This window comes from Ceratotherium simum, chromosome 39, assembly GCF_057802395.1.
Source record: "Ceratotherium simum simum isolate JZ-2026a chromosome 39, ASM5780239v1, whole genome shotgun sequence".
Taxonomy (NCBI): Eukaryota; Metazoa; Chordata; class Mammalia; order Perissodactyla; family Rhinocerotidae; genus Ceratotherium; species Ceratotherium simum.
In genome coordinates this window covers 2,852,744-2,924,832 of record NC_141938.1, presented here as the reverse complement: position 1 = coordinate 2,924,832, position 72,089 = coordinate 2,852,744, and the positions used below count along the sequence as shown (strand labels likewise).

At 42.0% G+C, this 72,089-nt stretch overlaps 1 protein-coding gene across 1 annotated transcript; it reads right to left on the bottom strand.

The window, feature by feature from the left end:
- Positions 1–37,049: 37,049 nt before the first annotated feature.
- Positions 37,050–62,928, bottom strand: LOC101395123 (uncharacterized). Its single transcript, XM_014796864.2, has 4 exons — positions 62,815–62,928; positions 39,593–39,719; positions 39,077–39,137; positions 37,050–38,671 (listed from the first exon to the last, which is right to left on the bottom strand). Exons 1-4 carry the CDS (start codon positions 62,815–62,817, stop codon positions 37,195–37,197), a joined length of 1,668 nt encoding a protein of 555 aa, XP_014652350.2. The 5' UTR covers positions 62,818–62,928; the 3' UTR covers positions 37,050–37,194.
- Positions 62,929–72,089: the final 9,161 nt, after the last annotated feature.

Genomic DNA, 72,089 nt, shown 5'->3' with positions numbered 1-72,089 from the left:
TTTCGTGAGCCTGTGTCCCAGGGCTTCACCTTCTGTGATATAATAAGAAAGATACTTGATCTTTTTTCTCACTTCCTAGCAAAAACCTCTTGAAGCCCTTGGAATTATTTGAGTGATAAAGATGATAGGTGTCTTTTGTTTTAATGAGGCAACTCTTGGCCAGCTCCTAGATGACTTCAGGATGGGGATTGGACACCAGAAACACCAAGCCTTGATTAGAGGCTTGGAACTTACAGCCCCAGCTCCCAGTCTATGTGGAGAGGCAAGGGGCTGGAGTCTGAGTTAATCACCAATGACCAATGATTTAAAAAATTGTGTCCATATAGTGAAACCTCCATCAGAACCCTTAAAGACAGAATTCAGAGGGGCTGGCCTGCTGGCGTAGCAGTTCAGTGCGTGTGCTCTGCTGCAGCGGCCCTGGGTTCGCAAGTTCAGATCCCGGGCGCGGACGGATGCACTGCTTGCCAAGCCATGCTGTGGTGGGGTCCCATATAAAGTAGAGGATATTAGCCCAGGGCCAATCTTCCTCAGCAAAAAGAGGAGGATTGGTATTGGATGTTAGCTTAGGGCTAATCTTCACCATCCCTGCCCCCCACACACAAATTAAAAGACAGAATTCAGAGGGTTTCTGAATTGGTGAACACATTGAGATACTGGGAGGGTGGAGTGTCCAGAGAGGACGTGGAATCTCTGCAGCCCCCTCCACCTCCACTCCCCTCACCCATACCACTGCCCTACTTTGCCCTGTGCATGTCTCCCTTTTGTCCATTCTGAGTTGTATCCTTATAGTAATCCAATAACAGTAAATAAAATGCTTTGCTGAGGTTTCAGAATCATTTCAGTAAATTACCAAAGGTAATGAGGTGTGGAGAGAATCTAGGAATCTGTAGATGGCTGAGTAGAAATGTTGGTGGCCTGGGCACCCCATTTGTGTTTGGCATCTAAAGAAGGGGCAGTTTGCAGGACTGAGCTCTCAACCTGTGGAGTCTGACGTGAACTCTGGGTAGTTAGTGTTAGAGGTCCAACAGTTCAATTCAATTCTATTTGGTGACGTAGAGTTGGAGAAGGGGCTTTAGAACAGACACCACGTGTTTGGTGTCTGGAGGGGGAAACATACCCTTTCATCCTCACAAGTGTCCCATCTTTGAGAGCAGAAAAGGCTAGAAGAGACTCACGTTGGCTCTTTCCCTCCCCTAAGTCAGTTAGGCTCTGGGAAAAGCCCAGTCAGTTACGCTCTTGTGAAATAGATTATTTTGAGGACGTGCCTTGTTAAGAACAGAATATTCTGAGCATATTTTAAAATAGCTACTTTTTGGTCTCTCTTTCTAACTTTGGGGACAGCAGTTTACCCCGTGACCTCATTTTTCTGATGGAAGAACTGATTTTAAGTTTCTTGGCTGTTCTCTTCTGAGGACTGGAAGCTGGCTTCTAAGCTCCTTACATGCCAGACCAGAGACCAGAAGTCTGACTCCTTTTTTGATGTTTGACTGCTGACAGCTTTAAACTTTCATCCCCCTTCATTCCCTGTGTCCACATCTGCACATGGTGATGAGAAAGCCCGGGTGCTCGTTCCTTTAGTTCCCACAAATGATTCAACCCACAGAAGGCCCTGCCCCTGTGCCTGAACTCTCAGCCTAGCCCACCCCCTCACCTCAATAAGAACCCAGGCCAGCCTCCTCTCCTTGCTCTCTCAAGGCATTTCCCACCTGCCTGAGAGGCCTGCCCTGCCCTCCCCTGACAGTGTCATTATGGAAGTAATAGACCCTCTCACACCCTCTAGGCGTGTGTGTTGTCATCAGTGTAGACACCTGAACCAGGTCTCGGGTGGGGGTCCACCTGCCTCTGCAAGGTGACGTAACACTTATAGAATGGGTAACATGCTGCATATTTTGCAATACTCTTTGCCTTATTGTTCTGCTAATAAATCCCCCAGATCATTTGATATAGTACAGGCTACTGTTGTATGAGTCTCCAAGTGCAAATACATAGTAAATTCTGTGGACATTGTTGGAAATAGCTGGGCTATAGGTAGTGATCAAGTTCAAATTTACAGGAAATAGTAATGGGGTGTATGACGTGACCCTCCATCCATTCGTGCATAATTTATTGACTTGTTCACAATGGTCTTCAACACTTGGGATTATGGGCTTATTAATTGACTAATTTTTGTTCTAATCACTGTGAAACGGGATCTACTGGATATTTTATTTTCCATTTACCTAATTGCCAATGAGATGGACGTTTCCTCATATATAGTGGGCCCTTCATATCTGCAGGTTTAGAATCCGTGAAATCAACCAATGGCAAATCTAAACCTGCAGATATCCAGGGCCAACTGTATGATCTTGCATCATCTGTTAAATACGCTTTGCTTTTCTTCCCATTTTTAACTTACGTGTCTGTTCATTTTTACTCTGCAAATTTTATATTCCACGTATTGCTGATATTTTTCATTCCTTTTATATGTATCTTTTAAGTACCTTAATTTTAATATATTTGAATTTGTCAGTCTCTGGCTTTATGGCTTACTCTTTTTCTTATATGAGAATTTTCTCCCTATCTTGTGTCAATAAATCATTGACCTGTGACTTCTAAAGGTGGCCCAGTTTTATCTTTCACATTTAAATCTACAATGAACTGGCCATTGTCCATGGAATAGAGGGGAAGACAGTGCATTTCCCACTTAGATGACAGTTGGTCCCTGCCCCGGGTGTTAGTGTCGTGACATTTGCTACTGCTCTACAATGCCTCCTCTGCCCTTGACCAACTTTCCATATTAAATCCCAACCCACGGAAGACACTTTTCCTTTCCCTTCATCTGTTTTTCTCTCTGCTAATACTGTATAATGTGGAATACTGCAGCTTAAAAATTCTTTATGGATGTTAGGTAGACCATGACTTTGTTCTTCAGAAGACTTTGTTCATTTTTTTTTTTTTTTGGTGAGGAAGATTATCCCTGAGCTAACATCCATGCCAATCCTCCTGTTTTTTTTTTTTTTTGCTGAGGAAGACCGGCCCTAAGCTAACATCCATTGCCAATCCTCCTTTTTTCCCCCTTTTTGTCCCCAAAGCCCCAGTAGATAGTTGTATGTCATAGCTGCACATCCTTCTAGTTGCTGTATGTGGGATGCCACCCCAGCATGGCTGGTCAAGCAGTGTGTCGGTGTGTGCCCAGGATCCGAACCCTGGCCGCCAGTAGTGAAGCACATGCACCCAACTGCTAAGCCACGGGGCCAGTCCCGACTTTGTTAATTTTTTGACACTTGTCCCTCTTATTAGGTTTGGAGGAGTAGTTTTTGTTGACTCCTAACAGTCTGTTTTGGGGATTGATGGAATGTTATAAAGATATCATTTGGGAGAGGTGACCTCTGGGTGACACTGAATTCTATCTAAGAGTACTTGCCATCTTTTCACTTTTTTTTTAATTTTTAATTTATTTATTTATTTTTTGGTGAGGAAGATCAGCCCTGAGATAACATCCATGCCCATCTTCCTCCACTTTATATGGGACGCCGCCACAGCATGGCTTGACAAGCGGTGCATCGGTGCATGCCTGGGATCTGAACCTGGGCCGCCAGTAGTGGAGCGTGCGCATTTAACCGTTACGCCACAGGGCCGGCCCCCCTTTCACTTTTTACATTCTGCTTTGATATTTCCGAACAAAAACTTGAAAATTTTTTGTGAGGACCATTAAATATCCTTTATTAGTCTTGTTTAGTATGGAATTAAATTTGGTCTGGAGGAAACCAGGACCAAGCTTCCAAATGTTGTCTCAGTGTAATCACACAGTCTGGGCTCAGTTCTCTGAGCAACAAGTTGAGTACACATGTGAATTATTGTCCACCAGGGAAGCTCAGTAGAGACTCAGAGCCCGGAGTGGTTTTGGGGCTGGTTATAAAGACATCATCTGCCAAACATGGAAGAAAACTACAGACTCTCAAAAGCACAACAGGAGTTTCCTATATACCATATTGTTTGCATAAATACATTAGGCACTGAGTCACTCTTACCTGTAAGGTTGGTGGAGTCACTTCCAGAATCCCATTTCCCAGATACCAGTGAAGGACAAAGACAAACTTTGTGAGCAAGAATTTCTAAGGATAAGGAATCTCTAGCCCATTAATGTTCACGCTTTTCTTCACACTAGGTAGTAGGACTTGTTATGAGAAAGTGCTAGAGATCTGATGTAGAAAGAGTAATTATTGCTGACCTAGGCAGCTTATCTTACTTCCTGGACCCACAATAAGAGAGGTGTTGCTATTTTGCCGTTGCTCCACTGACTAGAGCTCTAGCATCAGAATTGCTGGTGGGAGCCTTTTCTCAGTTCCATGCACTTAGACATCAATGGGTTGGGCCAGCCCGTGGCTTAGTGGTTGAGTGCACGCGCTCCGCTGCTGGCGGCCCCGGGTTCAGATCCCGGGCGCGCACCGACGCACCACTTCTCCGGCCATGCTGAGGCCGCGTCCCACATACAGCAACTAGAAGGATGTGCAGCTATGACATACAGCTATCTACTGGGGCTTTGGGGAAAAAAAAAAATAAATAAATAAAATTATAAAAAAAAAAAGACATCAATGGGTTATTGATCTCTTTCATGAACCAGCATTTAGGGGAATTATGCCACTGAGGGATTCCTATCCTGGGATGGGCTGTCACGCTGCTGTGCCCCACATGGGAACTTGGAAATGAGAGAAGTTGGGGGGACAGCCTCTAGAGTGGTTGGTCAGGTATCACTTGCTGCTGAAATTAGAGAAAGGGGATTTTATGGGTTTTTGGAGGAAAGCACTATTGAACTGCTTATGTATTTTCTAATCATGTGTAAATTCACCATGAAATCATTGTGATTTTTAATGAAGGCCCTTGCAAATTCCAAGTGTTAACCTGTTCCTCAAGGTCATCGTGGCCCAGGCTACAGTTTTATGACTCTGTCAGAAAGAGCTCTTCTGTGACCTTAGCATCCCAGTATGCATGCCTATGTGTCCTAAGCATTGGTGGGAAGTAACCCTGAGGCTCATGAGAATAGGGATTTTGTGGAAGTCTATGTTGTCATGCCTTCTTCCTCATGCCTGAGCTCTAACTGAATAATTTCCTAGCTCCATGAAATGAGACAGAGAAAAGAAGGTAAAACTGAGTTTGTGATAAATATTATACCAACAAATTATAACTCCTACTCCTCCACAGGAATATTTGCATTCAGTCAGCTGGATCTGACATGGCCTGGAGAACTTCACGACAACACAGCCAGTTGGATCTTGTTACAAGTCGGATTCCACAGGCCTCCTGGGCTGTCATGTATGGTGATGGGGACAGCATAAAGAGCTTCCACTTCTTCACTGGAAGTTTCATTAAAACTTCGTGCAGATGTGATGCTGTGCTTCCTGGGATGCTGCACTGTATGGTGGTATTAAAGTAGGAGATGAAAGAGTTTTCTCACAAGGAATTGATGTGGGTAAAATAGAAGCATGTTTTTCATTCGTACAGCATTATCTTTGAGGTGTTCTGTACCCTGACGTTAGAGAGGAATGAAGACTTCAAGGGATCACAATGAAAATGTACAAATAAATTCCATGTTTTCATGATGCTGTTAAATTTATGAGGAAGTGAGAGTGGCCAGAGTAATACTTTTGATGACCAAGTTATAGAATAAATGTTGGAGACCACAGAGTCATATGTGAAGTTCTCATCAGTCAAATATAAATCCCCAGTGCTGTCCATCTTACTAATCCTCCTGTATACATATGTGTCATGTTTAGGACTCAGCGACCTTTGAGGACGTGAGTCTGAAGTTCACTATGGAGGAGTGGGCTCTTCTGGATCCATCCCAAAAGAAACTCTACAGGGATATGATGCAGGAAACCTTCAAGAACCTGGCCTCAATATGTAGAGATGACCACATTCTTACTTAGTTAATGAGAGAACCAGTGTTGCTTTCTCATCAATGCTGTCCCAAGAGGTGAAATGTGGAAAAGTAATACATTGGTAAGTAAACCAGGCATGGTCACAGCTCATCATGGGCCTAAAATATAACAATTTTTCTATAATATTTTATAATTTATAATGCTTTTTTCCTAGTATGTGTTTTAGAAGAAAAATGGGAAGACCACAACATTGAAGATCAGTATGAAAATCATGAGACAAATCTAAGGTGAGTCATACTCACTTGAGAAAGCAATGTCCCATGAGAGAATCTTAGTATGTCATGAAATTTTTAAAACAAGCGAATAAAACACATGAGCCTATATAATCACCAAGAAAAAAACAACAAATGTTGGAGAGGATATGGAGAAACAGGAACCCTCATACACAGCTGGTGGGAATGCAAACTGGTGCAGCCTCTATGGAAAACGGTATGGAGATTCCTCAAAGAATTAAAAATAGAAATACTCTATGATCCAGCTATCCCATTACTGGGAATCTATCCAACAAACCTGAAATCAGGGCCGGCCCCGTTGCTTAGCGGTTAAGTGTGCACGCTCCACTGCTGGCGGCCCAGGTTCGGATCCCAGGAGCGCACCGACGCACCGCTTCTCCGGCCATGCTGAGGCCGCGTCCCACATACAGCAACTAGAGGGATGTGCAGCTATGACATACAACTATCTACTGGGGCTTTGGGGGAAAAAAATAAATAAATAAAATTATTAAAAAAAAAAAAACACCTGAAATCAACAATCCAAAGAGGCTTATGCACCCCTATGTTCATTGCAGCATTATTCACTATAGCCAAGAAGTGGAAGCAACCTAAGTGTCCCTTGACTGATGATTGGATCAAGAAGATGTGGTATATATATACAATGGAATACTACTCAGTCATAAAAAAAGACAAAATCGTCCCATTTGCAACAACATGGATGGGCCTGGAGGGTATTATGTTAAGTGAAATAAGCCACGGGCCGGCCCCGTGGCTTAGTGGTTAAGTGTGCGCACTCCGCTGCCGGCGGCCCGGGTTCGGATCCCGGGTGCGCACCGACGCACCGCTCCTCTGGTCATGCTGAGGCCGCATCCCACATACAGCAACTAGAAGGATGTGCAGCTATGACAGACAACTATCTACTGGGGCTTTGGGGGAAAAATAAATAAATAAAATCTTAAAAAAAAAAAAAGAAATAAGCCAGAAAGAGAAAGACAAACACTGTATGATCTCACTCATATGTGGAATATAAACCAACACATGGACAGAGAACTCTGTATTGTGGTTACCAGGGGCAATGGGGGTAGGGGGTGGGCACAAGGGGTGAAGGGAGACATATATATGATGATGGACAAACAAAAATGTACAACCCAAAATTTCACAATATTAAAAACTATTAAAACATCAATAAAAAAACAAAAACAAAACACATGAGCCTAGCTTCAAAATAATTGATTCTTAGAATTTTTTCATCAAAAATTTTTTCTCAAATGTGACCTAGATGTTCAGTGTTTGAAAAATAGTACACTTGGAAACAGTATTCAGAAACACCATTTATGAATATCATGTTTTGAAAATAGCTATGATGGAGGCCTCTTGCATAGTTTTTAGCATATTCAATTTCAATCAATCAGAATGTGCAAAAAACCTACACTTTCCTTGAAAATGGTAAAAAATGTTGTCATAGCTATTAATAATATGAAGTCATTAATAAACAAGCTATTAGTAATATGCATCTCCTTTTTTACAGTAGCCATATGGTAGAGAGACTCTGTAAAAGTAAAGAAGGTAGTCAGTGTCAAGACACCTTCGGCCAGATTCCAAATCATAATCAGAAGAAGAAAACTCCTACTGGAATAAAACTACATAAATGCAGTTTTTGTGGACAAGTCTTCATGCATCATTCATCCTTTAATAGGCACCTGAGATCTCAAACTGGACCCAATGAAATGAGTATCAGGAATATGAAGAGAAGCATTATAAATGTAAGGAATTTAGGAAGGCCCTCAAGCACCACCAATCCATTCAAATGCACGAAAGGACATACAGTGGAGAAAAGCCCTGTGAATGTACAAAATATGGTCAAGTCTTCAGTTATCCAAGTAATTTACAAAGACATCAGAGAAATCATACTGGAGATAAACCTTATGACTGTAAGGAATGTGTAAATGCCTTGAGTTCTCTCACCAAATTTCAAAGACACATGATCAAGCACACTAGAGATGGACCTTATAAATGTAAGGAGTGTGGGAAAGTCTTCAGGTGTCCCCAAAACTTTCAAAGTCATGAAAGTACATAGAGTGGAGAAAAGCTCTGTGAAAGTAAGGAATGTGGTAAAGCTTTCTGTTATCCCAGTTCCCCTCAAAATCATGAAAGAACTCATACTGGGGAGAAACCCCATGAATGTAGGCACTGTGAGAAAGCTTTCAGTTGTCCCAAGTACTTTCAAATACATGAAAGGAAACACAGTGGAGAAAAGCCCTACAAATGTACAAAACGTGGTAAAGCCTTCAGTTTTTCAGGTAACTTATGTACACTTGAGAGAACTCATAGTGCAGATAAACCTTACGAACGTAAGGAAGACGAGAAAGACTTCATTTGTTGCACAATCTTTCATGGACACATAAGAATGCAGTGGTTAAGTTCCTGCACTCTGCTTTGGCAGCCTGGGGTTCATGAGTTTGATCCCAGGCATGGACCTATGCACCACTCATCAAGCCATGCTGTGGCAGCATCCTATATACAAGATAGAGGAAGATGGGCACAGTTGTTAGTTCAGGGATAATCTTCCTCAGCAAAAAGAGGAAGATTGGCAACAGATGTTAGATCAGGGCTGATCTTCCTCACTAAGAAAAAAAAAAGCACATTGGAAAGAAATCATATAAATGTGAAGAATGTGGGAAAGCGTTCAGCTGTCCAAGTTCCTTGGGAAGCCACAAAAAATCTCACAGTGGGGAGAATTCTATTGAATGTAAACAATGTAGGAAAACCTTCACGTGCCCAACATCCCTACAAAATCATGTGAGAATATACACTGGATACATACTGTACAACTGAAAAATAAGACAAACTTTTTAATTTTAACAAATATTTTCAAAGTAATGTGAAAGCTGCACTGAAAAGAAATCATATTAATGCAACTAATGTGGGTAAGCCTCGTGCAAATTAATTTATGTAAAAAAAGTCACAACATGAAAGAAATGTTATAAATGTCATACATATGTGGTCTTTATCAGTGCCTCATTCTTAAAGTGATTCTCTGTAGTATGGAGTTCTACTTACTTTTACAAGTAAATATTGAAGTGAGATAATTCTGTACATATTCTTTAAGCAAGTGTTTCTAAGTTTAATAGGTAAGTTTTTTCCTTTAGTTAGTGAAATTTTTGTGTTTGTATTTTGAAGTCTGTTGAATCCATGGGTGAATTGAAGTGTATTTCTAATATGCAACTAGGTTTAATTTTTATATAATTTTGTAATTTCTCTGTAAGAAAAGGAATATTGAAAAATCACACTCTGATATATATTGTTTTTTTCCCTCTCGGCCTCCTGTGGCAAGTACTAAATATGCCTTGTTCATTATATATACATAGTCCACCTTTCATTCTTAACAGAAATCTACGTTTATATTGACTTGAAAAGCCTTATTCCATTTTCCTTGCCAATAAACATTTTTTATATATTTGCAAATAGGCAAAGTTCATCGTAGAGTATAGTCTCATGCGAAGTATTATTTTCCTATTTTGTCCTTTGCTCTTTGTCATTGCTTCTGGCTGGGATTTGGACTATAGAGTTTGCATTAGGAAGAGAGACCTGTGATAGGACAATAAAATCTAGAGTTGGAGATGACCCTTCCTGACTCTATGTCAATGTGAGTAATGTTGTGAACTACATTTTCCAGAATCTATTGCCTTTATGGTTCCGTGTTAGAATTCACCAAAGCCTAATTTACATGAAACTTGAAATGCAGCTGTGAAATAGGATTAGGCAGGTTTTGGAGCCACTTGTGTAGAAGGAGACAGACGGAGGCATAGGGCCTTCATAGACACTTGCTTCTAGTCCATTATCCTCATTCTTTGCTCTGAAAATCAAGAATAGCCTCAAAACCACCACTAACTGACTTCCATTTGATCCGAGCTGTAGGCTTGTACAGTCTCCAAAATTCCACATCAAAGATCCAGAGCAGATTGGATTTTACTCAAGCCCTCATGTGTCCACCAGACAACAAATGTAGACTGCCATGGTTGAAAATGTTCTCTGAAGCGCTCCTCCCCTCTTCTCTAGATTGTATTCATATAAGGTCTGATTTGTATAGTGTAAACACCTTGTTCTGTTAACACCACTAGTGACTACATGTTCCTCATTCCACTATGACAACAACATTGGTGCTGCCAAAAAGAAGTCCGTGGGAGTTTGTTCCTGTACTGCGCTGTGCAGTGACTGCTCTGACCAGTCCTTCCACGTGAGAACTGGCACATTCCTCATATCAGGCAGATTCTGATTATTCCAATTATTCATAGCTGAGTGTAATTTCTTAATATGTTTTCAGTTATCTTTGGCTATGTGTGATTCAAAGTATGTGCACTTTTTCCTCTAATGAATGCTTCTGTTTTTTCTTAGAAATATTTTACTGTTTAACAAGCACTCATATGCTAAGAAACATGCTTTTAATTTTCTGAGAGGATATATTAAAATATCCTATTGTAATCATGGACTTACAGATCAACTTGTAATTTTCTTCATTTAATCATTATACATTCTGAGTTAATATTATCATGTGCTTGCAAATTCAGATATTTTTTCCTAAGGCAAATATATTTTTTATTCTTTTATAGATATAATTGTTGTCATGAGACTAATTTCTTATTCATTCATAATACCAAAAACTTGAATAATGTTTCTTTTTCAGTCTCCTTCTGCCAAAGACCACCAGGATTACATCTCTAGTCAAAGAGAAGGATGTAAGATAACCACAAACCATAATGGACTATGGGGCATAACAGTAAAAGGATACTCAAAAGGACTTCTCATGGGATTTTTGGCTTGTGTCTGATGATTTGATTGCTATTCAAGGAAGCAAGTAATTTTCTGTATTGAGTCCTGTGAGGAGGTAAACTTAACTCTATCATTGGTAATCATAATCATCGTTTTCTAGAAGGCAAAAACAATGTAGTGGAGCTAACCTTAACTTGTGAGAAATTCCAGTCAGTCATTTTAGTGAGAAGAAGGGAATAGTAGTCATTTCTCTGATTTGGAATTTAATGTTTTACCATTTTTAGAGATATGGTTACAAAATACCCTTATCTCTGTCTTGGTCCATCATGGTTACCGTGTACCTCTGACGAATGATGTGAGTGACATTTTTCTCTTCAGCAGGATGAGACCTGGCCTTGCAGTGACTGCAGGCAGCTCCCGGTCCTCCGGGACAGCTTTTGCCTTTCCTGCTTATTATCAAAACACTGATGTATTTCCTACAGTGTATTAGACATTCTTTATTATAAAGTCCCTCAGTTAAAATATGTAAGCTCACTTCTTAGTATACTATGTAATATTTTTAACATCTCCTTTATGACTCAACGGAGGCCTTTGAGTTTAGGTAAATTGTGAGACAGTACAAACCTAGCAAGGGAGAGAGACAGGACCACTCTGCCAATCAAGCCTTTCTTTCTCAGGTTCTACACTCATGGTGCTAATTTTTCATCATCTCTCACATTCCATGAACTTTAGAGTCATAATACTCAATTTAGCACAAATAAGGCATGGTAGGATTTGGATATAATGGCATGAAACAAACAAGTTCTTACAGTCATAGTGCTTATATGTTTGTGGGGAAAAGATGGTTAACAAGTGGCAAAGCTTTGGTTTATAACATGGAAATAAGGGCTTTGAAGTAAAGTAAAAAATACCATGGGCTAATAGGGAGGCTGAGATGTGTATATATTTTTTCTATGAGGGTAGGAACCTCAATGATTGAGGATATCATTATTATTGTTATATGGGATTTGAGACACCCTATTGATTTAGGCCATAGATATTTGTAATGTCTTGTGTTTAAAATCATTTGAAAGGATTTTTATTTACCTTTAAATATTTAAAATATTATACTATTTGGCGTTTTCATTTTGCTGCTGTACAGACCGAGTGTGCAATATATACCCCATAAAACCATATAGTTCCTTCCATTTAGAGAAACAGTACCTTCATCTGCACTGTTCTAGCCCATCCTGAGTTTATTCTATGAGTAGGGTGATATCTAGGCAAGTCTACTGTGATTTCCAGTGGAAACACCAAAAAGAGCTATGGATGTATAGAGGTAATCATCCAAGGAATAATTGAGGCAAGATGCACAGAGAGGGTGTCATTTTGAGTAATATCCTATTTGAGTATAAAAGGAGAAATGGAAACTTTTCAACATCTTTTTATCACAGAAGTAGCTGGAAGTCTTTAGTTTCAATGATCCACAAAACCCCATAGCCTATTTTACTGATCACAGGTTTCACTGCATATACTTAGCTGTCCCGCATATGCACCACAAGGGTATACTTTTCAGTGATGGCATGTTTTCCGTGTTTGGATGGCAGTATTACCATACATTTGTTAAAACTCACAAGTACACCTAGTACTTTATATGCATATAATTATTATACATAAAATATAATTTATATATAATATTTATATATATATAATTTAGTAGAAAATGAGTAACAATCAATTTCACATGCTAGGGGAATGTTAAACTACCCTGAACCTTGATTTTTGTATGTTCAACTCTTCTTTCCATCACTGTAGAATCCTTCTTAGGAAGAATTGAAGGACTGGGGTAGAAGAATTCAGTCCACATGCAACAGGCCTTTCTTGCAACCCTGTCTTAATTGAAAAAAACACCCTCTAGGGTTGCCCCTGCCCTCATCTCATAGTCATAACTAGGAGTGAAGTGAGAGGGATCCCAGAATCTGTCTTTGAGTTTAAATCAGATTCCTTGGACAGACCTTTGCAAATAGTGTGGTTCTGAAACATAAACGTGTCTCCTAAGTGGGATCTGCCTGGGGACATTGTCATTCAGGTGCGTCAGCATCATTTCTTTCCATTGCCATCTACAGGCCATTTTGTTCTTCATTTTCCAACTCAAGCCTACTTGTGCCTGCTTACTTGGAAACGTCTTTAGAAATCCACACAAATCCCACTTTGGAAAATTTTCTGAGGCAATGCCAGGGGACTGAGAGCCGAGAGGGTGACACAAGCAGTGGCAGACCCTATGTCTTGGACACACTCTCCTCAGCCACAACAATTCCAAGTGCCACATATTTATCAGATCTGCTTGCTTATTTGTTCATAAACTCTTAAAAATTGACTGACTTTGAATTGGGAAATCAATGGCTCTAGAATTTGTCAAAATAACAGTCACTCCCGTAGTGTCTCCATACATCCATTTACCAAAGAAGTTTTAGCATCATTCTTTTATTTCATGGAAGAGTCTTTAAACCATCCACGGTGGAAATAAATTGCCCACGGCATTCTTGTACCAGAAACTATTTTCCTCTGGTGCTGCACACGATTAGAGAAGCCACTGCTGGCAACTGACACAGTCTTTTTCTAAATGGAGGCCCTCCCAGGGCCTGAGTTGATCCTCCACAGCCAGCACCCATACTGCCTTGTGTCATGCATTGAAGAGATATGGGTACTTACAGCATAGAGCCAAAAATGGCACTTCTAGCATATCACACCTACAGGAGGAAGTGTGTTCTCTTCTTGATTGATATAATCATTTCTGGAGGAGGTCACCTGCTTTTTAGACACTTTGGCAACTTTGGGAGTGACGTGGGAGCACATGAGTGACCAGAGAGTTCATATGGACAGTGTGCACCAGCATACCTGATGGGGTCCACTGCAGAGTTGCTGTGTTCTTTCCCTAGATCAAACAGGCCATCCCTGGTCACAGATTGGACCCAGCATCTCAGAGATTAGTCAAACTCCAGGTAATCATGCTAGCAATAGAGAATTCCCTGGCCAAGAATCAAACTCACCTGCATATTTTCACAGATCCTTTGCCCATTGCCAATGATCTAGCCGTTTCATCCCACCGATAACAACTCCTTATCCAAGGTCACCCATTTTGGCATAAAGAACTCTTGGGATATCTTGCCTCACAATAGCCAAGTACAAATCAGGTCACTCCTTACTCTGCACATATTAAACTTCAATCTGCAAGGGCTCATTTCATTGCTCAGGTCAATAAATAGACTCGAATTTCTGAGACACATATAGACATCTCAGATTTGATGGTATTAACCTTTGCCCTGTGGGGCTATGTAATACAAAACCATTTAGAAGCCTCTAACCAAAAAGTCTACACAAAATTCAAGAGATTTCCTTCCTCTACCATGGCTAACTTAGTAACTGACCAATGCACCTGATGTGAACAAAATGCACTAAGTCCAGGCTGAGGAAGGGGTCCCTACAGCTGATGGCAAATAGACATTATAGGGGCCCTCACGCCCTCTGCTGGGCTTACTTGCTATGCTCAGACCATGGGAGAAACATATAGATAAATTCCTCAGCCTATTATACATGACCCTCCTGAAGCCACAATCAAGGACTCACCAAGACAGTGTAGAAATTATTGACACATCAACTAATTTCGCAAAATACAAGACAGTGGGCTCTTGAAAAAGGTATTCAATGGACCTTGTACCTCTCTTATGACTCCAGGCTGCAACCCTCTTAGGATGGCCCAATGGCTTACTTAGACAAACCTTGCTCTCTTCTAAATAGAAGAAATTCTTGCTTTTGGAGTCATTAGTTATATTAAATCCCCAGTCTTTAGGGCCTATTACTTTTTTCTGATCATTACGCTTTTTTTCTACTTTATAAGTAGAGTCTTTTTATTCCAGACAATTCTGTCAGAATGGTCACTCCTACAGGTCTTTGGTTTATTATAATCATGCACCCTAGCCCCCACTCATATTCCATTCCCAGGTCTTCCTCCAAACTTCACCTGTAGTCTGTGCACCCTGCATGCCAATATTTCATTTGGGGCACCTTCCTTCAAAATGCCTCAAGTCCACCCAACACAAATGTGCTGTTTTCCTACCATTTGCAGTCACATGCTCATTGTCATGGGAGTCACAGGTACTGACCTGGGCACACACAATTTCATCCAACAACCACATCATTAGTGCCAATTAAGAAATGTCCAAAACATCAAAATACACATAGCAGACAGCTGATGTTTGAAATGAAGGACAACTCCCTGGCAGCATGGTAGCTGATGATCTATTGTCTTTGGACTATTTCTTAGCTAGAGAGAGTGGTGTTCCCCTAAAAGAGCTACTTGCTATATGGGGGGAGGCTACATTGGCAAAGGTGCTATCAATAACACAACAGATGAGACAAATTAAAATAAATAATAACATTACTAAAATATTTGAACAGGGTTCCATAACCATACTGACATATTTTCCTGGATGTCTCCACCACCCTGGGATGACTAGATTCAAATTTTTTTTCAGGGAGTGATGTCAGCATCATGGTGGAGTGAGTTGTTCTCTTTGAATCTCCCCTCTAAGTTACAACCAGTAGGATATCCAGAGACCAACAAAGGATTCTCTGCACAGCACATCAGAACTCCTGAGAGATCAATACATCTATCCCTCTGAAGGTGGGTGGACTAGACCTTGAGCAGGCAGAGGGACCAGGACAGCAGCAATGGCAGCCCCCAAGACTGGAAGCTCCAGGAACTGTGGCCACACTTGTGACCAGAGGCTCTAGGAACTGTGGTAACACCTGCAAAGAGAGGCTCCAGGAACCCAGGCAGCCCACACTCCCTGAAGCTCCAGGAACTGCTGTGGCATCTGCAACCAGAGGCTCTAGAAACCTCAATGGTACCTGCCACCCAGCTCCCACCCCCTTCTCCTGTGGTGGCATCTTCACCCCAGGCCTCCCAGCAGTCGGAGCTGCATCCAAAATACAAGTAACCCCAGAAAATGAGGCAGTGTCCATGAACTGAGGTTCCAGGAATCACTGTGGTGCCTGTGACCAGAAGCTCCAGGAACCACAGTGGTGCCCATGACACAGTCCCTTCCCCCTCCCCCAGCAATGGTGACTCTGACACTGACCCTTCCATCAGCTGGGGCTGCATCTAAGACCCCAAGCCCCTGGCAGTGGTGGTGGTACCCATAACATGAGGTTCCAGTAACCATGCCAGGACCAGAGACTAGAGGCTCTAGGAATGCCAATAGTGACTGTGACCCAAGTACTCCTCCCCTTGTTGCAGTGGTGGTGTCACCTGTGACTTTGGCCCAGCTGGCAGTGGCAGTGACACCCATGAACCCAGCACTCTTTGCAGCAGCTGGAATGCCAACACCCAAAGAAAACCCAGGAGGAGCAGTGCAGATGGTGCATGCAATGGCAGGACCTGATGCCACAGAGGGCTTGGTAACAGTGACAGCCAAGCTCATGACCCTAGTACTCACCCCCAGCTGCAGCAGCACCTGCAACTCCAGCCCTCCCACCCATGGCAGTGATGCCTGCAGACCCAACAAACCTGGATGGGACAAAGATGCTTGTGACCCTGGCTCCTCTCCCACTCTACCCCTCTCCCTGCTGCAGTGGGGGAACCTGTGACCCCAGAGATCTCAGGAGCAGCAGAGATGTTCATCAGGTGAACCTAATAGCAATGCCCATGACTGCAGCAACACCATAAGCAGCAAGGCACCAGCAACCTTGGAGGCACAAGCAGCACAACAAGGGTACTGACAATACCCCTGGCAGAGGCCATGGAGGATGGAAAGTGCAGGCTCTCAAATACAATCAGAAGCAGCTCAGAATCAAAGTAACCAAAGACTTGCCCAAATACAAAGGGTGTTTGCTACCACAAATGCTCCAGCATAGGAACAACTCATCAAGCACCATGAAGAATTATGGTAACATGATATCACAGAAAGAAAATGACATTTCTCCAGAAACTGTGACTTTGAAGTCACAGAAGATTGCAATCCAACTGACAGAGAATTAAAAATAGCTGTCATGAAGAAACTCAGTGAGCTACCAGAAAACTCATCAATTTAATGAACTCAGGAATAAAATGATTGAACAGAAGGAGTATTTCACCAAAGAATATGAAACTAAAAAAAGAACCAAACAGAAATTCTGGAGCTGAAGAACTCAATAAATGAGATGAAGATTAAAGTAGAAGGCTTTGGAAACAGAGCAGACCCTATGGAAGAAACAACTAGTGAGCTCAAAGATTGAAATGTAGAAATGAATCAGGGGGAAGAGGAGAGAGACCTAAGGTTTTTTAAAAATGGAGAAATTCTACGAGAAATATCTGACTCAATTATGAAAAGGAACGTAAGGATAATGGCTATCCCAAAATGAGAAGAGAGGGAGAAGGGAGCAGAGAGCTTATTTAAAGAAATAATAGCTGAGAACTTCCCAAATCTGGGGGAGGAACTGGATATACAAGTACATTAAGCTAATAGAACATCCAATTGTCTCAATGAGAAAGGACCTTCTGGGCCGGCCCCGTGGCTTAGCAGTTAAGTGCGCGCGCTCCGCTGCTGGCGACCCGGGTTCGGAACCCTGGGCGCACACCGACGCACCGCTTGTCTGGCCATGCTGAGGCCGCGTCCCACATACAGCAACTAGAAGGATGTGCAGCTATAACATACAACTATCTACTGGGGCTTTGGGGGAAAAAAAAAAAAAAAAGAAAGGACCTTCTCCAAGGCACATTACATTAAAACTGTTAAAAGCCATAACAAAGAAAGAATATTAAGGGTAACCAAGGAGAACAAAAATAACCTACAAAGGAATCCCCATTAGGCTATCAGTGGATTTCTCAGCAGAAACTCTAAAAGCCAGGAGAGAGTGGAATGATATATTCAAAATACTGAAAGATAAAAACTGTCAGCTAAGAATACTCTATCCAGCAAAGCTATTTTTCAAATATGAAGGAGAAATAAAGGCATTCCCAGAGAAACGAAGGCTGAGGGAGTTCATCACCACTAGACCAGTGTAGGGGCACTAGCCTGTGTGCCCTTTAACAGCCATGTGTCCTTCTGACCCCTTTCTGGGCAGGACATCAACCATCCGGTATTGTATCTGTTTCTCTCAAAGAACATCACAGTCTGAGGGAGCACAGAGCCCTTCTAATGTGAGCTACTAATCCTTGCAATGCAGGCTATGCAAGGACAGTCCCTCTTGGCAAGCATGTAGCATTTTTTCCCCCTGCCTATAGAAGCAACCCCTTCCCTGTTCACGGTACTGGGTGCAGGTGCACAATTCTGTCCAGCTGGCCGCTACTGGACATGCCCTGTAAGTCCGAATAAACCTGTATGTCTTCTATGCCATCTCTCGGTCTTTTCTTTGGTCTCTCCACAACCCATCCTGCACTGCTTGTGCAACTGGGTGTGTGGTCAGACAATTGGTGAGTGAGCCAGGAGACCGAAGAAACTTCCATGAGTGCTGAGACTATGGGAGATGGGAAGGGGAAATCCACAGGGGAAATTCCTGGTTGGTCAGTGTCCTCGATATGGGGGCTGATCGCCACCACAGGGGAAGTCCTGGGCACAATAGAAGTAGGAAAGTAGACATCAGGAGCCCGGGCAGTTGCTTCAGCCATGGGGTGGCCCCTCTTCATTGTGGGATGGCTCGCAACAGAAGCCAAGATGGAAGCAACAGCAAAAGTCAGGCAGTTTCAGGAGGAAGTGCTCGCTCCTGGAGGCCTCCTGGGGTGGCTTTGGTGTCTCTGGGATACTGGAGTGACAGGTATTTTGCTGTCAGGGATGGAGATGAACAAAGATGGAGTAGTCTCCCTCTTGACTTGGTTAATGGCCACCTGTAAGGGGGTGTGGCCTAATGAGGGGGGCATACCTATGCCTGTGCCCCCAGTGGCAGACCATGGAAGACTTAGAGGATTTGTTAAGGGAACTAGGAGTGAAACATGAGATTTATGCCAAATGTTACCTGGGGCCTGACAGTGAACTAGTCATTGCAGGAATGAAGGATATCATGTTACAGATGGCTCCAAGCCAATAGTATGGGGCTTTACTCTCCACCCTAAGCCCCTTAGTAGGTCAACTGGTGTCCCAGGCAGCCCAAGCCACTGCCAACGTGGGGGAGACAGAAAGGTCAGGGAGAGGGGTGTGAGGGCTACTGGGACCCCTGGAGAAAGAGGCAACAAAGGAGCCAGAACCACCAGGGGCCCTGTCAGAGTAACATGTGGACAGATGTGGCATGACCTGGTGGCAGCAGGCACCCCAAGGCCACCCACAGAGTGCCCCAAACCAAGAGCAACCCTGGGAACAGCCTGGGAACACATCACCCCCCTCAGGTAGGGGGAAGGCCAAGGGACCCTGACCCACCCCTGAAATGCCACTCAAGTGGCTTGGATATCGTGGGGCCAGAGGCCGCATGTGGAAATAACAGTCTTAGCATTAGTAGATACAGAAGCAAAATGCACTCTGAGGCATGGAAATCCATCCCATTTTGATGGCCCCATTTCTACCATAGATGGTTATGGTGGGGGCACAGTAAAACTGGTGCTGCTAGTGCTGCAGATAGGGCATCTCCAAGCTGCCAATGCCTCTGACTAGAGAGTCCTGTGAGAGTGGAGATATGCTGCGCTCTTCCCACTCTCCCCCACCAAGAGGGCAAGTAACCTTTCCTTGCCCTCTTATGCTGCCTCTTGAGAGTTTATCTTTCAGCTTGTGTGTGAGCAGGTTAACACAAAGGCAGGAAGAGGTTCCCTTCCCTGGTGTGTTGAATGTCACAATAACTCCATGCCACCGAATGCAAGTATTTCAAAACATGTGGGGTGGACACAACTCCCTAATGTTGCCTTGTTTCTTTTTATTGATGATGTCATGTTGACCTCTGAGTCTTTCCAGACCTTCAGAAAGCCTCCCGCTCCCTCATTGCCTACCCACATACACCAATGAGGATGGGTGGTTGACAGCAAATTATACTGGCCTGGGTTATCTGTCAGATACTTGGGTGTTGTCTGGTTTGGTGAAACAAAAGTGGTGCCTGCTGCTTTACTGCTCTGTTCTCTTGATAAGTTGATGCAAAGGGGTGTTATCTGGGACTGGGGGACTACTGAGCAGGAGGCCTTCGCACAAGCCAAAACAGCACTAAAACAACTTCAGTCCTTGGATGTTTTAACTCCAGGACAACCATGTGAATTGGGCATTTCCAGTTACCCAGAGGGGCTCAGGGGGGGTCTCCGGCAGAGGCAAGGCAATAGATGAGTGCCGCTTGGCTTCTGGTCCCAATTGTGGAAAGGGGCTGAAAGATGATGTGGCACCTGGGCCAAAGACTGTGTGCTGCTTACTTGGTCCCACAGCAAGTGGGGCCCACAACCCGTTCCCTGCCATTCATGGTCTGTGCCCATCTGCCCATTGTGTGGTGGCTGTGGGATGCTTTCCAAAAGCCCGGGAACAGCCCAAACACAGACAAGGGGCAACCCCCCCATTGGACGGCAGTGGCCATCCAGCCTTTGACTGACAGCACGTGCTTGGATTCTGACTCTGGGTACAGTAGTCAATGGGCTGAATTGCAGGCTGCCTGGATGGTACTGACTAGAGAACCCAATCCAATCCATCTTTGTATTGACAGTTGTGCAGTCTATAAGGAGCTCACCCTGTGGATGCCCCAATGGGCATGACAAAAGTGGACCAGCAATGGTCACCTGTTGTGGGGGGCAGAACTCTGGAATGATATCTGGCAGCAGGTCCAGGGAATGACAATAAGAGCGTATCGTGTATCTGCACATCAGGCAACAATGCCACCAGGGAACCAAAAAGCAGATAAATTAGCCCAGATTCATCTCCTGAAAGAAGTACCAACTGAGAGAGTGGCAGAATGGGCCACACAGAAGACCACCATCAGAGGCTTAGAACGCCTCCGCGCTGCTTATGGTGTCCCTACAGACATTGACAGTGACCAGGGTACTCAGGTCGTTGGCCAGCAGCTACAAACATAGGCTGACCAAATGGACATACATTGGCATTCTCATCTTCCATACAACCCCACAGCTGCAAGGCTGATGGACTGAATGAACGGCTTGCTGAAACAACAATTAGGGACAGAAGAAAGGACACTAGCCTACTGGACGAGACTCCTAACAACTGCAATATATCAACTGAATAAACATGAAAGACGTGCTTGACCCAGTGCATATCAGATGTTGATGCAAGGACTGGACACGACAGTATGCCTACAGACAAGAGCCCACCAAGGAGAAAACCTACAGCCACAGATGGGCACTCAGAACAACTTGCTTTGCCTCTGACACAGGAACTCCCTACCAGAACCCATGTGGTCTCTTGGCCCTGGGACTGGCTGGTGGGGCCCCGCTGGCGTGGTCTCAGCTCCTTGGGGGACAGGCTTAGAAGAGGATATTACAGTGAAACCTCCAGTCCCCCAAGTCACTTTCATCCTTTCCCTCTGGTGTGTCACGTTGGACAGTCAGGACTTCCCTGTTTGAGTTCCCTCTACTTCCATCCTTAGGACAACGTCTGCCCACTTCTTCACTGATTGGGCACACACCATTGCTAATAAAATTACTCCAATAGCTGGGTATACAACAAGCTGCCTCTCTCTCCAACCACAGGGCTTGGATTCAATCTCTCCCTTCAACATGGCAGGAAGTGTTCTTTGGCATTCTTGCCTTTTTGCTATTGCTTTTCTTTTCCTGCGGTGTTCTCTGTTGCCTGTTATGGTATATAGTTACAGTGCTCCTCTATGTGTCTGGCCCAAGGGAATCCATGGAAGAATGGCACAATAAGATTGTAAGGGCCATCCAGACATGGCTTTTAACAAAGCCATGCAGGCTTTGTTAAAAGCCTGCATGGCCTTTAACAATCATGTGTCCTTCTGACCCTCTTCTGGACAGGATGCCAACCATCCAGTATCGTAACTGTTTCTCTCAAAGAGCCTCACAGTCTGAGGGAACACAGACTCCTTCTAACGTGAGCTGCTAATCCTTGCAATGCTGGCTATGCAAGGACAGTCCCTCTTGGCAAGCATGTAGCCTTTTGTTCCCCTGCCTATAGAAGCAACCCCCTCCCTGTTCATGGGAGTGGGTGCAGGTGCACAATTTTGTCCAGCTGGCCGCCACTGGACATTCCCCATAAGTAACTCCCAATAAACCTATATGTCTTGTATGCTGTCTCTGGGTCTTTTCTTTGGTCTCTCTGCAACCTATCCCACACTGCTTGTGCAACTGGGCAAGTGGCCAGACAACCAGGTAGGAATTTTTTAGAGGATAAGAATAAGATATCCAAATGCAGAGATCACAGTATGATAATGGATCACAAAAGGTCATTGGTCACAAAAGGAAAACTTGAAACCACTCACATGGCTCTAGCAGTAGAAAGTGGAAACGGAAAGTGAAAGTGAAAATGGAAATAGTAAGTGAAAATGGAATAGTCTCACAAGGGAAAAATACAGAGCAACAGAAGTGAATGGATGGTTTCTCTTCCAATATGTAAAGAGCTCTGAGCAGTCCTTGTCATCTTCACAACAAGAAAAAAAAACTGAACAACCTGAAAAGCAACACCTGTTCTAGATTCATGAGCGATTTGAGATAACATGACAAAGCAATGCTCCCAAAATGAGAGAGAGGCAAATACAGAGAATTACTGCTCAGCTGGAGGAGAAGCGACTGCAGGCAGCAGCCTCTAGGAACACATAAACTGTTAATGATGAATTTGCTGACAGCATAGAGCAGGCTAGCTTGAGAGTTAAAAGCTTTAGGGGATCTAGTCTTAAGACCTCCCCAAAATACATAAATTTTTCCTACAGGAACCCAAGCAGGTTCTCAACGTGAAGAGTGGAAAAAATTGCATCAAGCTTCACGCAGGAAATGGGGGGAAAAGATTTTGATATACATACAAGCAATCTGTTCTCTGTAATTTAGACTGTCACTCAAAGAAAACTAATTGCCAAAGCCTTATTTGATTAGGGAAAGCAGACAGCCAACTCTAAGACCCTTCAGGATTTCTCTCTAACAAAAGGGGAAGAATAAACACTAAAAACATGTCCTGAAGTTCATAGTCCAGGGATTCTGTCCCACCAAATCATAACAGGATTAATTATAACATAAGAGAACATTTTCCCACTGAAACACCTTCCCACATATCAACAGGGCTTCAATATAGAAAACAGTGGCATAAAAAAGAGGTGTCAGACACAGACTACCTAAGATTGAGTTTCTAGGGATACCCAAACACACCAGGGGAGAAAAATAGAAGGACACTTACATGCGGCCTAAGAAGTAGTAAAAGGGAAGGTTATAGTAATAAATATCTATATTAAGACAGATGTCAAATTAACAAACTAAATTTACATCTCATGGGACTCAAAAAAGTAGGAACTGAGTTACTGTCTGATCTAGTAATTCTGCTTCTGGGTAGGTAATCAAAAGAACTGAAAGCAGAGGGTCAAACAAATTTATGTCCATCTGTGTTAATATTAGCATTATTCACAACAGCCAAAATGTGGAAGTAACGCCAGCGTCCATCAACAGTTGAACAGATTAAAAGAATTTGGTCCGTGTATATAATGGTGCATGATTCAGCTTTAAAAAGAAAACAAATCTGACACATGCTACAACATAGATGAACTTTAAGGGCATTATGCTAAGTGAAATCAGGCTGTCAAAAAAGGTCAAAAACTGTATGATTCCATTTGTATGAGATACCTGGACTAGTCAAATTCATAGAGACCACAAGTAGAATGATTTAGCCATGGTCTGGAGTAAGGGGAGAATGAGGTGTCAAATAGGATAGGATTTCAGTTTTGCAAGATGAAAAGAGTTATGGAGATTGGTTTCACAACGTCAATGTACTTCCTGCTACTTAACTATCCATTTTAAAAATGTTGAAAATGTAAATTTTATGGCCTGTGCATATTATCAAATTAAATGTAAAATTTTTAAGGCAAGAGAGAGCACAACCCACAGAATGGAGGAAAATTTTGCAAATCATATAACTGATGAAGAACTTATATTGAAAATTTCTAAAGACCTCATAACTTAATTATAAAAAGTCAAATCAGTCAATTTAAAAATGGCAAAGGATTGAATACACATTTTAAAAAATAGATACACAAATGGCTAAGAGCACATGAAAAAATGCTGGACATCATTAGTCACCAAGGAAATGCAAATCAAAACCCAAATGAAATACCACTTCACAACCACTAGGATGGCTAGAGTCAAGAAGTGAGGTAAGGGCCGGCCCTGTGGCTTGGTGGTTAAGTGCGCGCGCTGCGATGCTGGTAGCCCGGGTTCGGATCCCGGGTGCGCATCGAGGCACCACTTCTCCGTTCATCCTGAGGCCGAGTCCCGCATACAGCAACTGGAAGGATGTGCAGCTACGACATACAACTATCCACTGGGGCTTTGGGGGGAAAAAATAAAATAAATAAAATCTTTAAAAAAAAAAAAAAAGAAGTGAGGTAATAATAAATGTTGTCAAGGATATGTGGAGAAATATAAACCCTCCTACATAGGTGCTGAGAATATAAAATGGTGTAGCCACTCTGGAAAACAGTCTGAGAGTTCCTCAAAAATTAAACCTAGAATTACTATGTGATCTATCAATTCCTCTCATAGGTGTATAACTAAGAAAAATGAAAACACATGTTGGAACAAAAACTTGTACATGAATATTATAGCAACAGTATTCATAGGAGCCAAAAGGTGGAAACAAACTAAATGTCCACTAATGGATGAATAAACAGAACGTGTTTTATTCAACCAATGGAATAATATTTGGCCATAAAAAGGAATACAGTATTGATACATGCTACAACATGGATGTCTTTGAAAAAATTATGCTACGTTAATTACGAGGACCATAGATAATAGAATTCCTTTCATATGAAAGCCCCAAATAGGAAAATCTATAGAGTCAAAACATAAATTGGGGGTTGTCTAGGGTTGAGGATTGGAGAAGGAAGATCAGAATATTAGGAGTGAGAGCTAAAGGGGAGAGACGTTTCTTTTGAAGTGATGACAATGTTCAAAAATTGAGTGTGGTGATTATGGCACATATCTGAATATACTGAAAACTGTTGAATTTTACACTTTAAAGAGATGCAGTGTATAATATTGACTTTAAACAAATAGACAGCCAGTCATTTCCCTAACAAAAATAGGTTTATTCAGGATAGTAAAGAATTGCAATTCAGGGTTTGCAACCATGGCAAGCCACAGGCAAGTCCGGAACAAGTGGAGGACAAACTCTTTTAGAGAGGGGGAGGGGAAGTTGAGAGGACTATCGTAAACAGAGTCCACTGGAAGAGACTGGGCCTTCAAAGCGTAGTGGCTTTTCATTGGCTGAGTTGTGAGTTTCTCGTTGGCTGAGCTGTTGCTGGCAAGAAGAGGAAGTCTTTCTTCTTCCTGTTGGGTCTGCAATCATTGTAGGGCATGAGAGCTCCCCCTTCTGGCCTCCTGACTCCATTTTAAACCAGGTTTCTGTTCATTAATTTTCACATTTTCCCCTTTTGATTGAGATCTATCTCTGAAAGCATCGCTGGTCAAGAATCAGGCTTTTCTGGTTTATCAGTCTTTTGTCCCTTCATGCCAGAAGGTCACGTCCCATGTTGGAGGGAAAGTGACAGTTTGGAAACCTATTGAGATGACATTTGGGTAACAAGGAGGGGTGGGTAGGAGAACTCTCAGGCACTTTTCTAAAGTCCATATGTTATCAAGATCATAGGCATTGGAGATCATTTGAAGCATTATGTCATCAGGAACTGCTCAGCAGACAAACTTCCCACAGGCCTGCTCTGGACATCTTGGGAAAGCTGTCTCATCAGTTGTGATCTGCTTCACTTCTGGGAAATCTTCACTTTTAAGTCACCAGACGATGTGCAGGTCCAGTCAGGGTTTAGTGCTTCTTTAGGTGTGTCACATGAATCCAAGTCTATTCCCTAGAGTTTGGTGGCACAGGGCTAGTTAACAGTATCTGATAGGGGCTTTTCCAGTGAGGTTAAAGAGAGTCCTTCTGGAGGTGTCTTTTCTAATAGACAAAATCTGCAAGTTGCAAAGTGTGATGCTTAAGATTTTTTTCTCCCTGGAGTGCACTGTGAAAAGATTGCTCTATGAAAACATGGTTATGTTTAATAGAAGCAATTAGGCCTTTCCAATATTGGAGCATATCTCCTTTTATCAGCTGTGGGTCAGTAAAGGCAGGAGAAAATGCATTGGGTGTCTTGTGACTATCTCAAAGGGTGAGAGTTTATGGATTCCAAAGAGGGTGGATCTGAGATTTAGAAAGACCAACAGTAATACTTATATTTGCCATTGTCACCTTTTATATAAGAACCATCAGTGAACCACGAGAAGTTGGTGTAACCCAGAGGAGTCTCCTGCAGATTATCACAAGAGTCAGGAGGTGATCCATCAGTGTTCAGCAGTCATAAGGGACTTCATCAGTAATGGAGGGGAGAAGAGTAGCAGGGTTACAGTTATGAAGTGTAGAAGAGTTATGTGAGCAGTTAAAAGGATTTCATAGGAGGCAGATTGAAAAATGTTGAGTGTGATGAGAATTCAGGAAGGCTTTTACGCATGAGGTACAAAAATGGCTAAAGGGGATCCCACAATCATTTTCTTGGTGGCCTTAACCAAAAGGGAACTGGCAGTAACGGCTCTAAGGGGTATATCCTCATGCCACAGGGTCCAGTTGCTAGCTATTATACCCTGTGGGTTGATAGTGGCCCCGTGTTTTGGGGTGAGTCACCCAAGGGCATTTGCTTCCTTTTTGTATACAAAAAGGAGAAAGGGAATCTGATAATTGGGATGTCCAAGGGCAGGTGAGTTCATCAAACCGTTCTTTAAAGCCTTGAAGGAAATGTTGTCCAGTTCTTCCCATAAAATTGGGTGGAAGTTGTTCTTTAGTAAAACATACAGAGGTTTGGCCATAAGAGATAAATTTGGAATCCAATCTTGGCAATAACCAAGTAGCCTGGGAAAATCTCACAGTTGGCACTTAGTTTGGGGTTCTGGGAAACTTAGGACACCATGAAGCCTATCTGGACCTAGGTGTAGCCATTGTTCTGATATAAGATGCCCTATATATCAAACCTGGGTTTGGACAAACTGCAATTTCTCTTTGGCAACTTTTGGTGCAATTTCTCTTTGGCATCCCTTTAAGGCTAAAAGCTTATCAAGTGGTTGCTGTCTTCCTGTGAGGAGACTTGGGAGGGAGAGCAAAGAAACAAATTGGCCACATATTGCAACAAAATAGGACTCCCAGGGAACTTTTATATCATCCAGAGGATTAATAAAGAGAGTTAAAAGCTACCTAGGTGGAACCAATATCTGAAGGAAGACCAGAATTTTCTTTAAAAAGTCTGAAGTCAACTGTAAGTCATGCATCACTTAACAATGGGGATATGTTCCGAGAAATTTGTTGTTAGTCAATTTCATTGTTGTGCAAACATCACAGAGTGTACTTACACAAACCTAGATGGTATAGACTACTACACACCTAGGCTATGTGGTACTAATCTATGGCACCACCGTCATATATGCAGTCTGTCATTGACCAAAACATTGTCTGTGGTGCATGACTGCAGTCGTGAAAAGGTTCATCAGGTTTTTGTGCACAAGCCTGAATTTTTTTCCAATCAACAGGCCTTGGTGGGCCGGCTCCGTGGCTTAGCGGTTAAGTGTGCGCGCTCTGATGCTGGCGGCCCGGGTTCGGATCCCGGGCGCGCCCCGAGGCACCACTTCTCCGTCCAACGTGAGGCCGAGTCCCACGTACAGCAACTAGAAGGATGTGAACCTATGACATACAACTATCTACTGGGGCTTTGGGGGGAAAAAAACTGGATAAATAAAATCTTAAAAAAAAAAAAAAAAAAAAAAAAAAAAAAAAACAGGCCTTGGGAAAGCCCTAGGAAATCCTTGATGAAGTCATCTAGCAATTGCACAAGCCTGATCATACAACAGGTCAGCAGGTTGGTCTCCTGGTTGTTAATTCTACAGACCTCTCAGGATTTTTCCAATTAGTCATTTTCATCCAATGCTGGGCCTGGCCTTCACTGACAAGCACACGAACTCTTTGATATGTCTGTGAAATCATGTCAATAAGTTTGAATTACTATACTAAATTCCTTAGCAAATCTATGAGAATCTCCAATTACTTTGTGAAAATCTTTAACTATGGCTCACAGTTCACCTTTAGTCTAGGGAATGTAAGAAATGAAAGATTTAGCCTTTGGATCCTCTGGGGGCTTAATTTTTTTTTTTTTGTGAGGAAGATCAGCCCTGAGCTAACATCTGATGCCAATCCTCTTTTCTGAGGAAGACTGGCCCTGAGCTAACATCCGTGCCCATCTTCCTCTACTTTATGTGGGACGCCGCCACAGCATGGCTCCACGAGCAGTGCATCGGTGCACGCCCGGGATCCCATCCGGCGAACCCCGGGCCACCGCAGCGGAGCGCGTGCACTTAACTGCTTGTGCCACCGGGCTGGCCCCTGGGGGCTTAATTTTAAAGGAACGGGTTCTGATAGGTTCAGAAGAGGGAGTAGGAAGAAGTTCCAGGAAAAGGGGAAGTTCAATGAGAGAGTCAGTATGGGGAAATGGAGGGTGTAGAGCGGGTATAAATGGTATAGAAGGGAAGGAGAAAGATGGTGCCAGAGGTGAGGCCAGAGCATGAGGAGCTGGGGTATAACATGACGATGCTGACGGCAGAGCCTGAGACAAAGGAGCTGGGGAAGAGGAACACGAGGCTTTGGAAAGACTTTATCTTTCTTTAATCATTCATTTGCCTCAATCTTAAAATTTTATTTCGCAAATAGGCAATTTTAGACTCTTGATAATGTTTGCAAGCCTCGAAACACCAATCAAAATAGGGGTTCCATTAAGTTTTGGAAATTACAGAGGAAAGTAAGTTTGATGAGTTCAAAAGTTCCCATAATGTTCATTTGTATTCTAAATTACTTTTGGTTAAGTTAGCCCGTTTAGTTAGAAATGCACATGAGGAATGACCATGGTTTTTAAACATAAAATTGGCCAGGGTCCCTGGGGCAGCATCCTCAAAACATTTAGATAACTGGGATCCCATTTTTCAGAGGTTTTTCTCTAGAGTAAAAGAATAATTTTCAAACAGTCTAAACAGCTCAAACAGCCGGCAGGCTTAATACCAGCACAGTTCTAAGGAAACAGCCTAATCCTGAAGGAGTTAGGCCAAAGGCAGAACAGCACAGTTCTAATAGAACAGCCTAATTCCAAAGAAGTTAGGCCAAAGCATAAACAACACAGTTCCAATAGAAGAGCCTGGTTCCAAAGGAATGGGATCACAGGCTAAATGACACAGTTCCAATGAAACAGTCTGATTCCAGAGGAATCGGACTGAAGTCTAAGCAGCCAGTTCCAATGGAACAGGCTGATTCAAGAGTCAGGCCAGGGGGCTGGCCTGGTGGCATAGCGGTTAAGTTTGCACGCTCCGCTTTGGTGGCCCAGGGTTTGCAGGTTCAGATCCTGGGCGCGGACCTACACACCGCTTATCAAGCCATGCTGTGGCAGACATCCCACATATAACATAGAGGAAGATGGGCATGGATGTTAGCCCAGGGCCAATCTTCCTCAGCAAAAAGAAGAGGATTGGCAACAGATGTTAGCTCAGGGCTAATCTTCCTCACCAAAAAAAAAAAAAAAAAAAGAAAAAGTCAGGCCAAAGGGCCAACCAAATACTCACAGACAAAACAAGGCTTAACAAGACCAGAAGAGAACAAAGCCTTAAAATAAATTCTGAATAGAGCCTGGAGAGCTTCAAAACATAGAGTGGAAACTTGGATCCAGAAGACTTACCCTAAAGCTTCAGGGTCAGCGAGAAAAGCAGCAAGCTCAATGGGCTCTTTTGTAGGTATCACACCTGTTTTCTCACCAGCCTTGGAGGCATCAGGGGTCTTCTCTGGATCCCTGTATGGGTCACCAAAATGTTGACCTTAAACAAATGGCCAGTTACCTCTCCAGCAAAAATTGGTTTATTTGGGATAAGCAAAGAATTGCAATTGGGGTTCTGCAACCATGGCGAGCCATGTGCAAGTTCCAAGCAACAAGGGAAGGAGAAACTCTTTTAAAGAGGGGATGAGGAAGTTGGGAGGGTTATTGTAAACAAAGAGTCCATTGGAGGAGACTGGGAGTTCAAAGTGTAGTGGCTTTTCATTGGCTGATTGTGACAGTTTCTCATTGGCTGAGCTGTTGCTGGGCAAGAAGAGGAAGTTTTCCTTCTTCCTATTGGGCTCTGCAATCATCGTAGGTGTGAGAGCTCCCCCTTCTGACCTCCTGACTCCATTTAAATAAGGTTTCTGTTCATTATTTTTCACAGTATGTGCACTATATCTCAATAAAGCTGTTGGAATAAGTAAATGCATGAAGACCAAAGCAAAAGAGTTTTCCAATCCACTCTCCCAGGTATATTAGTTTCCAGGTTAATTAACACATCCATCACCTCAGCTACTTTTTATGTGTGTGGTGAGAATGCTTAATCTACTGTCTTAGCAAATTTCACGTATAAAAAAAGTATATGTATATCAAATAATCACATTGTAGTCTTTTTTTTTTCTTGTGAGGAAGATCAGCCCTGAGCTAACATCCATGCTAATCCTCCTCTTTTCTTTTTCCTGAGGAAAACCGGCTCTGAGCTAACATCTATTGCCAATCCTCCTCCTCTTTTTTCCCCCAAAGCCCCGGTAGATAGTTATATGTCATAGTTGCACATCGTTCTAGTTGCTGTATGTGGGACGTGGCCTCAGCATGGCCGGAGAAGCGGTGTGTCAGTGCGTGCCCAGGATCCGAACTCGGGCCACCAGTAGCGGAGCACGCGGACTTAACCGCTAACCCATGGGGCCGGCCCCACTGTAGTCTTTAAATATAAACTATTTTATTGACCAATTATAATTCAACATAGGAAAGAAAAAAAAGTTTCCAGGTGCATCCCAAGTTCACTTGTTTATTTTTTTCTTATATCAGTGAAAATAGAAATCTCAAAAACCAATGCTTCATCTCAAAAGTGAAAAAATATTTGGAATAGGAAGCGTTGGAATTTAAAGTCTTATTAATAATAGCCAATGCACCTGACCATCCTGAATCTGTTTGCCAGGAAAATGAAAATTTTGAGGTTGTATTTTTACTTCCAAATATAACCTCATTGCTTCAGCCCCTTAACCAGGGCATCATTTGGTTTGTCCAGGCCACATACACCCACCTGATATTTGATCATCAATTGATGCAGACCCTATTTTGGATATAATTCAGTGCTAGAAATCGTTCACTATTGCTGACACAAACTTGCAATGGATGAATTAAAACTAGAAACTGTGACGGCCTGCTGCAAGAACTTTGGAGTGAAGTTGTGGATGATTTTAAAAGCTTCCCAGGGATTGATGAAGTTAGGAAAATCATTTATGCAGCAAGACAAGTTGCTGGAGGACTTCCTGACATTGATGAAAAAGTAGAAGAAAATATTATTGAAGGCCATTGGGAAGTGTTAACAAATGAGGAATTGGAAGAACCTGTTGAGTCGTCTACAGAGAAAGAGGAAGATGAAGAAACTGAAGCAGAAACAGCAATGGGGTCATTACTGAAATTTGCCCAAGTGTTTCAAATTGCACAGGCATTGAAGGACAAAATTATGTAATACAATCCTCAGATAGAACATAGCATTAAAGTCACCCATATGATCACTGAAAAATGACCATTTCTGCAACATTTGGATAAGTTTTTTTTTAAAAAAGATAATTTCTGATTACAGTGTTCCTCCAAAAGGTTTCAGCAAAAAAACTTTCAACTCTTGAGGATCCCCATCTATGGACATCATCTGCTCCTGACATCCAACCATCAACATCATCATAGCTTGATGATCCAAGATCACCTGAAGCAGATGATTCTCCTTCTGCTGTATCATCACGTCAACAGTACCCAGACACTACATCACAATGCCTATGTCATTCACCTCACTTCAGCTCATCCATAGGCATTTTATCATCACGTCATCACAAAAAGACTAAGTACAGTACAATAACATATTTTGAGAGAAAGACCACATTCACATAACAAGTATTAGTATTACACAATATTGTTATAACTGTTCTATTTTATTTTTAGTTATCATGATCCATCTCGTATAGTGTGATCAGGGGGAACTTCTCTACTAGAATTTATACTCCCCTCTCTTTGACTGCAGGTGGCACACTGGTGGTCTTTGGCAGGTGAGGACTGAAAAAAAATGATTTAAGTTTTGGTATTATAAATGAATAACAAATTAGTCTCATGACAAAAACTATAAAGTATAAAAATTCATTAAAGTAGAAAAATTTATAAGAGAATAAAAAATAAAATTTGCCTGAGGAAAAAAATACCTGAATTTGTATGCATATGATAATATTGGCTCAGAATGTATAATGATTAAATGGAGAAATTACAAGTTGATCTAAAAATCCATAATTACAATGGGATATTTCAATATATCCTCTCAGGAAATGAAAAATACAATAATATTTCTTAGCAAACAAGTGTTTGTTAATAAAATTTTTCTAAGAGAAAACTACAGAAGCATTCGTTAGAGAAAAAATGCACATACTTCCAATCAGATACAAAAGTAACTGAAAACATATTGAGGGATTACACTCAGCTATGAGCAACAGGAAACATCCAGAATCTGCCTGATATGAGGAAGATGCCAATTCTCACATGGAAGGACTGATCAGAGCAGTCACTGCACAGTGCACTGAAGGAACAAACTCCCACGGACTTCTTTATGACAGCACCCATGTTATTGTCACAGTGCAATGAGGAACACATAGTCACTAGCAGTGTTAACAGAACAAGGTGTCTATTATACAAATCAGACCTTATATGAACACAATCTAGAGAAGGGAGGAATAGAGCTACAGAGAATCTTCTCAACCATGACAGTCTAAATTTGTTGCCTACTGGACACATGAGGGCATGTGGAAAAATGCAACCTGTGCTGGATCCTTGATGTTGAATTTTGGAGGCAACTGTAGAAACCTACAGCTCGAATCAAATGGAAATCAGACAGTCGGCGGTGGTTTTGTGTTTTGTCAACATTCTTGACTGGCAGGGCAAAGAATGAGGAAAACAGGCTGGAAGCAAGCGTCTAAGGTCCTTCACTTCTGTCTGTCTCCTTCTACAGAGATGGCTCCAAAACTTGCCTAATCCCATTTCATGTCTGCATTCCAAATTTCTTGTAAGTTAGGCTTTGGTGAATTCTAACAAGGAACCATAAAGGCAATGGATTCTAGAAAATGTAGTTCACGACATTAGTCACGTTGACACAACCGAGTCAGGAAGAGTCATCTCCAACTCTAGATTTTACTGTCATTATCATAGGTCTCTCTTCTTAATGCAAACTCTATAGTCCAAATCCCAGCCAGAAGCAATGACAAACAGCAAAGGACAAAAGATGAAAATAATACTTCACATGAGACTATGATGAACTCTGCATACTTACAAATATATAGAAAATGTTTTTTGGCAAGGAAAATGGAATAAGGCCCTTCAGGCCAATGAAAAAGTAGATTTCTGTTAAGAATAAAAGGTGGAATATATATGTAATGGGTAAGACATATCCAGTACTTGCCCAGGAGACCAGTAGGAAAAAACCAACAAATACCAAAGTGTAATTTTTTAACGTTCCTTTCCTTACAGAACAATTACAAAATTATATAAAAATTAAACCTAGTTGCATATTAGAAATACACTTCAATTCACCCATGGATCCAACAGACTTCAAAATACAAACACAAAAATGTTATTGACTAAAGGAAAAAAAACTACCTATTAAATTTAAGCACTCTTGGGGCTGGCCCGATGGTGTCGTGGTTAAGTTCGCGTGCTGCACTTCGGTTACCTGGGGTTCACAGGTTCAGATCTCAGGCACAGACCTACACACAGCTCATCAAGCCATGCTGTGGCGGCATCCCATATACAAAATAGAGGAAGGTGGGCACAGATGTTAGCTCAGGGCTAATCTTCCTCAGCAAAAAGAGAAAGATTGGCAATGGATGTTAGCTCAGGGTTAATCTTCCTTAGCAGAAAAAAAAAAAAAGCTAAATTAAAAAGTAGATGAATATTTAAAAAAAATTAAGAACTCTTGCTTAAAGAATATGTACAGAATATCTCACTTTAATATTTACTTGCAAAAGTAAGTAGAACTCCATACTACAGACTCACTGGAAGAATAGGTCACTGATAAAGGCCATACGTGTATAATAATTATAACACTTCTTTCATGTTGTGAATTTTTTTTGGTGAGGAAGATTGGCCCTGAGCTAACATCTGTTGCCAATCTTCCTCTTTTTGCTTGAGGAAAATTGGCCCTGAGATAACATCCATGTCAATCTTTCCTCTATTTTGTGTGTGTCACCACCACTACATGACTTGATGAGTGGTGTAGGTCCGTGCCAGGGACTTGACTCTACAGACCCAGGCAACCGAAGTGGAGCATGCTGAACCTACCCACTATGCCACTGGGCTGGCCCCATGAACTTTTTAGAATATTATACATGAATTAATTTGCACCAGGCTTACCCATATCACAGGTATACCATCAGAGATATTGTGGCCTCAGTTTCAGACCACCATAATAAAGTAAATATCACAATAAAGTGAGGCACAAAAATTTTGTGGTTTCCCAGCACATACAATTTATGTTTACACTATACTATAGTCTATTAAGTGTGCAACAGCATTACGTCTAAAAAAAACAACATACATACCTTAATTAAAAAATACCTTATTGCTAAGAAATGCTAACCATCACCTGAGCCTTCAGTGAGTCCTAATCTTTATGCTGGTGGAGGGTCTTGCCTCAATGCTGACTCATCAGGGTGGTGGTTGCTGAAGACTGGGATGGCCATGGCAATTTCTTAAAATAAGACAATAATGAAGTTCCCCACATTGATGGACTCTTCCTTTCAGGAACGATTTCTCTGTAGCATGCGATGCTGTTTGATAGCATTTTACCCACAGTAGAACTTCTTTCAAAATTGGAGTCAGTCCTCTCAAACCCTGCCACTGCTTCATCAACTAAGTTTATGTCATATTCTAAATCCTCTCTCATCATTTCAACAATCTTCACCGCACCTTCACCAGGAGTAGATTCCATCTCAAGAAACCACTTTCTCTGCTCATCCATAAGAAGCAATTCCTCATTTGTTAAAGTTTTTTCATGAGATTGCACCAACTCAGGCACATCTTCAGACTCCACTTCTACTTCTAGTTCTCTTGCTATTTCCATCACACCTGCAGTTACTTCCTCTGTTGAAGTCTTGAACCCCTCAAAGTCATCCATGAGGGTTGGAATCAACTTCTTCCAAACTCATGTTGAGGTTGGTATTTTCACATCTTTCCATGAATCACAAATGTTCTTAAAATCATATATAATTGTGAATCCTTTCCAGAAGATTTTCAATTTTCTTTGCACAGAGCCATCAAAGGAATCACTATCTATGACAGCTATAGCCTTACAAAATGTATTTCTTAAATAATATGATCTGAAAGTCAAAACTTCTCCTTGATCCATGGGCTGCAGAATGGATGCTGTGTTAGAAGACAACATTAATCTCATTGTACATCTCCCTCAGAGCTCTTGGGTGACTAGGTGCATTGTCAATGAGCAGTAATATTTTGGAAGGAATCTTTTTTTCTGAGCAGTAGGTCTCAACAGCGGGCTTAGAATATTTAGTAAATGATAGTGTAAACCGATGTGCCATCTAGATGTTTTGTTTTTCCATTCATAGAGCAAAGGCAGAGTAGATTTAGCATAATTCTTAAAGGCCCTAGGATTTTCAGAATGGTAAATAAACACTGGCTTCAACTTCCAAGTCACCAGGTGCCCGTAACACGAGTTAGCCTGTCCTTTGAAGCTTTGAAGCCAGGCTTTGACTTCTCTATAGTTATGAAAATCCTAGATGGCATCTTCTTCCAATATAAGGCCATTTTGTCTGTTGTCAGGTGTAACCACCTTCATTCGTTATCTTAGCTAGATCTTCTGGCTAACTGCTGCAGCTTCTACATCAGCAGTTGGTGCTTTTCTTTGCACTTTTATGTTATGGAGATGGCTTCTTTCTATAAACCTCAGGAACAAACCACTGCTAGCCTCAACTGTTTCTTCTGCAGCTTCCTCAGCTCTCTCAGCCTTCACAGAATTGAAGAGAGTTCAAGTCTTGCTCTGTATTAGGCTTTGGCTTAAGGGAAGATTGTGGATGGTCTGATCTATCCAGATTACTAAAACTTTTTCTCTATCAGCAATAAGGTCATTTCACTTTCTTATCATTCGTGTGTTCACTAGAGTAGCACTTTTAATTTCCTTCAAGAACTTTTACTCTGCAATCACAATTTGGCTAATTGGCACAAGAGGCCTACATTTCAGCCTCTTTCAGCTGTCAACATGCCTACCTCACTAAACTTAATCATTTCTAACTTTTGATTTGAAGTGAGAGATATGCAACTGTTCCTTTTACTTGAACACTTAAAGGCCACTGTAGTGTTATTAACTGGCCTAACTTCAATATTGTGTCTCAGGAAACAGGGAGGCCTTAGGAGATGGAAACAGATGGGGAAATGGCCAGTCAGATCACATACTATCAATTAAGTTTGCCATCTTATATGGGCATGGTGTGTGGTGCCCCAAAACAACTACAATAGTAACATCAAAGATCACTGATCACAAATCACCATAACGAATAGAATAATAATGAAAAAGTGAAATACTGTGAGAATCACCAAAACATGACACAGAGACACAAACTGAGCAAATGTTGTTGGATAAGTGGCACTGATAGACTTGCTTGACTGATTTGTTTGATGGGAGGCTTGCCAAAACCTTCAATTTGCAAAAAATGCAGCATCTGAAAAGCACAATAAAGTGAAGTGTAATAAAATGAGGTATGCTTGTACTTACATTAATATGATTTCTTTCTGGTGCAGTTTTCACACTACTCAGAAAATATCTGTTGAAATTACAAAGTTTGTCTATTTTTCAGTTATACAGTATGTATCCAGTGCACATTCTCACATGGTTTTGTGGGGCAAGTGAAAGGTTTCCAATATTGTTTATATTCAGGAGAATTCTCTCCACTATGAGTTTTTTCATGGCTTCCCAAAGAAATGGGACAGCTGAAGGCTTTCCCACATTCTTTACGTTCATACATTTTCTCCCCATTGTGCATTCTTATGTGTCCATGAAAGGTTGTGCAACAAATGAAGGCTTTCCTCCATTCCTTATGTTCACAGACTTTCTCTCAGGTGTGAGTTCTTTCATGATTTCGTAAAGAACTGGCACGAGTGAAGGCTTTACTACAATTTTTACATTGATAGGGTTTCTCTCCAGTGTGAGTTCTTTCATGTGTTTGTAATGAACTGGGACAATCAAAGGCTTTCCCACATTCCTTACATTTATAAGGTCCATCTCCAGTGTGCTTTATCATGTGTCTTTGGACATTTGAAAGATAAATGAAGGCTTTCCCACATTCCTTACATTCATAGGGTTTCTCTCCACTATGTGTTCTTTCATGTTTTTGAATGGAACTGAGATAAGCGAAGGTTTTACCACATTGCTTACATTCATAGGGCTTTTCCCCAGTATGACTTCTTTCATGTTTTTGAAGGGAACAGGGAAAACTGAAGGCTTTACCACATTCTTTACATTTATGAGGTTTTTTCCTAGTATGAATTCTTTCATGATTTTCAAGGGACCTGGGAGTACTGAAGGCTTTACCACATTCCTTACATTCATAGGACTTTTCTCCACTGTGTGTGCTTTCATGACGTTGAAAGTAATTGGGACAATCGAAGACTTTCCCACAGTCCTTACATTTATAAGGTCCACCTCCAGTATGCTTCATCACATGTCTTTGAAGGTTGGTGAGAGAACTGAGGGCTTTACCACATTCCTTACATTCATAGGGCTTTTCTCCACTGTGTCTCCTCTCATGAATTTGAAAGGATTTGCGACAACTAAAGGCTTTACCACATTGTATACATTCATAGGGTTTCTCTCCATTATGAATTAGTTCATGTTTTCGAACGTAACTTGGCCAAATGAAGCCTTTACCACATTGCTTACATTTATGGGGTTTCTCTCCAGTATGAATTCTTTTATGTTTTTGAAAGTAATTTGGACAACTGAAGGCCTTACCACATTTTGTACATTCATAAGGCTTTTCTCCCCTGTGTCCCCTTTCATGACTTCGAAAGGATCTGGGACAACTGAAAGCTTTACCACATTGCTTACATTCATATGGTTTCTCTCCAGTATGAGTTCTTTCATGTTTTCTAAAGTAAGTTGGACAACTGAAAGCTTTACCACATTGCTTACATTCATATGGTTTCTCTCCTGTGTGAGATTTTTCATGAATTTGACAGTAACTGAAACAACTGAGGGCTTTACCACAGTGCTTACATCTATACGGTTTCTCTCCAGTGTGAATCCTTTCATGCTTTCGAATGGATTGGCGATACTTGAAGGCTTTCCCACATTCCTTACACTTATATGGCTTCTCTTCATATTCCTGATAAACATATGATTTGGGTGTAGTGTGAGATCTCAGGTGCCTAGTAAAGGATGAACGATCCATGAAGACTTGTCCACACAAACTGCATTTACATAGTTTTATTCCAGTAGTTTTCTTTGTCTGATTATGATTTGGAATCTGGCTGTAGGTTTCTCCATCCTGACTACCTTCTTTACTTTTACCAAGTCTCTCAAGCATATGACTGCTGTAAACAATGAGAAGCACATTATTAATGGCTTATTTATTAATGATTTCACATTTATTAAGTTATGACTATGACATTTTTTACCACAATCAAGGAAAGTTTAAGTTTTCAGCACTCTCTGATTGTTTGAAAGTGAATATGCTGAACGCTCTGCAAGAGGGCTTAAGCATAGCTATTATCAAAACAGTGATATGCATAACTAGAGTTTCTAAATACTGTTTCCAAGTGTACTGTTTTTCAAACACTGACTATCTAGCACATTTAAGAAAAATATTTTGATAAAAATATTCTAAGAATGAATCAATATGAAACCAAGCCAATTTGTTTTATGTGCTGTTTTTAAAATTTCATGACATAGGAGGATTCTCTCATGGGACACTGCTTTCTCATGTGAGTGTGACTCACCTTAGATTTGTCACGTGGTTTTCATGCTGATCTTCAATGTTGTGGTCTTCCCATTTTTCTCCTAAAATGCAGACCAGGAAAAATCATTATAAATTAGAAAAGACTATAGAAAAAATTGTTAGATTCTAGGTTCATGATGAGCTGTGACCCTCCCTGATTTATTTGCCCATGTATTTCCTTTCCACATTTCACCTCTTGAAACAGCACTGATGAGCAAGCAACACTGGCTTTCTAACTGACACGTAATTAAGTATGAATGTTGTCGGGCCGGCCCCGTGGCTTGGTGGTTAAGTGAGTGCGCTCCACTGCTGGCGACCCGAGTTCGGATCCCGGGCTCCCACCGGCGCACTGCTTCTCCGGCCATGCTGAGGCCGCGTCCCACATGCAGCAGCTAGAAGGATGTGCAGCCATGACACACAACTATCTACTGGGGCTTTGGGGGGAAAAAATAAATAAATAAAATCTTTAAAAAAAAAAAAAAAAAAAAAAAAAAAGTATGAATGTTGTCATCCCCACCTATTGAGGCCAGATTCCTGAAGGTTTCCTTCATCACATCTCTGTAGAGTTTCTTCTGGGATGGATCCAGCAGAGCCCACTCCTCCATGGTGAACTTCACACTCACATCCTGAAAGGTCACTGAATCCTAAAACATCCCAAATACATATATAAGAGGATGAGTGAGATGAACAGCAGTGGGGATCTTTACTCAATTCATAAGAAGTTTACATACGACTCTGTTGTCTCCATGTATTACTCTATAACTTGGTCTTCGGAACTCTTACTCTCTGACACACTCACTTCCTCATAAATTTAACAGCATCATGCACACATGAAATTTATTCCTACATTTTTATTCTGACCACTTCAAGTCTTCATTGCTGTGTAATATCAGGATACAGAACCCCTTGGAGAAATGAAAAAAATTCTACACAAATGAAATAAATATTTCCATTTAAGCTCATCAATTCCTCATGAGATAAACTCTTTCATATCCTTCTTTAATACCCACCATATCATAAAGCACTGCATAAAGCACAGGGTCACATCTACATGAGATTTTAATGAGTAAAAATAAAGCAAAAAACTGGAAGCTTTTTCTTCTATTCCCATCCCCAAACATGAGAGACCAGAAGGCCTCTGGAAACCCAACTGGTAAGAAGATCCAGCTGGCCATATTGTCCTGCAGTACTCCAGGCCATTAGAAGTACTCAGATCCAGCTGGTTGAATGAAAATATTCTTGTGGAGGAAAATGATTTACAATTAGTTTATAAAATATTTCTCACAGACTCAGTTTTACGTTCTGTTCTCTGTCTCATTTCATGTAGCTAGAAAGTTATTCAGAAGACATAGCTCAGGTATGAGGAAGAAGGCATGGTAACTTAGACCTCCACAAAATCCCTATACTCATGAGCCTCAGGGTTGTTTCCCACCAATTTTTAGGACACACAGGCATGCATACTGAGATGATGAGCTCACATAAGAGGTTTTTCTGGCAGAATCATAATACTGTAACCTGGGCTTTGACAACCTTGAGGAACAGGTTAAGACATGAAATTTGAAGGGAACTTCATTGAGGTCCACAACAGTTTGATGATGAATTTGCACATGATTATAAAATATATAAAGAGTTCAACAGTGCTTTCCCCTAAAAAAACCATAAAATCTTTCTCTAATTTCAGCAATAGTACCCAACCAGCCACTCTCGTGGTTGTCAATTTCTCTTTCTTGAGCTCCTCTGTGGGGCAAGGCAGCATGACAGCCCATCCCAGGATAGGAATCCCTCAGTGGCATAACTCCCCTAAATGCTGGCCCCTGAAAGAGATCAGTAACCCACTGATGTCCATGCACAGGAGACAGAGAAAAGTTCCCAATAGCAATTCTGATGCTACAATTCATCTATTCAGCAGAGGAACAGCAAAATAGGAACAGCAAAACAGGAACACCTCTCTTGCTGTGGGTCCAGGGGGTAAGAGGAGCTGCCTGGCTCAACACTAATTACATTAGTCCCCCCTCAGCCCTGGGGAACATGTTCTAAGATACTCAGTGGATATCTGAAACTGTAGATAGTACCAAACCCTATACATACAGTAGAGATTAACAATAATAATAAAATAGAACAGATTTTATACACTATATATTGTGTATAAACGTTACCATAGACCTTAGCAACCTCAGCATACAAATTTTTCTTTCCTTATTAAGTTGAGAACTTTCACCTTTTCACTTAAAGAAAGCACTATATGGCTGCTTTCTGCCATATCCAAATTGCTAGCATCCCTACTTTTGTACTTTGGGGCCATTAAAAAGTAAAATAAGGGTTACTTGAACACAAGCACTGCAATACTGTGCCAGTCAATCTGAAAACACAGACAGTACTGACTAACGGATACATTGCATATATAGTGTCGATAAGTCGGACAAAGGGATGATTCACATGCCAGGTGGGACAAAGTGTGACAGCATGAGAATTCATCATGCTACTCAGAACAGCGCGGAACTTAAAACTTATGAATTGTTTATTTCTGGAATTTTCCATTTAATATCTTGCACTACAGTTGACCATGGGTAACTGAAATGGAGGAAAGCAAAACCACAGATAAGTGGGGACTACTGTACTCTTTCTACAGCAGAACTGTAGAGCTTGCTCATAACAAAGTCCTGCTACCTAGTGTCCAGAACACAGTGAATATGAGCAGGCTCGAGACTGCTGATCCTTATAAATTCTGGCTCACAAAGTTCATCTTTTGCTGGTATCTTGGAACTGGGATTTGGGGAGTGACTCCACCAATCTTACAGATAAGAGTGCCTCAGTGTGCCTAAAATTAATGCAAATAACACAGTATATAGTAAACTCCTGTTTTCCTTTTGAGAGTCTGTAATTTTGTTACACGTTCAGCAGACGGTGCTGATGTGGTCAGCCCCCAGAAAACACTCTGGCCACTGAGTCGCTACTGAGTTTCCCTGGTAGACAATAATTCACACTTGTACTCACAACTTGCTGCTTGGAGAACTGAGCCCAGCCTATGTGATTACACTAAGAAACATTTGGAAGCTTGTACCTGGTTTCCTCTGGACCAAATTTAATTCAGTACCAAACAAGACTAATAAAGGATATTTAATAATCTTCTTGGAAATTTTTTAAATTTTCAGGGGTAAAGTCAAATAAAAGTAAGTGAAAGGATGGCACATGTTCTTAGGAAGAACCACCCAGTGTTACCTCTTCAGTGTCACCTTGAGGTCACCTCTCCCAAATGATATCTTTATAACATTCCATAAATCCCCAAAACAAACTGTTAGGCGTCAACAAAAACTACTCCTCCAAACCTAATAAGAGGAACAAATGTCAAAAAATGAACAAAGTCTTCTGAAGAACAAAGTGGTGGTCTACCTAACATCTATCAAGAATTTTTAAGCTATAGTATTCCATGACACAGTATTAGCAGAGAGAAAAACAGACGAAGGGAAAGGAAAAGTGTCTTCCGTGGGTTGGGATTTAATATGGAAAGTTGGTCAAGGGCAGAGGGGGCATTGTAGAGCAGTGGCAAATGTCATGACACTAACACCCAGGGCAGGGACAAACTGCTATCTAAGTGAAAAAATGCCTTGTATTCCCCACTATTCCATGGACAATAGCCAGTTCATTATAGATTATATGTGAAAGATAAAACTAGGCCACCTTTAGAAGTCACAGGTAAACAATTTATTGACACAAGAATAGGGAGAAAATTCTCATATAAGAAAAAGAGTAGGCCATAAACCCAGAGCCTGACAAATTCAAATATATTAAAATTAAGGTAATTAAACAACAACAGAGAAGAAAAACATCAGCAGTACATGGAATACAGAAAGGTTAGTTTCTAGAGTGAACATGAACAGACACATAATTTTAAAATGGTCAAAGAAGCAGAACGGACTTAACAGAAGATGAAAGACCATATATGAAAAATGTCCATCACCTTGTAATGAGGTAAAAGGCAAAGAAAATGTCCAGAAGATCCCGTTTCACAGTGATTAGAACAAAAATTCATCAATTTAATAATCCCAAGTGTCGAAGACCACTGTGAACAAATCAATAAATCATGCACAAATAGAGGAGGGCTCAAGTGGTACACTCCACTGCCATTTCCTGTAAATCTGAACTCGATCACTATAAAAGGCCCAGCAATTTTTTAACAACGTCCACAGAATTTATTGTTTATTTGCATTTGCAGACTCATACAAGGGTGACACATGCTATTATCAAAAGATCTAGAGGACTTATCAATAGAACAAAGAGTATTACAAAACGCAGCACACTACTATTATCTACTGTATAACAGTTATGTCACCTTGCAACGCGAGATCTGGTTCAGGTGTCTACACGGATGACAACACAGACGTGCCTAGAGGGTGTGAGAGGCTTTATTACTTCCATCATGACACTGTCAGCGGAAGGCAGGGCAGGCCTCTCAAGCAGGTGGGACATGCCTTGAGAGAGTAAGCAGAAGAGCCTGGCCTGGGTTTTTTATTGAGGTGAGGGGGTGGGCTAGGGTGAGAGTTCAGGAGCAGGGGAAGGGTCTTCCGTGGATTGAATCACTTGCCAGAACTAAAGGAAGGAGCACGCACGTTTTCTGATCACTGCACAGATGTGGGGCACACGGGAATGAAGATTTAAACCTGTCAGCCGTCAAACATCACAAAAAGGAATCAGAGGCTCCTGGTCTCTGGTCTGGCATATAAGGAGCTTAGAAGAAGCTAGCTTCCAATCCTCAGAAGAAAAAAAGCCAAGAAACTTAAAATCAACAACTCTTCATTCAGAGAATTGAGGGCACAGGGTAAACCGCTGTCTCCACAATTAGGAAGAGAGTCAAAAAAGTAGCCATTTAAAAATATGCCCAAAATATTCTGTTCTTATTAAGCCATGTCCTCAAAACAATCTATTTCACAAGAGTATAGGTGACTGGGATATTTCCAGAGCCTAACTGACCTGGGGGGACAGAAATAGCCAACTTGAATCTGTTCTAGCCTCCTCTGCTCTTAAAAGTGGGGCACTTGTGAAGATAATAGGTTTTTCCCCCTCCTGACACCAAATATGTGGTGTCTGTTCCAATGCCACTTCCCCAACTCTACACCACCAAATAGGTATCCAAGAGTTCAATTCAATTCTAACACTAACTACCCAGAGTTCACATCAGAGTCCACAATTTAAGAGCTCAGTCATACACACTGCCCCTGCTTCAGATGCCAACCACAAATGGGGTGCCACAAGTACTACCAACAATTCTACTCAGCCATCTACAAATTCACAGATTCCCTCCACACCCTGTCAGGTTTGGTAGTTTACTAAAACAATTCTGTGAACTCAGCAAAGCCATTTACTTACTATTCTTCGTTTACTACAAAAGATACAACTCAGAAACAGCTAAATGGAATAGATGCATAGGGCAAAGTACGGCAAGGGTAGGGGTCAAGGTTGTGGAAGTGGGGCACCTCTGTTCCCTAGATATGTCACCCTCCCAGCACCAAGATGTGTTCACCAAGCGTGAAACCCTCTGAATTCCGTCTTTTTTTTTTTTTAATTTTACTTATTTATTTTTCTCCCAAAGCCCCAGTAGATAGTTGTATGTCACAGTTGCACATCCTTCTAGTTGCTGTATGTGGGATGCGGCCTCAGCATGGCCAGAGAAGTGGTGCGATGGTGCGCGCCCGGGATCCGAACCCGGGCCGCCAGCAGCGGAGCGCGTGCACTTAACCGCTAAGCCACGGGGCCGGCCCCTGAATTCTGTCTTAAAGAGTTCTGATGGAGGTTTCATTACATGAGCACAATTTATTAAATCATTGGCCATTGGTGATTAACTCAGTGTCCAGCCCCTCCCTTCTCCCCAGAGGCTGGGACCTGAGGCTGAGAGTTCCAAGTCTCTAATCAAAGCTTGATGTTTTTGGTGTTCAACTCCCATCCTGAAGCTATCTAGGAGCTGGCCAAGAGATGCCTCATTAAAACAAAAGACACTCTATCACCCTTATCACTCAAGTAATTCCAAGGGCTTCAAGAGATTTTTGCTAGGAACTGAGGACAAAGGTCAAGTATCTTTCTTATTATATCAAAGGAGGTCAAGTCTAGGGAGATAGGCTCAAAGATTGAGACCCAATCACTGGACTGGAGAATGCTTCCCCTCTCACACCCACCGCTACATCAACTGGGCTCTTGTTTAATATTAGCAGACTACACTAAAAAAACTAGATGGTAACATCAGGAAGAAGGCAACGGTGTCCCCTGTCACCAATCCTAGTCAACCTTGTCCTGGAATAATTAGCTAATGCAATTAGACAAGAAAAGAAAATAAGAAGTAGACAAATTGGGAAGCAAGAAATAAAAATGTTTTTGTGGCATATGACAAGATTGCCTATGGAGAAAATCTCAAAGAATCCCAAATAACAAAGAAAATCACGTAAACCACTAAGAAATTAGAGAAAAGATGAAGAATAAAAGGTTAACATACAAAAGTCAATTGTGTTCTACAGAGCCACACAAATATACTGATCTTCGACAAAGGACCAAAGGTAATTCAATGGGAAACACAGTGAATGGGAAACTATTTTACAAAAAACAGTGTAGGAAAACTGGACATCTATAAGCAAAAAGAAAATCTACACAGAGATTTTACACCTTGCCCAGAAATTAACTCAAAGTGGATTATAGACTTAGTGTAAAATGCAAAACTGCAAAACTTCCAAGAAGATAACATAGGCAAAAATCTAGATGACCTTGGGTTTGGTGATTAATTTTTATTTACAACAACATAGGCAAGAACCAAAAACGAAAATAATGATGTCTGACTACATTAAAATGAAAAATTCTTGCTCAGTGAAACACAGTGTTAGGAGAATGAAAACACAAGCCATAGACTGGCAGATAATCTTTGAAAATCACTTATCTGATAAAGGACTAGTACCCAAAACATCCAAAGAACTCTTAAAACTCAACAAAATGACAATAAACAACCCAATTAAAAATGGGCAAAAGATCTAAACACACTTCAACAATAATATACAGATGGTAAATAAGCACATGAAAAGGGTGCTCAAAATCAGATGTCATCAAGGAATTACAAATAAAAGAAGGAAGAGATATCTCCAGACACTTATTACAATGGCTAAAATTCACAACACTGAGAACACCAAACGATGGCAAAGATGGAGAGCAACAGGAACCCTCATTCATTGCTGGTGGGAATGGAAAATGGTATGCCTACTTTGGAAGAAAGGCAGTTTCTTAAAACTAAGCCTACTGTTACCATAAGATGCAGCAATCATGCTTCTTCAAATTTACCCAAATGGGGCCGGCCCCATGGCTTAGTGGTTAAGTGCACGCGCTCTGCTACTGGTGGCCCGGGTTCGGATCCCAGGTGTGCACCGACACACCGCTTCTCCGGCCATGCTGAGGCCGCATCCCACATACAGCAATTAGAAGGATGTGCAACTATGACATACAACTATCTACTGGGGCTTTAGGGAAAAAAAGGAGAAGGATTGGCAATAGATGTTAGCTCAGAGCCGGTCTTCCTCAGCAAAAAGAGGAGGATTAGCATGGATGTTAGCTCAGGGCTGATCTTCCTCACACACACACAAAAAATTTACCCAAATGAGTTGAAAACTTACGTTCACAAAAAACCCTGCACATGAATGTTTTGGAGAGCTTTATGTATAATTGCCAAGAATTAAATGTAACCAAGATATGTTTTTTTTCTCTTTTTTTCTCTCCAAAGCCCCAGTACACAGTGGTGTATCATAGTTGTAGAGTCGTAGCTCTTCTGTGTGGGCCCCCGACTCAGCATGGCTTGATGAGTGGTGAGTAGGTCCATGCCCGGGACCCGAACCAGCGAACCCCGAGGACCCGAAGTGGAACACGTGCACTTAACCTCTGCACTACTGGGCCAACCCCCAAGATATGTTTTAATAGGTGAATGGGTAAACAATCACTGGTACATCCATAGGATGAAATATCCTTCAGGGATGAAATATTCTTCAGTGATGAAAACAAATGAGATTATGAAGCCAAAAAGATATGGAGAAACTTTAAAATCATACTGCTAAGTGAAAGAAGCCAATATGACAAGGCTACACATTGTATGATTCCAAGTATATGACGTACGTGAAAAGGTAAAAGTATAAGAAAGTGAAAGATCCTTGGTTGCCAGGGATTTGGGGGTGGGAGGGAGGGATGAATGAATGGTGGAGCACAAGAGATTTGTAGGACAGTGAAAGTATTCCACAGTATTCTCCCTTTATCTACAGTTTCACATTCCATGGTTTCGGTTACCCACAGTCAACTGAGATCCAAAAATATTAAATAGAAAATTCCAGAAATAAACAATTCACAAGTTTTAAATAGCGTGCCATTCTGAGTAGCGTGATGTGATCTGGCACTGTTCTGCTCCATCTAGACCAGGACGTAAATCACCCCTTTGTCAAATCCATCCACGCTGTATATGCTACCTGCCCGCTAGTCACTTAGTAGCCATCCTAGTTAACAGATTGACTGTCACAATATCACAGTGCTTCTGTTAAAGTAACCCTTATTTTACTTAATAATAGCCCGAAAGTGCAAGTGTAGTGATGCTGGCAATTCAAATATACCAAAGAGAAGCTGTAAAGTGTTTTCTTTAAGTGAAAAGGTGAAAGTTCTCAACAATAACAGGAAAAAAATTGTATGCTGAAAGTTGCTATGATCTACGGTAAGAATGAATCTTCTATACATAAAATTGTGAAGGAAAAACAAATTCATGCTGGTTTTGCTGTTGCACCTTAATCTACAAAAGTTATGTCCACACAGCATGGTGAGTGCTTAGCTAAGATGGAAAAAGCATTCAATTTGTGGCTGGAAGATATGAACAGAGAACGTGTTCCAATTGACTGCAACATGCTGTGCCATAGGTACGCCAGGTATAGGAAAACACATAGTGTACGTGGGGTTGTGTACTATCCAAACCAGTTTTAGGCATCTACTGGGGGTCTTCGAATGTATCCCCTGAGGACAAGGGGTGAATACTGTCTATGATATAGAAATGACGGAGTCATGTCAACTTACACTAGCCGAAGACCAGAGATTGTATGACACAAAGAGTCAACCCTATTGAAACCTATGGAAATGCATGAATCAAAACGGGCTCATTGAGATGACATAAAGAAATGGAAAGATATCCCATGCACATGGATGGGAAGAATAAACATAGTTAAAATGTCTATACTACCTAAAGCAATCTACAGATTCAATGCAATCCCAATCAGAATCCCAATGACATTCTTCACGGAAATAGAACCAAGAATACTAAAATTCATATGGGGCAACAAAAGACCCCCAATACCTAAAGCAATCCTGAGAAATAAGAACAAAGCTGGAGGCATCACAACCCCTGACTTCCAAATATACTACGAAGCTATAATAATTAAAACAGCATGGTACTCGTACAAAAACAGATACACAGATAAATGGAACACAAGTGAAAGACCAGAAATCAAACCACACATCTATGGGCAGCTAATCTTCGACAAAGGAGCTAAGAACATACAATGGAGAAAGGAAAGTCTCTTTAATAAATTGTGCTGGGACAACTGGAAAGCCACATGCAAAAGAATGAAAGTAGACCATTTTTTTCCACCATACACAAAAATTAACGCAAAATGGATCAAAGACTTGAAGGTAAGACCTGAAACTATAAAACTCCTAGAAGAAAATATAAGCAGTACACTCTTTGACATCACTCATAGAGGGAGGGATCTTTTCGAATTTCATGTCTTCTCGGACAAGGGAAACATAAGAAAAAATAAACAAGTGGGACTTCATCAGACTAAAGAGCTTCTGCAAGGCAAATGAAACCAGGATCAAAATGAAAAAGCCCAACAGCTGGCAGAAAATATTTGCAAACCATATATCCGACAAGGGGTTAATCTCCATAATATATAAAGAACTCACACAACTGAACAAAAAAAACAAACAACCCAATCAAAAAATGGGCAGAGGATATGAACATTTTTCCAAGGAACATATACAGATGGCAAATAGGCACATGAAAAGATGTTCAATGTCATTAATCATCAGGGAAATGCAAATCAAAACTACACTAAAATATCACCTTACACCCATTAAAATAGCTATAATCACCAAGACAAAAAATAACAAATGTTGGAGAGGCTGTGGAGAAATGGAAACCCTCATTCACTGCTGGTGGGAATGCAAACTGGTGCATCCTCTATGGAAAACAGTATGGAGATGGCTCAAAAAAATAAAAATAGAAATACCTTATGATCCAGCCATCCCACTACTGGGTATTTATCCAAAGAACCTGAAATCAACAATCCAAAGAGGCTTATACACCCCTATGTTCATTGCATGCAGCATTATTCACTACAGCCAAAAAGTGGAAGCAACCCAAGTGTCCCTCAACTGATGACTGGATTAAGAAGATGTGGTATATATACATGATGGAATACTACTCAGCCATAAAAAAAGACAAAATCATCCCATTTGCGACAACATGGATGGACCTGGAGAGTATTATGTTAAGCAAAATAAGCCAGAGAAAGACAAACACCACAGAATTTCACTCATGTGGAAAATGACTAAGACACAGACAGAGAGAAGAGTTTGGTGGTTACAAGGGGGAAGGGGGTTGGAGGGTGGTTACAAGCGGTGAAGGGGCACATTTATATGGTGACTAACAATAACACACAACTAAAATTTCACAATGTTATAAACTATGACGACATCAATAAAAAACTGGCTCATCGAATGTAACCACAGTAATGTTCACCACAGCAACATAAGAAATACAATATAGGGCAAAGTGTGTGAAGACAGAGGGGTTATGTGGGAAGTCTCTGGACTTTGTGACCAAGGTTTCTCTAAACCTAACTGCTCTTTAAAAAGAACTAAACTCTACTAGAAAAACAGAAGGTGAAGACACATGCATTAATATTCATCCCTGATGATTGATGACAGAAACAGACCATCTTCATTCAGTTAATTTGAACTTATTTCAATAGGCCATTATGGTGCTCTATGAGGCCTGCATCCTGAGACTTGGAGGAGAGGAGAAACTTCCACTGAATGCCTGGTTAAGAGCCCAGCACTGTATACTGACAAGTGAAATGAGTGCCTTTGTTTCCATCAGTAGTGTCTGGACTCCATGTGGATAGAGTGTCCTGGTGAGGCCTTTTTTGTAGCCTATATGTAAAGACAAGTGTTACTTTGATTTATATATATATATATATTTTTAAATAATTTTATTTATTTATTTATTTTCCCCCAAAGCCCCAGTAGATAGTTGTACATCATAGTTTCACATCCTTCTAGTTGCTCTACGTGGGACACAGCCTCAGCATGGCTGGAGAAGCAGTGCGTTAGTGCATGCCCAGGATCCGAACCCGGGCCGCCAGCAGTGGAGCGCACACACTTAACCGCTAAGCCACGGGGCCGGTCCACTTTGATTTATATTGAGGGTAACTGAGGCAAGAGTTCCCGGAGTTCTCTTACCACAAAGGGGCAACTCTTAGAGAATCGCCCAAGAGTAGTAAACGTGCAGACGGGGACAAGTGTCAACTGATGCTAAGATGACTGCTGGATGTATGGTCAGTGTGATGACCCTTGGGTCCAGTCCTTCATCAGAGATGTTCCAATTAAGAGATAAAAGGCAACAATTCTACCTGAGCTCCATCATGTACAAATGTGGTGATGTCATCCCTAAAGTCTATAAACTCCCATTAGTTTTTTCTCAGGGAATCCTAAAAGAGCTCCCAGGGGAGCCTAGGGGGTCTGGGAAAGGGGTAACCTCTTTTTACACCATGGCACCTGGCAAGGGACTGAGGAGAGGGAAGGCCACCTAACTCTGATAGGCAGGATATCCCAGAGGGCCCAGGTTTGGCTCCATCATCTTTCAAGGGGGTCTCCATAGCCATGTTGAGCTCCTGGAGTGCTGTTTCCAGGTCCCAAGTCAAAATGGACTGCTGGATAGGTTGTCACATGCTCAGGGCCATCTTCAGGATTACCCCATAAGTAGAGGTGACTGCTGCTCTAATGCTGAAGCTTCTATAGTGAAGGAGAGGCTGAGGGGACTAAAAGGAGTGCCTGTTCTAGGTCTATTTCAAGTCCCCAGCTTTTTGTGGTAGGGGTGCCCATTCAAAGTGGACCAATTTGCAAGTAACAGCATGTCTTGACATGAGTACAACCATGTTTGGCCGCTCCATTGACCTATAGCCACCAGCACACAAAAAAATATAAAGCTGCTTTCTGTGTGATGGGAACTGACCTTTTCCTGGGAACTGGCCTTTCTCTCATGGAGAGAATTACAAGTTGTAACATTTCAAGGCTCTTGAAGCATCATAGCACGGGATGGACTGACCATCTGTGCCAGGCTTAGACAATAACTAAAGAGAACAATGCACGTACACAATTACTGGGCTGGGACGTTAACCAGGGGGCTCAATGCATGTACGCCACTGATAACCATTTGTGCGTGGAAACACTAAATGCTTGCTCTGCAAACTCTGTAATTGCTTACTCTGAAAATTATTGATGGTATAAACACTGCTGAAAACTGAGACCTGATGAGAGTTCCACCTATGGAAGGGACACCTTACCCAGGATATGTGATCCTTGCCCAGCCATGTCGATTGACAGGACTCTCCCGACAATAAAACATGAATATTATGAATAATTGATTTATTGTGAAGTAATTGATCTGATGTGTTCTCTTTTCGGTCAACCTGGTGTTTCTCTTTCCGGTTGATTTATGTCATTTCCCTTCAGTCGATCTGATGTTTCCCTTTCCGATCGATCTGATGTTTTTCCCTCTTATTATATGACCTATTCGGATCTACTGCTATCTCAGCCGATGTGGATGTTTTCCCTTTCCAGTCGAACTGATGTTTTTTCCCTCTTATTATTTGACCTATTCGGATCTGTTTGCAAACTATTGCCTTTACTATCCTCTATATAATAAAATATACCTTCGGTCCATTTGTTTGGAATGAAAAGTTTCTTTTACGTCTCCGATCGAATCCCCGAACCTCTCATAACATAATTGGCGCTGTGAGCAGGATTCAATTAAGGAGATGACTTTCCTATTCAAACAAAAGGTAACTAAAGCCAAGGTGGAAGAGACCCCAGGATGGGAGGACCCTCCCTCTTGCACTCTGGCTGGGGAATAAATTCATAGGTCAGGATTATATGAATCTTGGGATGTTCGTCTGCGAGATATAAATCATTGGATGTGACCAAAACTTTGCAGATGATGAGGGGAAAAAAAAGAAAGAAATAATGTTTCTTTTCTGGCCCAGCGAGGTTAATGTTTATTGACTGCTTATCACCGGGCTATGGAAGATAAAGATAAAATACAAGGGAGAAGGTACTCTTGGAAAAAGAAGTTTCAAATTTACAGTCCCGGCTGATGTCACCCAAAATAGAAACTCTTTCCTTGTCATGAGCCTGACATTCTAATTTTATTTGGCCCCTCTTAAATGACAGAGAGCCTAAATATATATCCAATAATAATTTGGCGAGCCCAGCCGAGAGGCTCTTTGTCTATGGCTCGATGGGCCTGGGCCAAATGGGATGTCCTAGGAAACAATCCAACAGCTGCCTAGACGATTTGCCCTAGGGACCGCTCCCAATTTTTCCATCTGACCTGGCACCACTGACCCTGGGCACATTTTTCTTATAACAGGGAAACAAGCTCTAGAATTATTTGTTTGTTTGTCTATTTGTTTGTTTGTTTTTGCTTACACCGAGATCTCCCTTCCCCTCCACCTGGAGTCCTATCTCTTTAAGAGGCAAAACTATCCCTACTGGAATGGAAATAATTATAGGACTTTTACCCAGAATCTGTTAGATGTATCTATCTGTTCTGTTTGGGATCCCATTTGACTGTCTGTTCTGTATGTTTGTAATTTTGAAGGGAGGAAATTCCATCTGTCCCTAAGAAGAGCCCTCTGGGCCACCTCTTGGCTAAATGGGCTATATTCAGCTGAAAGCCCATATCCAAGAAGATAGTTTTTTTTCTTGTAACACCACATGGCCACAATATTCCATAGACTCCAGAGAGAAAAAATAACCAAAATGGGGCAATTTCAATTTACCAAAACTGATGTATTTGCTTATGCAATTGGAAAAAGCCAACTAAAAAGTTAAATAACTAATGGGAAGCCTATTTTAATCTTTTGAGGTTAAACAAAATCAAATATACTGTACTACCTCTTTAAGAGAAAATAACTAAATAATTAAACATGCCAGCAGCCAAAGCTGAATCTGCTGCTCCCCTCCCCTCTCTTGCTGAGCTTCCCGCTTCAACTCCCCCGGAATTCCTGATCCAAAATTAAGCAAATGAAAATAAGTAAACTTTTGAAGTAATTTGAAATTGTGATGGCTATTCTGGAAAACCTGTTTCAGATGAGTTCACCTTAACGGTCACCCTTAAAAGAGAGGATTCAAAACCCCTCACGATGAAATGCAATCTCTAATTAATACACAGAGACTTCTAAAAGACAAAGTTATTTCAAAAACAGCTCCCAAAATCTTTTTGGTAACTTGAAGCTTTAGAGTTTTGCTAAATTAAGTTGATAAAAATTTATTGAGTCTCTGGGTCATTTCCACATAAGATAAAACATTAAAAATTAATTACTAAGCATAGATTTGTCTGCCTTTGGCTTCTTATCTCAAAGAAACTGAAAGATGCTTACGTTTATTGATAAACATGTTCTGTGCATGTTGAGGAATTTTCTATGAGAAAGTACACATTTCTGGAAAGTCTATATACAAAAAGCAAAATGTATATTGTCCATAAAAAAGATATAAAGAATAAAGATATTTTTGTTTGTTTTATTAAGAAAGATAAATTTGTCCTAAAGTACTAAGAAAAGAAAAAAGGCATAAGACAAATTCTAAATGTAAAAAGTAAATGACAGAAAGTTTATGGAAGTAAAACCCTGAGGAGTTTTATACATGATCAAGTTGGCTAAAATAAGCTAATGGAAAATTAAGATTTGGCTTTCTCTCTTATAAAGATAATTTTCCTAAACTTTTAGTCTGCTCTTTATATAGAGATTAAAAGGTGTTCTTTTGAGTAAGTCTATATAAAAGACAAAACACCTATGTTTTGTTAAAATAATTTCCTACGTTCAAAAAGACTGAAGTCTCTCTATTAAGGTTTTTCTCTTTGTTTTTTGACTGTTTTAACTCTCTGTTTGCCTTTCACTATTTTTGTTATCAACTTGATTAAATAAATAACTAGGCATTATTTCCTATTTGACCAAATGTTTTAAAATCTTTTGATATTTTTGATAAACTTCTGCCAAAATTAAAGTTTTTTTTAACTTAAAAAGAAATTATGGAAAGACCTGTGATTATGATGCCAAAATACAATTGTTACTGTATTTCATGTTGATGCTCACAGTTCTTTAATTTCTACAGAACAAAAGTATAACTCTTATGCTGATCAGCTGATACAAAGTCATACAACACACAACCCAGGCTTAGCACAATAGGTCCACAAAAAGAATGAACACTTGGGAGAACAAACTTCATACAGATGGGCACAACAAAGGGGAATCCTTGTCACCCATGATGATTTTGCCACTGCAGTACAACAATGTCAATTATGCCAACAGTTAAATAAACGGGGAGTTCCACACCCCTACCAAGGTCATATCCAAAAGGGATTATTTCCCGCCCATACATGGCAAATAGATTTTATTGGACCATTGCCAAATTCTTGTGGATATACTTATGCCTACACTGCTGTTGATACATATTCTGGTTATTTATTAGCTATGCCAGCTAAAATGGCCACCCAACAGAGTGCCATAAAATTATTAGATACAATTAAGTTATATTATGGAACACCAAGACAAATTCAGAATGACAACGGTTCCCACTTTACAGGTAAGTTGATTCAAACTTATACCAAGGAAAATTATGTAAAATAGGTTTATCATATACCTTATAACCCCCAAGCTGCAGGCCTCATAAAACAAATGAATGGATTGCTTAAATAACAATTGAGAAAACTCAGTCATGGCTCATTAAAGGGGTGACACAACCATCTAAGTACTGCTCCTCTGTCAAGGTTATTACCAGCAAAAATTACAGAAATGACAACTGCCACCCATGAGTTTATGACCTTAACCTATTGGCCCCTGACTCAGTCTGCTAAACCACCTTTTCGTGCCACGGCCAAAACGACTGGATTGGATTTATGTACTGTTCATTCTATTCAATTGCCCCCTAAGAAGCAGTCTATAGTCCCTACTGGGATAGGGGTACAATTTCCCAAAAATACCTTTGGTTTGTTAAAAGAACACTCTGGACTGACAGCAAAAGGTACTGATGTACTGGGAGGAGTCATTGATCCAGATTACCAAGGAGAAATAAAATTTATATTATATAATGGTAATGACAGTACTAACTGTAGAGTCTGGGGAACAAATGGGACAATTATTGGTGCTTCCCCTCCTGACTCCAAATGTGTCACAAGGACAACCTCCAAGTGAATTAACTAAAAGAGGAATACAAGGATTTGGGTCTACAAATGGATGGAAACCTAGAGCAAAGGTGTGGGTGACCCACCCACCCAATGCGGCTCTCCGTGCCACAAAAATAATGGCCCAAGGGCCCCCTGCAACACTGATAGTTATGTATCCAGGAAATGAACAATTATATCATGTTCCTAAAAATTCTGTTTCTTTGCGTGAATAGATATTCCTTCTGTGCTCGCTATGCTATGCTGCACCTCCATGTCTGCTGCAGACCTACAAACCAACTAATGTCTCCGTAGGACAACCTTTGACCCTGCACTGTTAGACCAACTGCTCTACACTGGTGGGACCTATAACCTAGACTACGAATGGCCGAAAAGTTTGATCTCAGAAACATCAATCACCTTCTCAATATAAGATAATTTCTCTATTACCCTGCCTTCTGCTACCCACCATGATGGGGGCTAATCTAGACTTCTACAAGCTAATTTGTTAGGCCTAAGTGTTACCTTATCTAATGTTATCTTTGATGCTATGTGTGATTTGCAAAATCAAGTTAATAATATTTCATATTCTAAGGGGTTATTTGATTGGTTACCTTGGGGTTTGGGTCCTTTATTGAGAGATAATTTTATAATTATTGTAGTCATTGGATGTTGGGTTCTTGGATGTGCCTTGTGTGCGAAGTTCATTGTCTGTGCATATGGTATCTTATGGTTAATGGAGACGGCCACGGCCGAAAATGTCTTGACATGAGTACAACCATGTTTGGCTGCTCCATTGACCTACAGCCACCAGCACACAAAAAAATATAAAGCTGCTTTCTGTGTGATGGGAACTGACCTTTTCCCGGGAACTGGCCTTTCTCTCACGGAGAGAATTACAAGTTGTAACATTTCAAGGCTCTTGAAGCATCATAGCACGGGATGGACTGACCATCTGTGCCAGGCTTAGACAATAACTAAAGAGAACAATGCACGTACACAATTACTGCGCTGGGACGTTAACCAGGGGGCTCAATGCATGTACGCCACTGATAACCATTTGTGCGTGGAAACACTAAATGCTTGCTCTGCAAACTCTTAATTGCTTACTCTGAAAATTATTGATGGTATAAACACTGCTGAAAACTGAGACCTGATGAGAGTTCCACCTATGGAAGGGACACCTTACCCAGGATATGTGATCCTTGCCCAGCCATGTTGATTGACAGGACTCTCCCGACAATAAAACATGAATATTATGAATAATTGATTTATTGTGAAGTAATTGATCTGATGTGTTCTCTTTTCGGTCAACCTGGTGTTTCTCTTTCCGGTTGATTTACGTCATTTCCCTTCAGTTGATCTGATGTTTCCCTTTCCGATCGATCTGATATTTTTCCCTTATTATATGACCTATTCGGATCTACTGCTATCTCAGCTGATATGGATGTTTTCCCTTTCCAGTTGAACTGATGTTTTTTCCCTCTTATTATTTGACCTATTCGGATCTGTTTGCAAACTATCGCCTTTACTATCCTCTATATAATAAAATATACCTTCGGTCCATTTGTTTGCAATGAAAAGTTTCTTTTACGTCTCCGATCGAATCCCCGAACCTCTCATAACACAGCACAAATAAGTTCAAGTAAAATTTGTACACAGGGACCAGCCCGGCGGCATAGTGGTTGAGTTCAGCACACTCTGCTTTGGCAGTCTGCGTTTGAGGGTTTGGATCCTGGGCATGGACCTGCACCACTCATCAGCCATGTTGTGGTGGTGTCCCACATACAAAATAGAGGGAGATTGGCCACAGATGTTAGCTCAGGGCGAATCTTTCTCAAGCAAAAAGAGGAAGATGGGCAACAGATGTGAGCTCGCGGCAAATCTTCCTCAGCAGAAAAAAAAAATTTCTATACAAAAAATGTTACCTCTGGAACGACAACAGAACCTAGCAGATGTTGTGGGTGCTAAAGGAGACAACTGCTATTTCTTCATGGTGTCAGGGAGGGAGCAGGTCTCAGCTGATCGAATAATTTCCAGAAATTTAACAAAGTTGTCAGGGCCTCACAATATGTTTGGCAATGTCCCATCCACTTTTTTGAGCTCCTTTTTTCAATATTTGCAAGTCCTGAATGTCCTCAGAGGAGAGGTCATTAATGTAACCTCATACCTGTGGTCTTGGAGAAACCAGGATGCAGTTCAGATCCTGCTGCAATGTCTGTGTGGGAGGGCACAGCTGTTGAAGATCCATGAGGAGAAGCCAGTAAAGGTGCATCGTGTCCCTTCAGAGGGGAAGGCCAAGTGCAGCTGAGAGGCTGTTGACATAGGCACTGACAGAACAGACTTAGCCAAATCTGTGAGAGCTGGATATTTATCACTTGCTGATTGGTTGTAGTCAGTAATTTCTATACTGTTGGGGAATGGGTATAGGGGTCTGCTTGGTGCGACCACAGCCTCAAGGTTAAGGTAAACCACTTTGAGGTGTCAATCATTCTTTCTAGGTTTAATAAAAGGACAAATTGGGCTGTTAAAAAAAGAAATGGGAATAGTCAACCCTTCATTAACTAGGTTTTCTACACAGTTTTCAATCCTTCAAGGCCCTGGGTAATGTACATTGGGCCATACTAACTACATTATTTGTGGAGTAAGGTCCCTGGGGTTCCATTTTGTCAAGCCAATTTGTAAGTGGCAAAGACTTCATTTAATTTTAATTCTTGAATCACTGGTTCAGAGGTTCCCAGATCACTATGGGATATTTTAGGACAAGGGGTGTTACGACCATGGAGAATTTAGGCAAGACCACAGTTCTGCTGGTTAATGAGAAACATTTGTCCTATTTGTTGCCTGTATTATATTCATTAATGCCCTTAAGATCATCAGGGGGACCTTGCTTAAATTTAGTGGAGTCCCAGGTAGAAATGTAATTGGAGACCTAGTGTTGACTAACTGCTTGAAGGTTTGTGAATTAGTACATTATATCAGATGGCAAAATTAATTCAGAACCTATGTTGTACAGTCTCAGAAAGCCAAGCAGTGTACATCTATCTGTTTTCTTCCATAAATTTTTGCAGGGTATTTTTGATTACCAAAGGGGCAAACTGTGGACCTTTGTTTCAGTATTTTATCTATTGTATCCTTTCTACTGCCCTTCTCTGTTTTGTTTTCTTAGTCACTGCATATACTTCAGGGGAGGGAGTGCCTCTCTAACCTGGTATTTATATATTTTTTCCTCCCAAGAGCCTCAGAACAGTGCCATCAGGGTTAGAAGCCTCCCCCATGACAACTGGCTGTTCTATAGGCTTTAAGGTCCCTGGACTAAGTCAAGATTGAACTAATTTCTTTGCTGTGCCACAGGGGAGCCATGGGTGTTGTCCCCTATGACCCTGAGAGTCAGATCTTTTGTTGCAGTAGAGGCAGGGCCAGCAGCAGCAGGGGTACATAAGTGTCCAAGTGAGCCCTCCGGTATTAGGAGTGTGGATTCAGCCCACCATCTACTGCCTGCCTTTGCTCCTCACATCTCTTTCTCTTTTTAAATGACTGCTCTTTCCAGAGTGACCAACCAACGGGCCTACTTCTTGCACAGGGTATAGTCCCGTCCTACCACCCCCAACCTCAGGCCAGGCTGGGCCCAACCCGGGCTCCGCTGCAGCTTCACTCCAACATACAGATGAAGCCCAGCAAAGACACTGACACACCACTACTTTAAGGGGGACCCCAATGCCATTACTCCTGCTCCCAAATGCCTAAGAATGATCAAAACTGCCAACTCTGCTCAGCTGAGCCTAGAACTGAGGCTTGGTGGGTCAACACTGCAACACGGGGCAGCACAGCTCACAGCACAGGCTCCCCAGCAAGCAGCAGCCCACAGTGCAGGCCGCCACCAGGCAGCAGAGCAGGTGAGCAAGTCAGAGCAGGAGAAGACAGACCCACGGGTGGGGGTCATGTCTGGGCACGCTGCTCAGGGCACCAACTGTTGTGGTCACTGCAGGGGGGGGGGTCCCTTGTTGAGATTGATGCCAGGGTGGCACATGCGCGACACACACACACACACACACACACACACACACACACACACACACACACACGGGGTAGGAAAAGGCTTAGGACTCACATAACAAAAGTCTGAGGGGGAGGGCAGGGCCTGCCTCTCAAGCAGCTCTGGAAGGGCTCAGAAAGCAAGGAATGGAGCCTGGCCTGGGTGTGCACTGGGCTTGGGGGTGGGGCTGGGGCAAGAGTTCTGCACACAGGCAGGGGCTTGTGTGGTGGAATCTCCTGCCTGCTCCAGAGGAGAGAACACCCAGGCGTTCTCATCAGCTTGTCCAGGTCAGGGCACAAGGGGAAGAGGGTGGGGTGAGGCCTAAGCTGTGAGCAGTCATGCAAATTGTGGAGTCTGACTGCTCATTACAAGGACAAAGCGGATAAGAAAAATATGCATTCTCAATTGCTTGATAATTATATATAAAGAAACACTAACAGGAGGCTTAAGAAATGATTAAAACTGTAGTTGGGAATGGCTGGAGTAACAGCACTGGAAAGGACCAGGATACACTGGCAATGAGTCTTAAGGGAGACTGCCATCTTACAGATTTATTTCAAATAAACAGACAAATTTATGTATACTATATTTACTATTTAACAGTCTTTTATTTAATTTTAACTTTTGTACACAGGAAACCATACTAAGATGTAATTCCTTTAAACACTATTGGCTACAAAAGTGTAAACCATTCAAAATGAAATTTTTCAAATCTCTTTGTAACTAAAAGGACGCACAGCATCCTAGTTTGTCCTTCCCCTGTATCTCACACAGGGGGTATTTTGAGGAATAAGCAGCATATTATAACACAACAGGAGTTTGAGGTTAGCCACTTAAACATAGTAGGATTTTTAAAGATTTACATAAGCTTTCAGAAATCTCCCTCACATCAATTAAAACAGGAATTCAACTGCTTTAGCCTTTTAAATTTCTACGTTCTCTGGGGACATGCACATACAAAAACTGATCTAAAAATGAAATATGTACCTGAGGACTTCAAAAAATTCATCTGACATCTTGAGGTTCCCTTGCATAAATGGAACAAAAATTCGATTTGCTTTCCTCACATCCTATCTCTCAATCAACTTACAGTTTCAGGGCCCAAGTGCTAAGGGAAACTAGAGCCAAGGGGCTGCACTATTCAATCGATAAAGGAATCCAAAGGAAAGAAACACAAATATTGGAATCAGCACAGATAAGCAGCCCGCTTCCCACAGGACAGAAGGAAAGCCACACTCAGAAGCTTCCATATTCCTGACTCTCCTGGTTGAGACAGAACCCCTGGAGTGGGTCAGTCCCTGGTGAAGGGGGGTGGGGCACCTGAGCAGCCACAGGAGTGAACTCTGGGAGCTCCACACGCCCTCCCCTCCCCAGGGAATAATGCAAATACTCCCTCTCTCAGGCTTCCCTTCTCACAATGAGGAAAACTCAGCTGGAGTCAGTTTAAGGTTCTGACCCAAGTGAACTTCCCAATTAATGGACCCTAATCCAGGACACAGAACTCCTGATTTCACAGACTTTCTCAATGTAAACAAGTTATACTCTGAGTGCACCTACACTATGAACACAAAACTCCAACTTACGTCTAGAAGTAGGTCCAAGGAAACCACAGCTACAACCTCAGAAAGGGCATCACCTCCCCACCCCCATGTGCACGTGCACCCCCAGCTTTCCAGGGCTCTGCAGCTCGTCTCAATATAGAGGCTCCTTCCATGGGGGGTGTGAGCAGGCAGGACACCTGCAGGGGGAGGCTCTCCAGGAAGAACAACTGGGCCTTGAACTACTTCCCTTTGCAGGCCCAAGGGGGCCTTAGCTTAGATCCACTGCCTCCAGGCCTCTGCCCCCACTGGAGTTTTAGTGGACCACCATTGATATTTTAAATACACAAACCCAGCGTTTGAACAATCCAGGTACAACACTCAAACCAGCCTTTATGTGGAAATGAGGGAAGAAAACTGTATTGCACTTTGCTGTCTCAACAAAAAAGCTCACAAGAATGTAATGCATTCTGGGGAAAAAAAGATGTTAAGTATTATTTCTATGACAAGAAAATTTTTTATAAACTATTAATCACACTTGAACACCTCAGGTCTGCACGTCTAAGCCCTGGAAATCCATTTGAACTCACCCAAAATACAAGAACACTCATCAGAATGTTACTATTGTGCTCAGGAAAGGAAAACAGATAATTTTTAAATCATGTAATGTAAAACTGGAATTTTTTTTGTGAAACTCACCTCTTTCTTTCCTCTTTGCAGATATTTTATAGTCTTTCAAGCTGTATTGATTAAATAAATTTTTATCCAAATTTATTTGGATAAAAACTGAGACTGAATGAAAAACTGAGACTAAATTTAAGTGAATATATCTTTCCAAGGTGACACACCCAGGAAGGGGCAGTGCCGACAGACGGATCACCCAGAAAAGTTTGCCAAGAGGAACCTCCACCCACAGGCCTTACGATTGAATGTCTGTGCCCAGGACACATCCTGGGAGGAGAGGCAGAGAATTTCGGACAACACAGTTCCAGGTGGTTATTTGCTACTTTTCTCTCAAGTAAAACATCAACAACAAGGAATAAACCCTTTTAAAAGAGCCACCCGTCGACTATGCAAAAAGAATCCACAACTAAAATATTGGGTCTGTTTGTAGTTGATTATGATGCTGTGAATCGGCGAAGGCAAGTTGGTGTTTGGGGACGCGAGGGATTTGGAAATTTAGGGATTTATTGCCAGTCCTAGGGAGAGCAGGGGAGCGGGGGCCAGGGCATGGATTTGAGATCCTGCTCCCCAAACATTTGGAAAACTCAGGAGGAAACGAGTCCCCTCTGGGGAGAAAGGAGGGACTGGGGACCCCACAGACCACAGCTCCTCCCACGCAGGAGCCCCGGAGACCGAGTCACGATTGTCCCTGATGACCCTCCCCGTGGTCACCGCACCATCTGGGGACACGCGGGGCTGCGGGCGCAGAGCTGCCCAGAGAGGCTCCGGGGCCGAAGTCGCCGCGCGCAGTGACCACACGACGCCCGGGGTCCCGGCTGCCGGCCCGGCCCCCACGCTGCGGCCGGAGGGGACTGAGGTCCGAGCGGCGCCCCCGCGGACTCGGGTCCGCAGACTCCGGAGGTGACCGCAGGGAGGCCGGGTACCGCAGTGGCCGTATTCAACCAGCCGTTCCTCCTTCCCGTCTCCGGACCCCCGGCCCAAACTCTCACCATTTCCAAGTTCCCTGGGTCCCCCGCGTCCTTCCTACGATTAGGCACAGGTCACAGCGAGACAGAGTCGAGTAGGTGACAAGGCAACGTGGCGCCTTTAAGGGCAGCGGCCCCTGACCGGAAGGACTGTGGAGCGAGCGGGAAGTCGGGAGTCGCGGCGGAGCGTCGTCCCACCCACCTGCCCCGGAGCCCACCCTGATTGGACAGTTCTAATGGCCCCGCCCACCTGCTCCTGAGTGACAGCGGGACGAAGATTATGTGTCTGAGCTGATGGTGGTTTCATTACATGGGCACAACTTATTAAATCACTGGCCATGGGTCAACTCAGGCTTCAGCCCCCCTCCTCTCCACAGGGGCTGGGACTGAAAGTTCCAAGCCTCTAATCAGGGCTTGGTGTTTCTGGTGTCCAACCCCCCTCCTGAAGGCATCTAGGAGCTGGCCAAAAGTTGCCTCATTAAAACAAAAGACATTCGATCACCATTATCACTCAAGTAATCCTAAGGGCTTCAACAGGTTTTTGCTAGGAACTGAGGTCAAAGACCAAATATCTTCCTTATTACATCACAGGAGGTCAAGTCTCGGGAAACAGGCACACTAAAAGATTGAGACCCAATCACTGGACTAGAGGATGCTTCCCCTCAGCCGACACCTACCTCTACACCAGCTGTGCTCTTGTTTAATGTTAGTGGACTACACTGAAAGGACTAGGTGCTTTCTGGTAACATCAAGAAGGCAAGGATGTCCTCTCCCACCACTCTTAGTCAAACTTTTACTGGATTGTCAGTTGATACAACTAGACATGAAAAGGAAATAAAAGGTACATAGTTTGGGAAGCAGGAAATAAAACTGTTCCCTAGTATAAGATTGTCTATGGAGAAAATCTCAAAAAATCCCCAATGACAAAGAAAACTGCTTGACTAAGAAGAGCATAGAGGGAGGTTGAAAGATAAAATGCTAATAAACAAATGTCAATTGCTTTCCTAGAGAGCCACACAAATATAGTGAACTCATCTTTGACAAAGGACCAAAGGCAATTCAATGGGAAAACATAGTGTTTTCAACAAATAATGCCAGAAAAACTAGTTGTCCACCTGCAAAAAAGAAGAATCTAGACACAGACTTTACATTTTTCACAAAAATTAATTCAAAATGAATCATAGATCTTAGTATAAAATGTAAATCTACAACACTCCTAAAAGATAAAAAAGAAAATCTAGGTGACTTTGGGTTTGATGATTAATTTTTAGATACAACACCAAAAGCAAGATCCAAGATAGAAAAAAATAAATTTGACTTCATTAAAATTAAAAGCTTCCACTTAGTGAAACACAATGTTAAGAGAATGAAAACACGAGCCACAAAAGGACAAAAAAATCTTTGATAATCACTTCATCTGATAAAGGACTGGAACCCAAAACATTCAAAGAACTCTTAAAACTCAACAAAAAGAAGACAGACAACCTAGTTAAAAATGGGCAAAAGAGGGCCGGCCCCGTGGCTTAGCGGTTAAATGCTCGCGCTCCGCTACCTGCGGCCCGGGTTCAGAACCCGGGCGCACACCGACGCACCGCTTCTCCGGCCATGCTGAGGCCGCGTCCCACATACAGCAACTAGAAGGATGTGGAACTATGACGTACAACTATCTACTGGGGCTTTGGGGGAAAAAAAAAGGAGGAGGATTGGCAATAGATGTTAGCTCAGGGCCAGTCTTCCTCAGCAAAAAGAGGAGGATTAGCATGGATGTTAGCTCAGGGCTGATCTTCCTCAAAAAAAAAAAAAAAAATGGGCAAAAGATTTGAACACACACTCCTTTAGTGACACACAGATGGTAAACAAGCACAGGAAAAGATGCCCCAAATCATATGGCAACAGGAAATTGCAAATAGAAGAAGAATAAGGTATCAGCAGACACTTGTTACAGTGGCTGAAATGAAAACACTGTGAACATCAAACCATGGGGAAGGTGGAGAACAGGACCCCTCCCTCACAGCTGGTGGGAATGGAGAAAGCTATGCCTGCTTTGGAAGAAAGCCAGTTTCTTAAAAGGAAGCCTACTCTTACCACATAATGCAACAATCACATTTCTTCAAATTTACCCAAATAAGTTGAAAACTGATGTTCACAAAAAACCCTGCACAGGAATGTTTATAGGAGCTTTATGCAGAATTGTCAGGACCTAGATGTAACCAAGATAATTTCAACAGGCAAATGAATAAACAATCACTGGTACATCCATAGGATGAAGTATTCTTCAGTGATGAAGAGAAATGAGGTTACCAAGCCACAAAGACATGGAGAAACTTTAAGATCATATAGCTAAGTGAAAGAAGCCAATATGACAAGGCTATACACTGTAAGATTCCAAGCATGTGACAGTCTGGAAAAGATAAAGGTATAAGATACTGAAATGAAACATCATTCATTGCCAGGGATTTGGGGGAGGGAGGGACAATGAATAGCTGGAGCACAGGACATTTTTAGGACAATGCAAGTATTCCATATGATCCAGAAATGATGGAGACATGTCATTCTACATTAGCCAAAGCCCAGAGATTGTATAAGACAGAGTGAACTCTAACGTAAACTATGAACATTCACATATCAAACTGGCTCATCAAATGTAACAAATGCACCACAGTAATACAGGATGTAAAATATAGGGCAACTTGTGTGGAGGCAGAGCGGTCATGTGGGAAATCTCTGTACTTTCTGATCAAGTTTTCTGTAAACCTAAAACTGCTCTTAAAAAAAAGTCAAGTCCACTAGGAGAAAAAAGATAGAGACAGATGTATTACTATTCACCCCTGATGACTGACTCATGACAGAAACAGACCATCTTTCATTCACTGAATTTGAACTGATTTCAATAAGCCATAACGGTGCTCTATGAGGCCTGTACCCTGAGACCCTGAAGAGAGGAGAAACTTCCACTGAATGCCTTGTTTAGAGCCCAGTACTGTATATTCTGAGAAGTGAAATGAGGGCCTTTGTTACTATCAGTAGTGTCTGGAACTTCCACGAGGATAAAGAGTGTCTTGGCAAGCCTTTGTGTGTGGCCTTCATATGTGTAGAGACAAGTGTGATTTTGATTTCTATTGTAGGTAACTGTGAAGCAAGAGATTCCTGGAGTTCTTTTACCACAAAGGGGCAACCCTCAGGGAATCACCCACAGTCTGTAATGTCCGCAGCTGGAGCCAACTGTTGGTCGGTGCTAAGCTGACTGCTGGATGTATGGTCAGTGTGATGACCCTTGTGTCCAGTCCTTCATCAGAGATGTCCCAATTAAGACAGGAAAAGCAGCAACTCTGCCTGAGCTCCATGTGTACAAATGTGGTGCTGTTGTCCCTAAAGTCTATGAACTCCCATTGCTTTTCACTCAGGGAGTCCTAAAGATGTCCCCAGGGAGCCTGGGGTTCTGGGAAAGGGGTGACCTCCTTCAACACCATGGCACCAGGCCGTAGACTGAGGACAGGGAAGACTACTCTCTCCTGCAGGCTGGATATCCGAGAGGGCCAGGTTTGGGTCCATCATATCACCAGCGGGTCTTGGTGGCCATGCTGAGCTCTTGGGGTGCTATTTCCAGGTCCTAAGTCAAAATGGCCTGCTGGATAGATGGTCCCATGCTCAGGGCCATCTGCTTTCAGGATCGCCTCACAAGCATACGTCATTGCAGCTGTAATGGCATACAGTGTGGGGCCTAGGGCAGGTTCCTGCATCAGAAACCTATGGACAACGTAAGGCCATCATGGGTCCCCCAGGAGGCATGAGAGAAGGTCACTGAAGCCTTGATATTGAAAGAGTCTCTGAGGGCACGAACAAGAGTGTTGGTTGTATGACAATTTGAAGAGACTCTCCAGACTTTTGTGCTGGAGGTGCCCATTCAAGGTGGCAAATTTGCAAGTAACAGCACAAATGGGCTCAAGTAAAATTTTTATATAAGAAACATGTTAACTCTGGAATAACAAAAGAATCTAGTAGATGTTGGGGGTGCCGAGGGGAACAATAGCTACTTCTTCAAGGTGTCAGAGAAGGAGTGGGTCTCACATTATCCAGTAATTTCCAGAAGTTTAACAAAGTTGTCAGGGCCTCATATTATATGTGGAGCAACGTCCCATGCACTTTTTTGAGCTCTTTTTTTCAATATGTGCATATCTTAAATGTCCTCAGAGGAGATATCATTAATGTACATCATACCTGTGTTCTTGGAGAAACCAGGATGCAGGGCAGATCCTGCTGCAAGGACTGTGTGGGAGGGCACAGCTATTGAAGATCCATGAGGAGAACCCAGTAAAGGTGCATCACGTACCTTCAGAGGGGAAGGCCAAGTGCAGCTGAGAGTCTGTTGACATAGGCACTGACAGAACAGACTTAGCCAAATCTGTGAGAGCAGGATGTTTATCAATTGCTGATTGGTTGTAGTCAGTAATTTCCACACTGTTGGGCACTGGGTATAGAGGTCTGTGTGGTGCAACCATAGCCTCAAGTTGAGGTAAACCACTCTGAGGTGTTACTCATTCTTTCCAGGTTTAATAACACAACACAAATTGGGCTGTTAAAAGAAGCACTGGGAATAATCAACCCTTTATGAATTAGATTTTCTATACAGTTTTCTATCCTTCAAGGCCCTGGGTAATTTACATTAGACCATACTAACTACTTCATTTCTGGGGTAAGGTCACTGGAGTCCCAGTTTGTCAAGCCAATTTGTTAAGTGGCAAGGATTTCACTTAATTTTAATCTTGATCATTGGTTCAGAGCTTTCCAGCTCACTATGGGATATTTTAGGACAGTGGGTGTTATGACCATGGAGAATTTAGGCAAGACCATAGTTCTGCTGGTTAAAGATGAGATATTTGTCCTCTTTGTCCTATATATTATATTTATTAACACCTCTAAGATCAGGGGCACCTTCCTTACATTTAGTGGGATCCCAGGTATAACTGTAATTTGTCGCCTAGTATTGATTAACTGTTTGAAGGTTTCTGAATTAGTATATTACATTACATAGCAAAATTAATTCAGAACCTATGTTGTAGAAGCCCAAATACCAAGCATTGTACCTTTATCTGTTTTGTTATGTAAATTCTTTAGAATATTTTGATTTTCCATTTGATGCAAATTGTGGACCTTTGTTTCAGTGTTGTATTTATTGTTTCCTTCCTCCTGATCTTTCCTGTTTTGTTTTCTTCCTCATGGGATACACTTCAGGGGAGGAAGTGGGTCTCTATCCCGGTATTTATAAATTTTTTCCACCCAAGAGCCTCAAAACAGTGCCATCAGTGTTAGGAGACTCCTCCATGACAACTGGTTGCTTTTTAGGGCTTTAACCCTGGGCTTAAGTCAGGTTTGAACTAATAACTTGTGCCACAGGGGAGCCAGGGCTGTTGTCCCTTATCACCCTGAGGGTCAGGATCTTTGTGGCAGCAGAGGCAGCAGCAGCAGCAGCAGAGGTACTTAAGGGTCCTGGTGAGCCCTCTGGTGTTAGGAGTGTGGACTCAGCCTGCCACCCACTGCCTGCCTTCCCCCTGTCTTCTCTTTTTTTAAATGACTGCTCTTTCTAGAGTGACCATCCGATGGGCCCTCCGCTTGCACAGAGTACAGTCCCTGTCTACCCCCATCCCTGGGGTATGTCAGGCCAACACAGCCTCTGTCACAGCTTCACTCTAACACACAGATAAATCCCAGCAAAGACAATGACCCAGGACTCATTTAAGGAGGCTCAAATCCCGTAGTCCTGCTCCCAAACGCCTATTAATTCTTCGAACTGCCAACTCTGCTCAGCTGAACCTAGAACTGAGGCTTGGTGGGTCAACACTGCAACACGGGGCAGCACAGCTCACAGCACAGGCTCCCCAGCAAGCAGCAGCCCACAGTGCAGGCCGCCACCAGGCAGCAGAGCAGGTGAGCAAGTCAGAGCAGGAGAAGACAGACCCACGGGTGGGGGTCATGTCTGGGCACGCTGCTCAGGGCACCAACTGTTGTGGTCACTGCAGGGGGGGGGGTCCCTTGTTGAGATTGATGCCAGGGTGGCACACGCGCGACACACACACACACACATGGGGTAGGAAAAGGCTTAGGACTCACATAACAAAGGTCTGAGGGGGAGGGCAGGGCCTGGCCTGGGTGTGCACTGGGCTTGGGGGTGAGGCCGCGGCAAGAGTCCTTCACACAGGCAGGGGCTTGTGTGGTGGAATCTCCTGCCTGCTCTAGAGGAGAGAACACCCAGGCTTTCTCATCAGCTTGTCCAGGTGGGGGCACAAGGGGAAGAGGGTGGGGTGGGGCTGAAGCTTGTGAGCGTCATCCAAACTGTGGAGTCTGACTGCTCACTACAAGGACAAAGTGGGTAAGAAAAACATGCATTCTCAATTGATTTATATAAAGAAACACTAACAGGAGGCTCAGGAAATTATCAACCTGTATCTGGGGGTGACGAGTAACAGCACTGGAGGGGACTAGGATATGTTGGCAGTGAGTCTTAAGTTAGACTTTGCCATTTTACAGATGTTCAAATAAACAGAATTTTATGTATACTATATTGTACCATTTAACAGTCTTTAATTTTAACTTTTGTACATAGGAAACCATTCTAAAATTTAATTCCTTAAACACTATCAGTTACAAAAGTGTAAACCACTCAAAATGAAAATTTTCAAATCTCTTTCTAACTAAATGGACATGCGGCATCCTAGTTTGTCCTTCCCCTCTATCTCACACTGGGATATTTTCAGGAATAAGCAGCATATTATAAAGCAATAGGGGTTTGAGTTTAACCCCTTAGAGGGGTTAACTTGAAACCATTGGATTTTCAAAGATTTACATAAGCTTTCAGAAGTCTCCCTCACGTCAATTAAAATAGGAATTCAAAATGCTTTAGCCTTTTAAGTTTCTATGTTCTCTAGGGACATACACAAACAAAAACTGACCTAAAAATGAAATATGTACCTGAGAACTCCAATACATTCACCTCACATCTTGAGGTTCTCTTGCCTAAATGAAACAGAAATTCTATTTGTTTCCAGAATTTTCTTATTTCTGCACATTCTATCTCTCAATCAATGTACAGCTTCAGGGCCCAAGTGCTAAGGGAAACTAGAGCCAAAGGGCTGCACTATTCAATCAATAAAGGAATCCAAAGGAAAAAAAACACAAATATTGGAGTCAGCACAGATAAGCAGCCTGCTTCCCACAAGACAGAAGGAAACCCACATTCAGAAGGTTCCATTTGCCTGACTCTGCCGGTTGAGATCGAACCCCTGGAGTGGGTCAGTCCCTGGTGGAGGAGGGAAGGCAGGGCACCTGAGCAGCCACAGGAATTAACTCTGGGAGCTCCACACCCCCTCCTCTCCCTAGGGAATAATGTAAATGCTCCCTCTCTCAGGCTTCCATTCTTACAATGAGGAAAACTCAGCCGGATTCAGTTTAAGGTTCTGACCCAAATCAACTCCCAAATTAATGGACCCTAATCCAGAACACAGAACTCCTGACTTTCACAGACTTTCTCAATGTAAACAAATTACACTCTGAGTGCACCTACACTGTGGATGTAAAACTCCAACTTACGTCTAGAAGTAGGTCCAAGGAAACCACAGTTACAACCTCAGAAAGGGCATCACCTCCCCACCCCCATGTGCACGTGCACCCCCAGCTTTCCAGGGCTCTGCAGCTCGTCTCAATATAGAGGCTCCTTCCATGGGGGGTGTGAGCAGGCAGGACACCTGCAGGGGGAGGCTCTCCAGGAAGAACAACTGGGCCTTCAAGTCCTTCCCTTTGCAGGCCCAAGGGGGCCTTAGCTTAGATCCACTGTCCTCAGGCCTCTGCTCTCACTGGAGTTTTTTTGGACCACCATTGATATTTTAAATGATATAAACCCAGTGTTTGAACAATCCAACTAAAACACTCAAACCAGTCTTTATGTGGAAATGATGAAAGAAAATTTTATGGCAATTTGCTGGCTTGGCAAGAAACCCCACAAGAATGTATTGCATTGTGGGCAAAAAAAAGATATCAATTATTATTTCCCTGACAACAAATTATTTTATAAACTATTAATCATACTTGAGGGCCGGCCCCGTGGCTTAGCGATTAAGTGCACGCGCTCCGCAGCTGGCAGCCCAGGTTCGGATCCCCGGTGCGCACCGACGCACCGCTTGTCTGGCCATGCTGAGGCCGCATCCCACTTACCGCAACTAGAAGGATGTGCAGCTATGACATACAAGTATCTACTGGGGTTTTGGGGGAAAAAATAAATAAATAAAATTAAAAAAAAAAATCATACCTGAACACTTCAGGTCTGCAAGTCTAAGCCTGGAAATCCATTTGAACTCACCCAAAATACAAGAACACACATCAGAATGTTGCTATCGTGCTCTGGGGAGGGCAAAAAAAACCAATTTTTAAATCGGACAAAGCAACACTGGAATATTTTATTTTTTCTGAAATTCATTGGAAATATTTTATATTGTCTTTCAAGCTGTATCGATTAAGTAGATTTTTATTCATTGAAAACCTGAGACTAAATTTAAATGAATATATCTTTTTATGGTGACAAACCCAGGAAGGGGCAGTGCTGACAGGACGGATCACCCAGAAAAGTTTGCCAAGAGGAACCTCCACCCACAGCACTTATAATTGAATATCCGTGCCCAGGACACAACCTGGGAGGAGAGGCAGAACGATTTCATACAATATAGTTGCAGGTGGTTTTTTCCTACTTTTCTCTTGTGGGGGATCAGAATTGGCCACCCCAAAGTGTGTCTCTTTGGCATGAGGAATATTTTGGGTTGGTTACTTCTAAAAACTACAGACATGGGAGAAGCTCTGAACAGAGAACTTACAAATGTAAATGTCTCTTACAAAGGGTAAGGGAAATCTCAACTTGTAAAGGTATCTCCCTCTTAGTACCAGGAAAAAGTGGGGATGACCTTATCTTGAGAAACTCTTATCAGCAAGGACTTAAATCTGCATAGTAACCTTACTCTTGTTTACTGTGCTTTTCTGGTAATCTCCCATAACTGACTCCTCCCACCCCCAGCATCCTCCTTTGTCTTTAGCTGAAGATGGTATTTAAGATGAGAGCCCCCGCCATTTTGGCGAGTAACTGATTTTTCCTGGGTCTTTCCCATGTATACATGATATAAAGCTTTGTTTGATTTTTCTCCTGTTATTCTGTCTCACATCAATTTAATTCGTACCCCAGCCAGAAGGACCTAGAGGGTAGAGGATATGTCTTCCTCCCCTACATTCTCAAGTAAAACATCTACAAACAAGGAATAAAC

Bases quoted from the DNA above. Each gene is read 5' to 3' on its own strand.
- LOC101395123 (XM_014796864.2), bottom strand. The intron at 39,138-39,592 runs GTGGGGATGACA...TCTGCATTTTAG, and splicing joins CAGGAATCTGGCCTCAATAG to GAGAAAAATGGGAAGACCAC. The intron at 38,672-39,076 runs GTGAGTCACACT...CATTGTTTACAG, and splicing joins AACCACGTGACAAATCTAAG to CAGTCATATGCTTGAGAGAC.